Source organism: Pristis pectinata, chromosome 3 (assembly GCF_009764475.1).
Source record: "Pristis pectinata isolate sPriPec2 chromosome 3, sPriPec2.1.pri, whole genome shotgun sequence".
Lineage (NCBI taxonomy): Eukaryota > Metazoa > Chordata > Chondrichthyes > Rhinopristiformes > Pristidae > Pristis > Pristis pectinata.
In genome coordinates, this window is record NC_067407.1 from 140,631,932 (window position 1) to 140,704,020 (window position 72,089).

Sequence of the window (72,089 nt, forward strand, 5' to 3'; positions counted from 1 at the left end):
TGGCTCAAAGGAGATCTAGTTACCTTTGTACATATCACTGAAGGCCAATGATCAGTATATCACTGACAAGGGGATTTGGGTACAGGAGTAGAGATGTCTTTACTGTAATTATATAGGGCCTTGGTGAGACCAGTCTTGGAGTTTTATGTATAGTTTTGGTCTACTTACCCAAAAAAGAATATAGAGCAGAAAACCAAATGTCTGGAGGAACTCAGTGGGTCTATGGAGCATCTGTGGAGGCAAAAGGATAGTCAACGTTTTGGGTCGAGACCCTTCATTAACTCCTGATGCAGGGTGTCAACCTGAAGCCTGACCCGAAACATTGCCTAACCTTTTGCGTCCACAGATGCTGCCTGACCCGCTGAGTTCCTCCAGCAGTTTGTTTTTTTTGGTTCCAGATTACAGCATCTGCAGTCTCTTGTGTGTCCATAGAAGTATATACCTACCATATAGGGAATGCTGCCAAGATTCACTCAAGTGGTGCCAAGGATGGTGGTTTTGCCATATTGAGAGAGAACTAGGCTTATATCCAGTAGAGCTTTGAAGAATGAGAAGAGATCTCATTATAGATTCTTGCAGGACTCAATGGACTGAATGCTGGGGGGGTGTTTTCCCTGGCTGAGGAGTTACAGACACCAAGCCCACAGACGAAGGATCTTAGACCTGAAACGTTAACTCTGTTTCTCTTTCCACAGATGCTGCCTGACCTACTGAGTGTTTCTAGCGTTTTCTGTTCTTGTTTCAGATCAAGTATCTGAAGGTCTTTTTGACGTCCTTCTATGGTTATGTTCCCTTGAAGTCAATTACTCTTGCCTGTTTATCACACTTCTAAAGCTTGAGTCATCGGCAAGTGTTGAAATTGTATCTTATATGCACCTGAGAGCTTAGACAGTTTGGGTCTGTTTTCTTGGGGTTTAGAAGGATGAGGTGTGACCTCATTCAAGGATATAAGATCCTAACATTGCTTGGCCAGGAAGCTGTTGGCAGAGCTACAAACAAAGGAACATAGGTACAAAATAAGGGGCTAGTGATTTAAAATTGAGGAGCATTGAAATTTCTTCTCTTAGAGGATAGTGAATCTCTGGAAATGTCTGACCTGGAGGATTGTGGATTTCAGATCATTAGATGTATTTAAACTGGAGATAAATATTTGAAAGTTTGAGCAGTTGAAGGTAAATTGGTAAATTGGTTTATTACTGTAACATGTACCGAGGTACAGTGAAAAACTTTGTTTTGCATGCCATCCATACAGATCATTTCATTACAACAGTGCATTGAGGTAGTACAAGGTGAAAACAGTAACAGAATGCAGAATGAAGTGTTACAGTCATAGAGAAAGTGCAGTGCAGGCAGACAGTAAGGTGAAAGATCATAACAAGGAAGTTTGTGAGGTCAACTTATTGTGTGCTGTTCTGGTCACCCCAGTTCAGGAAGGATGTGGAGACTTTGGAGAGGGTGCAGAAGAGGTTCACCAGGATGCTGCCTGGATTAGAGTATTGGCTATAGGGAGAGAACATAAAAAATAGGAGTAGGAGGAGGCCATCTGGCCCGTCGAGCCTGCTCTGCCATTCAACAAGATCATGGCTGATCTGTCCGTGGACTCAGATCCACCTACCTGCCTTTTCCCCATAACCCTTAATTCCCCTACTATGCAAAAATCTATCTGTGTTTTAAATATATTTAATGAGGTCGCCTCCACTGCCTCCCTGGGCAGAGAATTCCACAGATTCACTACTCTCTGGCAAAAGCAGTTTCTCCTCATCTCCATCCTAAATCGACTCCCACGAATCTTGAGGCCATCTCCCCTAGTTCTAGTCTCACCTACCAGTGGAAACAACCTTCTTGCCCCTTTCATAATTTTATATGGCTCCATAAGATCCCATCTCATTCTGCTGAATTCCAGCGAGTATAGTCCCAGGCGACTCAATGTCTCCTCATAGGCTAAAACCCTCATCTCCGGAATCAACCTGGTGAACCTCCTCTGCACCGCCTCCAAAGCCAGTATATCTTTCCTCAAGTAAGGAGACCAGAACCACACGTAATACTCCAGGTGAGGCCTCACCAGTTGCAGCATAACCTCCCTGCTCTTAAATTCAATCCCTCTAGCAATGTAGGCCAACATTCCATTTACCTTCTTGATAACCTGTTTCACCTGTAAACCAACATTCATGCACAAGCACTCCCAAGTCCCTCTGCACAATAGCATGCTGCAATCTTTCACCATTTAAATAATAATCCGATCTTCTATTTTTCCTTCCAAAGTGGATGACCTCACATTTACCAACATTCTACTCCATCTGCCAAGACGCTTGCCCACTCACTTAACCCATCTATATCTCTCTGCAGACTCTCCGCATCCTCCGCACAATTTGCTTTTCCACTCAATTTAGTGTCTTCAGCAAACTTAGATATGTTACACTCGGTCCCCTCTTCCAAATCGTTAACGTATAACATGAACAGTTGCGGGCTCAGCAACAATCCTGTGGCACCCCACTGGTGGCCAACCAGAGAAATAGCCATTTATCCCAACTCTCTGCCTCCTATTGGTTAACCAATCCTCTATCTATGTTAATACCTTACCCCAAACTCCATGCATCCTTATCCTATGGATGCCTTTTATGCGGCACCTTATCAAACACTTTCTGTTTCCCTCTGTCCACTGTGTTCATGATATCCTCAAAGAACTCCAGTAAGTTTGTCAAACAGGACCTGCCCTTCCTGAATCCATGCTGTGTCTGCCTGATGGAACCATTTCTATCCAGATGTCTCGCTATTTCTTCCATAATGATAGCTTCAAGCATTTTCCCAACTACAGATGTTAAGCCAACTGGCCTGTAGTTACCTTCCTTTTGCCTACATCCTTTTTGAAACAGTGGCCTGACATTCGCTGTCTTCCAATCCATCGGGACCTGCCCAGAGTCCAGAGAATTTTGGTAAATTATCAGAATCACCTCTACTGTAACTTCCGCCACTTCTTTGAGTACCCTGGGATGCATCCCATCAGGACCAGGGGACTTGTCTACCTTTAGGCCCACTAGTTTGCTCATCACTACCTCTTTACTGACAGCGATTGTATCGAGGTCCTCACCTCCCATCGCATCCATAACATCTCTCTTTGGCATGTTAGACGTGTCCTCCACTGTGAAGACCGACACTAAATAGTCGTTCAGAGCCTCAGCCATTTCCACATTACCTAATATTAATTCCCCCTTCTCGTCTTCCAAGAGACCCATGTTTACTTTAGCTACCCTTTTCCACTTTATATGATTATGAAATCTTTTACCACCTGCTTTTATATTTTGTACTAGTTTACATTCATAATCAATCTTCCCTTTCCTTATCGCTTGCTTAGTGGTTCTTTGTTGCTTTTTAACGTTTTCCCAATCTTCCAGTTTCCCACCCTTTTGGTGATTTTGTATTCATAAGAGGTTGGACAGATTTGTGTTGTTTTCTCTTGAGCATTGGAGGCTGAGGGGAGACCTGATAGAGGTTTATAAAATGATGAGAGGCATAGATAGGGTACAGTCAGAATCCTAACCTCAGGGTAGAAATACCCAATAATAGAAGGCGTAGCTTTAAGGTGTGGGGAGGGGTGATGTTTACAGGAGGTGTGCGGGGCAAGTTTTTTATACAGAGTGTGGTGGGTGCCTGGGATGTGCTGCTGGGCACTGTAGTGGAAGCAGATATGATAGCAGTATTTAAGAGGCATTTAGACAGGCACATGAACAGGCAGGGAAAGGAGGGATTCAGATCATGTGCAGGCAGAAGGGATTAGTTTAATTTGGCATTGTGGTCGGCACGGATATCGTGGGCCGAAGGGCCTGTTCCTGTGCTGTACTGTTGTGTGTTCTATGTTCGATGTTCTTTTCTCTCTTCCCCAGTTCTGAAGAAGGGTGAGGACCTGAAACTTTACCTCGGTTTCTCTCTCTGCAGATGCTGCCTGACCTGCTGAGTGTTTCCAGCATTTCCTGTTCGGATGTGATATATGTTCATTGACTCCACTGATTTCAAAGCAAAGCAGCAGCTTTTCGAGAGAGAGGTGAGCTTTGGGTAATCGGTTTGAGTCAATGTTAATGTCTGTAGTTGCTTTCAAATGTTTCCTATTTTTAATTTCTTTTACTTTATTAGAGCATCAGATTTATTTTACATTTGCTATGAATAGTCAGCAAGAGATTTCAAATCTGAATATCAGAGAAATACAACACGGAACAAGGCCCTTCGGCCCAACTCGCCCATGCTGACCAAGGTGACCTTCTAAGACAGTCCCATTTGATGTGCTTGTCCATATCCCTCTAAACCTTTCCAGTCCATGTTCCTGTCCAACTGTCTTATTTGCAAGCACTCAAACTCCTTGAGAGTTTTGACTGCTGGCTCAGTCTGAGGGCCGGGCTGAGGCAAAGTGTTCATGTAGGCAGGGCTTGCTATTTACAACTACAAAGCCTTGTTAATCAGGTTGAAGCCTTGTGGAGCAAGATGCCTTCAGAAGATCATCTCGAGGCAAGTGTGGAATTCGCAGTGGATTGAGGGGGAGTGGTGAGTGCGGTGGGCCCACTGATCCCAGGAGATTCCGAGCCTTAACGAGGCACTTCATCCACTGTGCTTTGAAAGTCCAGGTACACGACCAACTACACTTCCCTCAGTTAAATAATCAAAATACTCAGTCAAGATAGGGGTGTACAATTGCCATTTGACAAATCTCGGGCTTTATTACTCATCACTGAGGTTAAACCAACTATCTAAAGTCTTTGAATTTATCTTAAAATCCTTTTGTTTCCAATCCTCCTGTCCTCTGGCAGGACCCTAAGCATTGGAAGACCACGGCCAATACGGCTGCACTTTTCACCATACTACCTGAGCAACCCAAGACTCATCCCATCAAGAGCTGGTGATTTATCTGCTTTAAGTACAGCAAACCAACCAGTATCTCAACTCCTCCAGAAGTTATAGGGAGAGGTTGGGCAGGCTAGGACTTTATTCTTTGGAGTGTAGGAGACTGAGGAGTGATCTTATAGAGGTGTATAAAATCACGAGCAGTACAGATAAGGTAAACGCACTCAGTCTTTGTCCCAGGGAAAGGGTATCAAAAACTGTAGGCTTAAGGCGAGAGGGGAAAGATTTAAAGGGGACCTGAGGGGCAAGTTTTTCTCGCAGATGTTGATGGGTAGAGGGAGCGAGCTGCCAGAGGAAGTGGTTGAGGCAGGTACAATAACAACATTTAAAAGACACTTGGACAGATCCATGGAGAGGAAAGGTTCAGAGGGACATGGGCCAAATGTGGGCAAATGGGACTGGCTTAGATGGGTATCTTGGTCGGCATGGACCAGTTGGGCTGAAGGGCCTGTTCCCATGCTGTATGACTATGACTCCTATTTAACCAGGTCTTTTGTAGACCCTGGTCCTTGGTAAAAACTAATGCAAAGCACTCATTTAGTATCTCTGCCTCCATGTACGGATCTCTGATTTGGCTGCTGTACCCGGTACTTGTTTGTGTTATGTGCATTGAAAGACTTGTTTCCCTTTGATGTCATCTAATAATCTACTCTCATTCTCCCTTTGTAGTTTTTATTTCTGGTCCCCTTTGACCTTTCTGTACCCGTTGAGTTATAGAGTTACACAGCACAGAAACAGGTCCTTTACCACTTACATTGATCCTGCACCAATCCCATTTTACTCTCCCTGCATTCCCATCAACTACCCCGCCCCCGCGCCCCCGACTCTACCTTTTGTAGTGAGTGGGAGGAGATGGGAGTAGTCAAATGAGAAAGTAAACACCACTCCACATCAGTTTGTTGAGGGCAGTGTTTTAAGAGGTGATAATTCAAATACCATCAACTGGAGAGAAAGATAATGCAATGGAAGCGAGGATTTCCTGGATGCAGTAAGAAAGCAGAGGGGTGTACGGCCGGAGGGAGCTGATAACATGTACAAAAATCAGACTGAACGGTGACGTAGCTGGTAGAACAGACCTCCAGTGACCGGTACAGTCCTGACCCTAGGTGCTGTCTGTGTGGAGTTTGCACATTCTCCCTCTGACCGCGTGGGTTGCCTCCCCTCCTCTCAGAGATGTGCGAGTTGGTACATTAATTGGCTGCTTAGTGTAGGTTAATGGGAAACGGCGTCAGAGGCAAGTGGACAGGCACGGTAGCATAGCAGTTAGCATAAAGCTATTACAGCGCCAGTGACCCAGGTTCAATTCTGGCCACTGTCTGTAAGGAGTTTGTACATTTTTCCCATGTCTATGTGGGTTTCCTCCGGGTGCTCCGGTTTCCTCCTACATTCCAAAGACGTACGGGTTAGGAAGTTGTGGGCATGCTATGTTGGTGCCGGAAGCGTAGCGACACTTGCAGGCTGCCCCCAGAACACTCTGCGCAAAAGATGCATTTCACTGTGTGTTTCGATGTACGTGTGACTAATAAAGATCTCTGATCTGATCTTATCTCTGGATGAGCACGCGTGAGAAAGGGAGAAAGTTTCAGGGGTTGGGACTGAAGGAGAGGGGAATGGAACTGATGGGATTGCCAGTAGACACCTGACTGACCTCCTCTTTGTTGTTGAGATGAACATATGCCTCCTTCATCCACCCGGTAACCACCTGACAGAGTGCCACTGGACTCAAAGCTATGTTTGCATGAACTCCATTTGCTCACTTTGAACAGCCTCGCCAAACAAATATTCAGTGATTATTAATTGTGAAATTTTGAATTGGCCCCAAACTCAACAATAGCTTGGGAGAGAGAGTTCATATCTCTATTTCTGGTTGTAGTTCCCAACACCAATGGCTGTTTCACGCTCCAGCAGACAGAATTCTTTATTTCACAGTGCTCTGTCGAATGTTTTAATCAATTAGATTATTCCCCCTTTGACAGATTGTAAACCTCACTGAAATTTCGCCACTTTAATCCCCGTCTGATGTGTTGCTCCTCCTCCAAGTGAAAGTATAAACTTCCAGAGATGAAGAGTTTTGAACTGAGCACCAGGTCCAAATGGGGTGCAGGCAGTGTGATATAGGCAAGGATTTGAAATACAGATCTATACTGATAGGCAGCGGTTAGGGATGAGGTGTGGAGGGGTAGAATAGATACTTCCTTCCGCACCGTATAAAATTCAACAAATTTTATAGTCTAAAGAAAAGTAGATATTTCATTAAGACTGTTGAACACAATGAGAAGTTTTACAGTTGGTATAGTGTGGTCTTCATGTGCTACTTCCAATGCATTTATTAGTTATAAGGATGTAACATTATAATGATGTCTAACATTACAGAGGGTACCTTGGTCCAAGGCTGATAGACATAACTACAAACTATAGGCAGAAGTTGAGAAAAAACAGAAATTTACAGTGTGTGTAAACATTGACTCTCATTTATGAAGAACTAAATGGGTCACCAAAGCAATCACTGCACAACACGTTGGTTTGGAACTTGACAATGATAAGCTTACACTCCAGGTTAGTAGTCGAGAAAGGCTGCGTGTAGTTTTCAGTTCAGTAGGTGATAGGATGTTCTTTAGGAGTTCTGCTTAAAACAAGAATATCAGCAGTTAGCCCATACAGTCCTTTTACCAACTGATGCCAAGCACCGACAGAGGAGCTCCAGCCTCTTTTGACAGACAATTTGCAAATAGAAAATCCTTCTATTCAAATCTACATCACAAATGCGCACTTTTTAGTTTGCAGCTGTTTGAATCCAGGTCAACATAAATATATATCATAGAATAGAATAGATTTTCTTCGGCTCTATAAATCTCTGGTCAGACCACACTTGGAGTATTGTGTTCAGTTCTGGTCATTTCATTATAGGAAGGATATGGAATCTTTGGAGAGGATGCAGAAGAGATTTACCAGGATGCTGCCTGGATCGGAGAGCATAGATTGGAGGATAGGTTGAGTGAGCTCGGGCTTTTCTCTTTGGAGAGAAGGAGGATGAGAGGGGACTTGATAGAGGTGTACAAGATGATAAGACGCATAGATCAGGTGGACAGTCAGAGACATTTTCCCGGGTGGAATTGGCTAACACGATGGGGCATAATTTTGAGGTGATTGGAGGAAGGTATAAGGGGATGCCAGGGTTAAGTTTTTTATCCAGAGAGTGGTGGGTGTGTGGAACACACTGCCGGCTGAGATGGTGAAGGCAGATACATTGGGGACATTTAAGACACTCTTAGATAGACACATGAATGATAGAGAAATGGAGGGCTATGTGGGAGGGAAGGGTTAGATAGATCTTATAGCAGGATAAAATGTCAGCACAACATTGTGGGCTGAAGAGCCTGTACTGCATTGTAATGTTCTATGTTCTATAAAACAATTGTACCTCCAGGACACTGAGATCTCCTCACCACTTCTTTTTGGGGCCTATTTCAGGGTGGCCAGCTGTAAATATTGGGATACTGCAGGGATAAATTGCTTGGGTCCCAGCTACTCACAACATATCTCAATAATTTGGATAAGAGATTAGGAGGTGACATTTCAAAGTCTGCCGATGACAAGGAATTGGGTGTGATTGTGAGTTGTGAGGAGGATGCAGAGAGGCTTCAAGGTAGTGAAGGCAGATTGTGCACGTGGGCAGACACGTGGCAAATGCAGTTCAATGTGGATAAATGTGAAGTTATCTGCAGGTAGAAGAAACAGAGAGGCCGTGTATTACTTCAATGGTGTTAGATTGAGAAGTGTCGATGTAAAAAGAGATATGGGTGTCCTTGTATGTCAGTCACTGAAAGCAATTCTGTAGGTGCAGCAAGTAGTTAAGAAGGCAAGTGGTATGTTGGCCTTCAGAACAAGAGGTTTTGAGCAAAGGGACATGTATTACTACAGTTAGGGCTGTGGTAAGAACACGCTTGCAGTATTGTGCGTAATTCTGGCCTTAAGAAAGGACATGCTTGCCACAGACGGAATGCAATGAAGACTCACCAGACAGATTCCTGGGAAAGTGGGGCTGCTGGAAGAGGAGAGATTAAGTTGAATGGTTTGTATTCACTGGAGTTTAGAGGAATGAGAGGGGATCTCATTGAAGTTCAGGAAGTTCTGGCAGGGATTAGACAGACGGGATGGGGGAAGGATATTTCCCCAGGATGGAGAATCACAAATGTCACAGTCTCTGGTTGCAGGACATGCCCTCTTCTCGTTACTACCATTGGGGAGGAGGTACAGGAGCCTGAAGACCCACACTCAGCGATTCTAGAACAGCTTCTTCCCCTCCACCATCAGATTTCTAAACGGTCCATGAACCCATAAAACACGACCTTGTTATTCTTTTTTTTGCACTGGTTATATTTTAAATTATAGTAATTTTATGTCTTTGTGCTGTACTGCTGCCCTGCAAAACAACAAATTTCATGTCATGACAATAAGTCTAAATCTCTAGAATCAGAATCAGAACAAGGACTGAGATGAGGAGAAATTTCTTCAGCCAACGGGTGGTGAACTTATGGAACTCTCTGCCACAGAGGGCTGTGGTGGACAAGTCATCAAAGGAGATAGGCCAAGCCATGCCTGCTGGGAGCTGGCATCAAATCTGGGAAGTGGGACTTGAACCTGTGACATTTGCTTCAAACGCTGCTTTTTTAGATGACTGGGTTTCTCTCGCTCTACCCCACCCCAACAGTTAATTTGTTCATCATTGGGTGGGGCAGGGACTACTTCATATTGATAAAATCCAACTGGATACACCTCAAATGTTAATATAAAGTAAATTCAACAATATGTAAAACGGACAAGCCATCGGATCTGACAGTCTTGGCTGAAGTAGATTCAAGTGATCTCCTATAAACTAGAATTACATTACAATGAGGCTGATGTCTGATTAACTCATGGGCAGATATAAGCAGATCTTGATTCTCTGCTGCAAATTTCCCCAATGCAAGTTCACTCAATGTAAATGGCTTCCACTAAATAAATAAATAGGAAAGAAACTCCTTAGCTGCAATGACTAAGGCAAACTGCTGGGTGAATATATTGTCACAACTATATTTCAATGAAATTCCAATGAGATCATCCAAAGGTGAAGCCTGAGTAATTTTCAAATGTTACAACCTCAACTAATTTACTGTATAGCAGTTCATCTGCTTTAATCACCAGGATGTGTTATCTTCCATTCTAAAGGGACTGAATGTTTCTTCATTCATAGCAAAGAGCTGTAGTCGGAGGGATCACAGGTCATCCAGCAGACATTCCACCCCTAAGTGAGACTCACAGTGCTTTTGAAAGCAGCTCACAGCTCAGTGAATGAGTTTGTTGGCTTGTCCTTATAGCTGTGACCTATCTGTCTAAAGTGGCTGCATTACAATATTGTTACTGCTAGAGAGGTGAGCTTTATTTTCCAAGTACATTCTTCTACAGATTATAAACACATTTAACAAATAAAAGCCAATTTCTTCTTTTAAAATCCATTCTAGTGTGAAGGTGTTACAGGCAAGGCCAGCATTTAGTTCCTGTTCCCTGTTGTCCTTCAGTGCTTTCTTCTGGAACCGATAGTTTGATATAACTGATAGGTTTCAGTTAAGGTTCAGCCTCAGTCCTGTATCTACAAGTAAGGTGGATGGTTTATTGATGACATAACTCCTTCCCCAAACGACATGAATAGCTGGGTTATTAAAACAATTTGACTGTGGTTCAAACATAATGCAAATGCAATGAGCTTATTCTGACCCAAGAATCATGCCCAGTTTTGTGACAATGATAGGTGTAGCGGTTCAGGTAACAATATTACAGCGCCAGCGACCTGGGTTCAATTCCGGCCACTGTCTGTAAGGAGTTTGTACGTTCTCCCCGTGTCTGCATGGGTTTCCTTTGGGTGCTCCGGTTTCGTCCCACATTCCAAAGACGTATGGGTTAGGAAGTTGTGGGCATGCTATGTTGGTGCCGAAGGTGTAGCAACACTTGTGGGCTGCCTCCAGAACACTCTACACATTTCACTGTGTGCTTCGATGTACATGTGACTAATAAAGATATCTTATCCTTATCTTATTCTGTCCAAAAATCCATAGATGTAACAAATCAACCATCTGTATTGGCCTACTTTCCAAAATAAATCTGCAACCAACATTTTCTCTATAAAGCACAGTCCATATCTACATGGAATTACCAATATAGAGGCTGATATGCAAACGTTAAGGCTAATTTTAAGCCGGTACACTCAACAGTTGTGAAGTATCTCAGGCACACTGCCTGGTAGAGGTTGTACTCACAAAAGTTGGAAGGTGATTCAAAAGGCCATCGACCACAACACTGTCGTAGTTCTCACCAAGTGGAGCAGTGTCTGAGAGGTTGTCTGGGTTCAACTCTTCATGGCTGTTGAAAGATTAGAATCAGTGGTTAGCAGGGTCAATGCTGATGCAATTACCTCACCTACCTTGATTCATTGTTTATTCCAAACTCTTCTTAGTACATTCACAAGATGTGGCTGATGTTGGCTTGACCAGTAACTTCTGTCCAACTCCAGTTGTCCTTGAATGGAGGGAATGCTCGGATACTTCAGACTCACACATAACCAGATGCGACAGAAAAGCAAACTCCCTGCTCTGGAGGACATCAGTGAACCAAATGAGCTTCCCCAACAATCCAGTCATTTCATTATCGCCATTACTGATGTTAATAATTTAATTCCAGATCCATTTAGTTGACTAAATTTAAAATTCACAGCTGCCGTAGCAGGACTAGATTGTTGGTGCAAATCTCTGGTTTCCTCCTCCAGCAACATGAAATCCATGCCGCACAATCACAAAAGGCATGAACCCTGTCCACAGGAATACACAGGAATTTAAGATAGATGGAGAATATATCACGAGTTATCTGAAATGGAAAACTAGATGATGAACATTTGACTAGAACAATTGGTTTGATCAACCATGTTGTTGCATTAATGGAAGTACAGTCCCTGAGTTAGCCACTTATGAAAGGTGTAATGTCAGGCAGGGCTCTTACCAGATCAAACACACTCTAGTGTCATTTATTCTGCATATAGTTTTCAAATTTATTTTGGGGGTGTGGGTTTTGCTGGCAAGGTTAGCATTTATTAACTGTCCCAAATTGAGGTGGTGTGGAGCTGCCTTCATAAACCACTGCAGTTGTTCTGGTGAAGATGCTCCCACAGTGTTATTGAAGGGAAAAGACCCAGTGACAATGAGGAAAGAGTGACGTACTCCAAAGTCATGTTACATAGTTTGGAAGGGGACCTGCAAGAGGTGATGCCCCTGTACAGCTGCCCTTGGTGATATAGGTCAGGGGTTCGGAAGGTACTCTTGGAAAGGCTTAGGTGAATACCATTTTGCAGATGGTACACACTGCAGTATCATGTGCCGGTGGTGGAGAGAGCGAATGTTTAGAGGTTTGGATGGGGAGCCAGTCAAGTGACCTGCTTCGCCCTGGATGGTGTCGAGCTTCTTGAAACCTGTTGGAGCTGGACTCATGGAGGCAAGTGGAGAGTGTTCCCTCTCACTCTCCATCTGTGGCTTGCCAATGGCAGGGAGGCTTTGAGGAGGCAGGAGCCAAGAAACCTGCTACAAAATGCCCAGTGGCCATTGTGTGGCCACTCCAAGGATATCCTTCCTTGATAGTGGGGGTCTCAGTGAGGCATTGAATTGAATGTCGAGTAGTTAGTGGCACTCCCTTGCTGCCTTGGTGAAGCAGCCAATATAATCAAAGACCCCACCCACCCTGGACATTCTCTCTTCTCTCCCCTCCCAACAGTCCCCTCGTACGATAAGGTGGATTCCTGATCTCATTATCTACCTCGTTATGACCTTGCACCTTATTGTCTGCCTGCACTGCACTTTCTCTGTAACTGTGACACTTTATTCTGCATTCTGTTATTGTTTTACCTTGTACTACCTCAATGCATAGATGTGATGAATTGATCTGTATGAACGGTTTGCAAGACAGGTTTTTCACTGTACATCGGTACAAATGACAATAATAAACAAATTTACCAAATTATCAGTGAACATTTTCACTTCTGACCTCATAAGAGAAGGAAGGTCATTGATGAAGCAGCTGAAGATGGCTGGGCCCAGGACACTGCCCTGATAATCTCCTGCACCTGGAATTATTGATTTCAAACAACCACAACCATTTCTTTGAAGTTGTTTTTCAGCTATATTTTCATTGAAGTACAGAAAGAACCAAACAGAATACACCTCAAGTCACCACAGTCAATAATTGTTTTCAAATTATTGCAATAAAGCAGGAAAATTGCAGTCAGTTTCCAACATCAATGTCACATAAACAGCCGTGCCATAAATAATCATGTTATAGAGTCATAAAAACAGGCCCATCAGCCCATCTAGTCCATGCCGACCTGATCTTCTACTAGTCCCATCTTTGATAGCCTTCCTCGCTGTCCACTACGTCCCCAATCTTGGGGTCATCCACAAATTTGCTGATCCAGTTTACCACATTATCATCTGAATCATTAATATAGATGATAAACAACAACGGACCCAACACTGATCCCTGCGGCACACCACTAGTCACAGGCCTCCAGTCAGAGAGACAACCATCTACTACCACTCTCTGGCTTTTCCCGCATAGCCAACTTTGAATCCAATTTACTTCTTTGAATACTAAGTGATTTAACCTTCTGGACCAGCCTCCCATGTGGGACTTTGTCAAAGGCCTTGCTAAAGTCCATGTAGACAACATCCACCGCCTTTCCCTCATCAACCTTCTTGGTAACCTCCTCGAAAAACTCAATAAGATTGGTTAGACATGATCTACCATGCACAAAGCCATGTTGACTATCCCTAATCAGGCCCTGTCTATCCAAATACTTATATATCTTGTCCCTCAGAATACCTTCCAATAATTTACCCGTAACTAATGTCAGTCTCACCGGCGTATAATTTCCCGGCTTATTCTTAGAGCTTTTCTTGAACAACAGAACACCATTAGCTATCCTCCAGTCTTCTGGCACCTCACCCGTGGCTAAGGACATTTTAAATATCTCTGCTAGGGCATTCCTGCACTGGCCTCCCATAAGGTCCGAGGGGACACCTCGTCAGGCCCTGGGGATTTATCCACCTTCATTCACTTCAAGACAGCCAGCTCTTCTTCTTCTGTAATCCAGATACAGTCCATGACCTCACTACTCTTTTGCCTCAGTTCTATAGTCTCTGTGTTTGTCTCCAGTGTAGATACGGATGCAAAAAACTCGTTTAAGATCTCCCCCATCTCTTTCGGCTCCATGCATAGATGACCATGCTTCAAGAGGACCAATTTTGTCCCTTGCTATCCTTTTGGTCTTAAGATATCTATACAAACCCTTTGGATTCTCTTTCACCTTGTCTGCCAGAGTAACCTCATGTCCTCTTTTTGACGTCCTGATTTCTCCCTTAAGTGTTCTCTTGCATTTCTTATACTCATCAAGCACCTCATTTGATCCTGACTGCCTGTACCTGATAGGCACCTCCCTTAAATATCCTATTTAAGTAATATTGATTGGTTGGTATTCAGGAAGAACCCTGTCGTTCTCCAAGGAATATCACGGAATCTTGTACCATCGGTGCAAGTAGGCAAGGCACAACATTGTGGTCCAAGTAGCCTGTCCCGTGCTGTTCTGTTCTGTGTATATATAGATGTGGGAGTTAATAACAAGGGCAACATGTAATGCCCTTGAACTGAATAGCTTGCTAGGCTGTCTTAGCAAGTAGTTACATGCCAACCACATTTCTGGGATCTGAAGTCATGTCTCGGCCCTACCAGATAAACACTGGTTATAATGTTGGGCTTTACATTTTATCCAATTGTTTCATGCTCACCCTTACCGTTAGTAACTTTGAATTCCTTCATTTAATGAGCTGAATTTAACTTCTGTGTGTCGTGGATTGGAAGTTCAATGTCTCTAGATCATCCCCCATCACTGATTACTCATCCGGTAACCTAACTGGTATATTACTGTATATTTTATCATTCAAAGTAGATCCCCTCTGATCATGTAACACCATGTCAGAACTACAGTGAATGAACGGTGCTTTATAAATGTACCCTATAATTGCACTGTAATGTTAAATCATGAGCTTTGGTCACAACCCTCACTCAGTGGGAGCAGCATTACCCAGAGTGGGTGTAAGTGGTTTGGAATAGTGGGCAGGAGGAACAGTGCAGAGGATTGCAAGGCTGTGGATTGCAGGATCGGAGTTAGTGATGGAAGCAGAGATGCTGGTGACACATTCAGAAATAGGACTGATAAGTAAAGATGAGTGGTGCAGGCACAAGGTATTAGGAAATGTTCTGTGTGGATGTTAAGCACAAACAAAGACTGATTGGGCCAATTAATCTGAAGCCACGAGGTAATTTCCAAGCAGCTTAAACCAATGCACATTCAAAAGCAGTTTGCATTGACGCAAATGATATAACAAACCTTAACACATCAACGTATACAACACGTCTAAACTACCAAATTACTTCAAAAGGAAAATTAAAGATTTGGACAGAAGATGGGAAATCAGGGCAAAGGATCACAGAATGCTACAGACAGAACCAGCCTGGCAGAGAGCTAGAGAGACAAATAGTCACAGATAGATTTATAGAGTCATACAACACAGAACAGGCTCTTCAGCCCATTATATCCAGACCAACCATCTACACTAACTCCATTTACCAGCACTTGCTCCAGAGCCTTCTATGTCTAGGTGGTTCAAGTGCTCGTCCAGGTACTTTTTAAGTATGGAATTGAGTCTGATGCCAGGTCTCAAGGGACTGGGTTAGAGGGAGAAGGTAAGCAGGCTAGGACTTCATTCTTTGGAGTGGAGAGGTGATCTTATACACCTCTATATAAAATCATGAGGGGCAGAGATAGGGTGAATGCACTCAGTCTTCTCCCCAGGGTTGGGGAATCAGGAACTAGGGAGCATAGGTTTAAGGTGAGAAGGGAGAGATTTAATAGGGACCTGAGGGGCAACTTCTTCACACAGAGGGTGGTCTATATATGGAACAAGCTGTGGTTGAGGCAGGTACAATAACAACATGTAAAAGACACTTAGACAGGTACACGGATAGGAAAGGTTTAGAGGGATATGGGCCAAATTCTGGCAAATGGGACTAGCTTGGATGGGCATCTTGGTCGGCATGGACCAGTAGGGCCAAAGGGCCTGTTTCTGTGCTGTATGACTCTACGATTGTGAAAAGAAAAAGATCCTCAGCTCTCCTCTGACTGCCTTACTCTTCACCTTGAGCCCATGTCTTCTGGTTCTGACATATTTAGAGATTTTGTATGGGGGTGGGGGGGGAGGAGGGAATTCCAGAACTTGGGACCCAGGCAGCTGAAGACATGCTGGTGTGATTAAAACTGAGAGGTCACTTTGGGTGGAGCATAAAGATCAGGAACGTCTGTCAGCCTGAAAGAGGCTGCAGACGTAGTGGGGTGCTGGGATGGTGCAAGGTCACGGAGAGACTTAAAAACAAGGGTGGGGGGATTTGAATGTCCCCTTGGACTCTTGTCATTGGTCCAGATTTACTTCCAGTACCTTCTCTTGTTGGTCAGTAAGTTGTCGATGTAGTTCTTCAGCGCCATCTGTTTCTGCATACGGCTGTAATCGTCAGTGAAGACAGCATCGGCGTAGCGTTTGGCTGGAACCTGTCCAGCTTGGGCACTGTTTAACCCAACAACATTTCTGTTAGTCTTGGGTATGGGAGTTAAGTACATGGCCAGTTACAGAATAAGAGCCTGCCCTTTGAACTTCCTCGCCCCTTGTAACAGATTACACATAGAAAGAAAGCAGGAAAAAAAGTCAGAGGATTTTATTTGAATATGTGTTAGATATCTGTTAGATATTATGGTGAAATCAAATATGTTCCTTTCAGAATATATTTATTGTACCATAACATCTAACACCCCATCTCTTGAATCATCCATATTTTGGTGAAACATTGAACAGATTCCAAAAGAACACCCTTTAAACCTGCTACTGAGGAAGAAAACCTTCAGTAAGATACACTTTCCATGACATTAACTAGTTACAGACTGCGTGCAAGAGGATATTTCCTAATCAAACCTCAGCTGGGTCTTAGATAGATCCCTCTGACAAGTCCCAGCCTTCTCCCACTGCTCCATAAGCTTCACTGTTTGAATTCTCCGTTGAAAATGTAATCTATTTTATTCATTCAAGACCGTGACATTCTGCCTCACGAACACAAGAAAGTGCAGAGAGTAGTGGACTCAGCCCAATACACCACAGGCACATCCCTCCCCACCATCGGTAGAGTCTGCAGGAGGCGATGCCTCAAGAAAGCAACATTCATCATCAGCTCACCATCGGGGAGGAGGTACAGGAGCCTGAAGACCCACACTCAACGATTCAGGAACAGCTTCTTCCCCTCCGCCATCAGATTTCTGAACGGTCCATGAACCCATGAACACTACCTCGTTATTCCTTTTGTTTTGCACTATTTATTTATTTTTGTAATTTATAGATTTTATGTCTTGCACTGTACTGCTGCCACAAAACAACACATTTCATATCATATGTCAGTGATAATAAATCTGACTCTGATTCTGATTCTGAAGATCCCCACCATCCAGGCCGTGCCCTCTTCTCGCAGCTACCATTGGGCAGGAGGTACAGAAGCCTGAAGTCCCACAACACCAGGTTCAGGAACAGTTACTTCCCTTCAACCATTTGGTTCTTGAACCAACCAGCACAACCCTAATCACTACAGTCTAGCAACACTATGACCACTTTGATCACTTCGCACTTAAATGGACTTTGAATTTCTTTGATCTAATTGTGTTTTTTCTTGTAAAAAATTGTATAATTTACATAACATTTATGTCATGATTGTTGTGTCTCTAATGCTCTGTGCCTGTGATGCTGCTGTAAGTAAGTTTTTCATTGCACCTGTGCACACATGGACTTGTGCATATGACAATAAACTCGACTTTGACAAAAAGACACACAAATTTGTGTCACCAGCATACACTACCACGTGTCAATGCAAAGAGTTTATCTTCATTTAGACAACCCATGAAATTATCCCTTCACCTAAAATATCCAAATACTTAGAGACACAAGAGACTACAGATGCTGGAACATGGAGCAAAAATTAAACTGCTCGAGCAGCATCTGTCAGTAACCCAATAAGTTATACATTACCTCATGAAATGGTAAGTCTGTTATAAAACGCATTGGGCCATTTCATTCGAAAATCTTCAACCACACACCTCCTGTGTTAACATATTGTGATGTCACCCACTTCTGACTCAGTCTGTTCGTGGAAAACATGCGGAATTCACCCGACACAACTGAACTTTGTTTAGGATTTTTCCCAAGTCTGGACTGCGTTTCCCAGACAAAATATGCAGTCAAAAATAAGGCAGTTCAGAACCTGCCAGCAAAGGGATATTTCTCACATAGAAATCTTCACACGGTTTTTCCAGACGTGGAGATTCCCATCCAACATCTACCACAGCGAAAAAAAACAAACTGCTGGAGGAACTCGGTGGGTTTCGAAACGTCGACAAATCATTTCCCTCCGCAGGCGCTGCCTGACCCGCTGAATTCCTCCAGGAGTTTGTTGCTTGCTCCAGATTGCAGCATCTGCAGTCTCTTGTGTCTCCAACAACTACCAAATCTGGAGATCTGGGAGGCCAAGATATAACTGTGGAAGAGTCTGCTCCATTGTGAGTTAGACTCTGCTTCTTACACCACCGGTGCTTTCTGATCTACTGAGACCACAGGACCCCTTCTCCCTCATTATTACACACCACACCATATCCCTTTGGTAACCATCTTCATGACTCTCTTTAAAACATTTTAACTGAACTGAATATGCCTGTGTTTACCCTGAACACTCTCAGAGAAAAGGGTCTCGACCCAAAACGCCGACTGTCCACCTCCCTCCACAGATGCTGTCTGACCCGCTGAGTTCCTCCAGCAGATTTTTGTTTTTGCTCAAATGTTGCTTAATCTGTTTAAAATTGGACGGTCTACCCACTGATACTTTTAAACCTTGCAATGCCCACCGGGTTTGATGCTCTGGCTTCTAACTCCCCAATTCTCGTCCATCCATATCTTTCAGATAGATTCCATCCCACCATGAAAGCAGAACATCCCACCATGGAAGCAGGACATCCCACCATGGAAGCAGGACATCCTCGTCCCTCCCCAACCCTGCACCCTCTTACCCGACTCTTTTCCCCATCAGTGATTCCAGGTACTTTCTGGCGGCCATCTGGCCCAGCACTTTGCTGTATTCGCTGGTGAAAAGACCATCAGAGTGTCGCGTTACTCTAGTGCAAGGAACAAACAAAGGGGGAGAGTGAATAGACCTTGGAAATTCATAGAAAGATCGGGGAATCGGGAGACTGGGAGCACACAGCCCCACCATAGTCACCGTCCCCTTTTCAGCGATGTAATACACACACTGCCTGTGTTTCCAATATTAACTCTGTCTCTCTCTCTCTCTCACACAGACACACACACACACTCTCTCTCTCTCATACACACACACATCTCTCACACAGAGACACACACTCTCTCTCACACACACTCCCTTCCACAGACACCGACACACATGCCCTCACACACACTCACACTCTCTCTCTCTCACATGGACATAGACACACACACATAAATGCTCTCTCTCACACACATTCTTACACGCTTTTTCTCACACACACTCAGATACAGACGTGCACACACATTTTCACACATACTCATGCATACACTCACATACACGCACACTCACACTTACACTCACGCACTCAGACATGCACTCTCACACACATGCTCTCGCACACACACACATTCACACACACGCACGCTCACACACATAATAAACTGTATCTCCCACACACATAGAACACACTTATATACAGACACACTCACACATACACTCACATAAATGCTCTCTCTCTCTCACACACACACACACACACACACACAGATCCATAAACTCATACACGTAGGTTAATTGGTAGGTTAATTGCCCACTGTACCTTGTCCCTAGTGTGTAGGCGAGGGGTAGAATGGGGGGGGGGGGTTGAAGGGGATGTGGGGAGAATAAAATGGGATCAGTGGAGGTTTAGTGTAGATGGTCGGCATGGATTCGGTGGGAGAATGGGCCATGTCCCCCTATGACATGCACAGGTACACACCCACGCATACACAGATATTCCTACACGCATTACATCGGCACACACACACATTCTCTCTCACATACACGTACCACTAAACTCATCAGTGCTACTTGGCTCTCGGCAGGTTCCCAGTGATGGGAGAGATTTGTATTGACCAATGGAATTGGCAGCTCCAAGCGCCCAATATTCAGACGCTCCTGCAGCAGTGGCGAAGCGAATTACTCACCTCGGGAAGGTTTCGGACCTGCGGTAGAGCTTTTCACTGTCGAACAAGGGGCTTTGGTAAATGTCGTCGTCGGTTTTCAACGGTAAATGTGAGCGGTCCGCTTTGCTCTGCTCATCAAACCCAACGGCATCTCCCAGTCTACGAATGAGAAGGAAACAGCCAGCCGGAGTCAGTCTAGTCGCCGAATTAAAGCAGCGAAGTTTAAGCCACAGACAACAGAAAATAAATTCGCAGACAGCATCCCATCACTATCAATGGTACCGCTATGAATGCAGGGCTGGCCGCTCACAGTACAACACAGGAACAGGCCCTTCAGCCCACAATATCTGTGCCGATCATGACGCCAATTTAAACTAATCCCACCTGCCTGCACAAGGTCTATATCCCTCTATTCGCTGCCTAGAACCGACATAACCTTACGTAGCACAACCCAGATATAGCAGGGAGCCGTGGACGGCAACAAACAGCCAAATCAAGAAAGAACAAAAGTCAAATCAACTGGTGTTAGGTGCAATGTGGACACAATCTGAGGAGGAACCGTTGGCCCTTGCAGTTCAGGATGTTTTCAGGCGTTTGCTGGTGCCCGGGTCAGGTGGAAACCTTGAACCGTTCCACATTCTGGCCCACGGACAGAAGTCCGTCAGATCCAAAGAGTTCCTCCTCCGCTCGCAACACTGCGGAATTGCCCAGATTGCAAACTTTACTCCCCAACATGCTTCGTCGCAGTGGGGGTAAAATGTGGCTGCGATGATCCTGCTCCCCAACACCTCCGCCCACCCACCCACCATAATCTCACTCTGCCACCGTCTCCATCAGTCACTTCTCCCGCTACCACCTCAAATGGCTCCATCACCATTGACTTCAACCATTGTTTCCAGTAGTTCAACCTACAGGCGTTCATTCACAGGCGATGAAATAACACATTGCATTCAGTGATCAGAAGCTATAAGTAGTGTTCAGGTTACCGGCGGAATAACCGTCTGATACCGGCAGTAATGGAAGATAATCCACGGACCCTGTTACACATTCTACACTGATCCACGCCCGGCAACCCTTGTCTCCTATACTGCTCTCACCATCTTCTTCCTTGGTGTCCAAACCAACTGGAACTCCAGAAGGCCTTGGATGCCTTGCATTGGACCCGGCCGTTGTGAAATACCCTCAAGATAAAGTTACCATGGACTGTCCCAACGGGAGGATCGCCTACCTTAGATTGGAGTAAGTGCCCAGCGCCGGGAAGGCCGATCCCCGGGAGCAGAGGACGCTGAGGAGCGCGAAAAGCGTCACCGACTGGGAATCGAATCTGATCACCATTTCGAAGGGTCCTGCCATCCAAACAAGACGTTACTCAACAAACCCCATTCGCACCAGCCTCCTCCTCCCCTCCCTCACTGGATCCCACCAGGGAATGTTTCCCTTCTGGACGTTTTATTGAAATCAATCCAATTATTCCTAGATAGAGACCAGGGGAGAAACTAGTCCAAATTTATGAATTCAAATAGAAAGAATCTGTCGAGTCAACAGGAATTGGGGAGTGTGGGGGAGATATTCTGATAAACATTTGCCGTTTTACCTTCTGGTGCCACGAATAATGGGAACGAGTTCATTCGCACGACTTACCAAAAGGAACGCGCTCTGTGCTGGCGTCGATCGCTGTCCTTGGTGCTGAAGGAGTCGCCTGTGTGACTGAGGAAGACCTGTCGATATATCTTCGCCTCTCTTCTAGCTGGACTCTTTTGCGGGGTCTTTTGAGTTCTGCCCTCTGTCCGATGCAGGGCGAGCTGAGTTACTCCTACCCAAACCTCTCTGGGTACAAGTCTGACTGTCAACAGCCTGAAAGTTTCTGGTTATATACCGTCGGCTCGTCTCAGTCCTCAAAGGGCGGTCACGTTTCCGTTCCAAAGAGAGGCAATAGATGCAGAGCCAAAGACGTCACCGGCATTCCCTGTGGAACCAGAGCGTGTTGGCAGAGCGGACTGAGGAGTTTATTGAGGAAAGTGCTTGCAAAGGGAGATTAACATCAGAACCAGACGCGCTTGCCGCTTCGGCGTCTAACTGTTGCTTATCGGCGAATTACAACCAATAACTGCTCGACTTTCCCTGCATCTATGTTCTATATCCCTGTGATCGTTCCAGAGTCTTACAGGTCTGAAAGAGACCGTATGACCCATCAGGCACTGGTTAATTCTGTTAACCTGCTGCCGAATGCGCCCCCCCCCCCTCCTATTTTATCCCACTCTCTTTTGTAAATTGTAATCTACCTCCCTCCGCGCTTTCAGAATGAGTAATCTCACTCCAAGGCCGCGTGGAGATTCGTGCCCGTCATATTGTCAGTGGAAATAGCTTTTCCAGGTGTGCTCTGGATTCTACTGTTGAATGCCACAATTAGTACCCTAACGTCTCCGATTCCGAGGAGATCAGTCCCAATTTCATTACTCTCTCCAAATAATCAGTCGTTCATTTCAAGCAAGGCTTTAGTGACCGAGGATATGAGTAGTTAATGCCATAAGAGAACTGTGACAAAAGTAAGTTAAATCAACGTGGCCCAGTCTGTGGGGTTTGGGAAAACTCATTATTGATTCCAAATGTTTCCTCTCTCGCCACCGCCAGCGTCACCAATAAACATAATCCCGAGAAGAGAAAGAGAGAATAAATTATGGCTATCTCCAATTAGGCAAAACTTTAGATTTGATTCATATTAAATTATTCGACCTGCTACCTGTAACTGAATTATATTTGTCATGTTAATTCGGGTCCTAACAAAAGGCAAATTTCACAGGAGAAAATTTGATCTTTCATTAAACGTTTTCCTTGTGCTGTGTGTGTTGGTACCGTTGCATGTTCAGTTAATGGTCTAATAGTATTGTGTTGCCGTGATAAGTAAGCACTGGTCGATACTATGTGTCGGTTACGAAATGTAATCTAATGGGGAGGTTTACGCAGTTTATGAGCGGAATAATGGACATAGAGACTGGAATCTAATCAAAGTGTTTTGGGGCCTGTATATCAAACAATTAACGCTAAAAGTGAATTAGATGCGAGAGGTTCCGGCCGAGTGGATGCATAGGACTGTGGATGTACTGCACGTAGAAATTAGTAAATATAGGTCTAGAACATAACACATAGAACAGTACAGCACAGGAACAGGCCCTTCGGCCCACCTTAAGAACCTCCATTGTATCTGCCTCCACCAGCACCCCTGGCAGCGCGTTCCAGGCGCCCACCGCTCTCTATGTAAAAAAAATCTGTGTAAATATAGATGTAACAAAGTCATATCTGACACCAGTAGAAGTTATTTTCTTAAAAAGTAGGTGGTGAGTCTCATATTATTTCAGACAGTGCATGTGGAGAGGTCACGGAGGTTGGAGGTCGCAAAGGAACCAAAGGATCTGGCCGTAGGCTGATAGATAATCCGGGAAGGAGTTATTTCATGGAAGAGTTTGGATCGTTTTCCAGGCAGTAATGAATACCTGGCAATGCGTTACAGGTTGGAATCTAATCAAGACGGTTTATGTGGAGAATAATAGATACCTGGGATTGAGTTACAGACTGGAATGTAATCCAAGAGTTAGCTGGCCTGTGTTTGGAATACAGAATATATCAAAAACTAGGAATTAGTGGAAGAGATGGAGGACAATAGATACTCCGAATATTTAATTGGTGCACGTCTGTAGGTAGCCGTGAGCGAGTGACAGTTAGCAAATACTATCGGAATTCTTCTATTTTTACCATCTGCTTGGTTTATTCTTTGAAGCAAAGAACAAGCCACTGGATCTCTCAGGCCAGATCGCTGGATCACACACTCCATCCACCTTCTCTGGAACTGGGAGTTCAGCCGATCCGACAGATATTCAAGAAGAAGGCACGCCGATTTATCAATGACTGCGGAAAACATAATCTCTGTATTCATGTATCATTCATTCGTCAGATAGTTTTGTTTTGCAAACTATTTTGGACTTAAAGTTGACGGGCAGATACGAGCGACACTTTCCTCGATTTTAACATCACTTGGGAAGAAACTTCAAGTTTACAATCTGATTTCACCCAGCGTGAAATCTGTACCATAGATTTAAATTCATAGTTAGAATTTCAGCCATAAATAGGAAGTCAAAAATACTCTAGTGGCCTGGATTAAAAGATACATTTGGGCGGATATTTGCATTTAATCTTCCATTTCCACGTCCTCGAAGAGCCCCACTGACATATTTGGAATTGGAAGTAATTTGAAATATGTTTTTAAAATCCTTGATGTTCGGGTATCTGGTGACGATGAAATTGAAAACAACGTTTCCTGGGCGTGTACCTGGAAAAGTCTGGTGAAAAAAATTATGTCAGAATCAAAACTTGCAATTCTGAAATCCAGTTTAAATTTTAGAAAAATATCTGTTTATGTTTATCAGATCTCGAAAGTACGATACTGGATGTAGTTATTGATTTGGAGAAATTATTGCACTCTCTTGTACAATAGTTCTCTTCACAAGAGAGTTTAAAATCCCTGTTTCAGACCCGATTAAATATTGAAAATGAGTGGAAGGAAGTGTGTTGAGTACCTGAGAGCAAGGCGGAGAGATGTTAATGGAAACTGTACAGTTCCTATAGAGAATATTGCATAATATTGGACGCGAGAGTTGTTGGTAAAGCCAGTGTGTGTAGCCCTTGGGGAAAGTGGAGGTGGCTGCCTCCTTGAACCGGTCATGATCACAGATTGAAAGTTCTCCTCCAGTGTTGTTCAGTTGGACCCACCAGTAATAGTTAATTAGATTTCTCAACTCACTGGAGTTACTCCTGGGAAAAATTGCCATCTATGTCTGGATTTATTTGTTTGGCAGTTCTTCAAAGTCAAAGTCGAGTTTATAGCCATACAGTATGCACAGGTACATGTGTGCACAGGTGCAATGAAAAGCTTACTTGCAGCAGCAACGTAGGCACATTGGTATTGGTATTAGTATTGGTTTATTATTGTCACTTGTACCGAGGTACAGTGAAAAACTTGTCTTGCATACCGATCGTACAGGTCAATTCATTACACAGTGCAGTTACATTGAGTTAGTACAGAGTGCATTGAGGTAGTACAGGGTAAAACAAAAACAGTACAGAGTAAAGTGTCACAACTACAGAGAAAGTGCAGTGCAGGTAAACAATAAGGTGCAAGGTCACAACAAGGTAGATTGCGAGGTCATAGTTCATCTCATTGTATAAGGGAACCATTCAATAGTCTTATCACAGTGGGGTAGAAGCTGTCCTTAAGTCTGGTGGTACGTGCCCTCAGGCTCTTGTATCTTCTACCTGATGGAAGAGGAGAGAAGAGAGAATGTCCCGGGTGGGTGGGGTCTTTGATTATGCTGGCTGCTACACCAAGGCAGCGAGAGGTAAAGACAGAGTCCAAGGAGGGGAGGCTGGTGTCTGTGATGTGCTGAGCTGTGTCCACAACTCTCTGCAGTTTCTTGTGGTCCTGGGCAGAGCAGTTGCCGTACCAAGCCGTGATACATCCAGATAGGATGTTTTCTGTGCTGCGTCGATAAAAGTTGGTGAGTGTCAAAGGGGACATGCCAAATTTCTTTAGCCTCCTGAGGAAGTAGAGGCACTGGTGAGCTTTCTTGGCTGTGGCATCTATGTGGTTTGACCAGGACAGGCTGTTAGTGATGTTCACTCCCAGGAACTTGAAGCTCTCAACACTCTTGACCTCAGCATCGTTGATGTAGACAGGTGCATGTTCACAGCCCCCTTTCCTGAAGTCAATGACCAGCTCTTTTGTTTTGTTGACATTGAGGGAAAGGTTATTGTCATGACACCATTCCACTAAGCTCTCTATCTCTTTCCTGTACTCCAACTCATCGCAGTTTGAGATACGGCCTACAACGGTGGTATCATCTGCAAACTTGTAGATGGAGTTAGAGCAGAATCTGGCCACACAGTCATGAGTGTATAGGGAGTAGAGTAGAGGGTTGAGGATGCAGCCTTGGGGGGGGGGGGGCACCAGTGTTGAGAATAATTGTGCCGGAGATATGGCTGCCTATCCTCACTGATTGCAGATTGTTGGTTAGAAAGTCAAGGATCCAGTTACAGAGGAGGGTGTTGAGTCCTAGGTCTCAGAATTTGGTGACAAGTTTGCTTGGGATTATTGTATTGAAGGCAGAGCTGTAGTCAATAAACAATAGTCTAATGTAAGTGTCTTTACTGCCCAGATGCTCCAGAGCTGAGTGTAGGGCCAGGGAGATGGCGTTCGCTGTAGACCTGTTTCAGCGATAGGCGAATTGCAATGGGTCCAGGTTGTCTGGGAGGCTAGAGTTGATGCGTGCCATGACCAACCTCTCAAAGCACTTCATGATGGTGGATGTTAGAGCCACTGGTCAGTAGTCATTGAGGCAGGCTACCTTGCTTTTCTTCAGTACCGAGATGATAGTGGTCTTCTTAAAGCAAGTGGGAACCTGAGATTGAAGCAGGGAGAGGTTAAGTATGTCTGCAAATACTTCTGCCAGCTGATCAGCACAACAGTTGATCAGCACAAGGGGAAAGCCATGGAAAGCTGTGAATAGATGGATGATTAATTTGTAAATTAGTTAATTATTGTCACAAGTACTGAGGTACAGTGAAAAGCTTTGTTCTGCATGCCATCCATACAGATCATTTCATCACATCAGTGCATTGAGGTAGTACAAGGGAAAACAATAACAGAATGCAGAATAAAGTGTTACAGTTACAGAGAAAGTGCAGCACAGGCAGGCAATAAGGTGCAAGGCCATAACAAGGTAGATTGTGAAGTCAGGAGTCCATCTTATCGTGCTAGGGGACCATTCAATAGTCATAACAGTGGGATATAAGCTTCCCTTGAGCCTGGTAGTACCTGCTTCAGGCTTTTGTATTTTCTGCCCAACAGGAGCGGGGAGAAAAGAGAATGTCTGGGGTGGGTGGGGTCTTTGATTATGTTGGCTGCTTTACTGAGGCAGTGAGAAGTGTAGACAGAGTCCATGGAGGGGAAGCTCGTTTCCACGGTGTGCTGGGCTGTGTCCACAACTCTCTGCAGTTGCCTGTGGTCTCGGGCAGAGCAGTTGCCATTAAAATCGAAACAATGTCAGCTGGGGTGAAGGCAGTGAAGCAGGTGTGTAATAACATGGGTGGCATGAGCTTCAGTTTGTGGAGATCGGGCGGTGTTGCATTGGCATAATCCCATACACAGCCAACACGGCCATGGATAAGACTGGACCAAACTCAGAAGGTAGTTTGCCTCCCAGGTGCCAGGGTCTGGGATGTTTCAGATCGCATCCAAGATATCCTGAAGGGGGAGGGAGAACAGCCAGAGGTTGTGGTACATATTGGTACCAACGACATAGGTAGGGAAAGGAATGAGGTCCTGAAAAAAGACTAAAGAGAATTAGGAAGGAAGTTGAAAAGCAGGACCTCAAAGGTAGTAATTTCCAGATTACTGCCTGTGCTAAGTGACAGTGGGTATAGGAACAGAATGAAGGGGAGGTTAAATGCGTGGTTGAGGGATTGGAGTAAGGAGCAGGGATTCAGTTTTCTGGATCATTGGGGCCGCTTTTGGGGCAGGTATGACCTGTTCAAAGAGGACGGATTGCACTTGAATCCCGGGGAGACCAACTTACTGGAGGGGAGGTTTGCTAAGGCTACTGGGGAGTGTTTAAAATAGAATTGTTGGGGGGTGGGATCCGTACTAGAGAGACTGGGGAAGAGGTGTTTGGCTCTCAAATAGAGGAGGCTAGGAGTAAGTACCATAGGCAGGTGCTAGAGAAGGGACGTGTTCAGACAGGCTTGAGATGTGTCGATTTTAATGCAAGGAGTATTGTGAACAAGGCAGATGAGCTTAGAGCTTGGATTGATACTTGGAGCTATGATGTGGTGGCCATTATGGAGACTTGGATGGCTCCAGGGCTGGAATGGTTGATTCAAGTGCCGGGTTTTAGATGTTTCAGGAGGGACAGGAGGGAGGCAAGTGAGGTGGGGGAGTGGCACTGTTGATCAGAGATAGTGTCATGGCTGCGGAAAAGGTGGACATTGTGGAGGGATTGTCTACGGAGTCTCTGTGGGTGGAGGTTAGGAACAGAGGTCGATAACAGTGCTAGGTGTTTTTTTATAGGCCACCCAATAGTGACAGGGTTATTGAGGAGCATATAGGAAAGCAGATCCTAGAAAGGTGTGAGAATAACAGAATTGTTGTGATGGGGGATTTTAATTTCCCAAACATCGACTGGCATCTCCAGACAGTGAGGGGTTTAGATGGGGTGGAGTTTGTTAGGTGTGTTCAGGAAGGGTTTGTGACACAGTATGTAGATAGACTTACAAGAGGAGAAGCTGTGCTTGATTTGATATTGGGAAATGAACCTGGTCAGGTGTCAGATCTCTCAGTGGGTGAACATTTTGGTGATAGTGATCATAATTCCATCTTCTTTACGTTAGCACTGGAGAGGGATAGGAATAGACAGGCTAGAAAGGTGATTACTTGGAGTAAAGGGAATTATGAGGTTGTCAGGCAGGAAATTGGAAGATTAAATTGGGAACAGATGTTCTCTGGGAAAAGTACGGAAGATATGTGGCAAATATTCAGGGCATATTTGTGTGGAGCTCTGCATAGACATGGTCCGATGAGACAGGGGAGTCACGAGAGGATACAGGAACCGTGGTGTACAAAGGCTATAATAAATCTAGTCAAAAGGAAAAGAAAAGCATACAAAAGGTACAGAGAGCTCGGTAATGTTAGAGATCTGGAGGAGTACAAGGCTAAAAGGAAGGAACTTAAGAAAGAGATTAGGGGAGCCAGAAGGGGACATGAGAAGGCCTTGGCGGGCAGGATTAAGGAAAACCCCAAGGCGTTCTACAAGTATGTGAAGAGTAAGAGGATGAGATGCGAAAGGATAGGGCCTATCAAGTGCAGCAGTGGGAAAGTTTGTATGGATTCAGAAGAAATAGCGGAGGTACTTAATGAATACTTTACATCAGTATTCACCACGGAAAAAGATCTGGGGGATTGTAGTGGGGACTTGCAGTGGCCTGAAAATCTTGAGCATGTAGATATTAGAAAAGAGGTGGTGCTGAAACTTTTGGAAAGCATCAAGTTAGATAAGTCACCAGGACCGGATGAGATGTACCCAGGTTGCTGTAGGAGGTGAGGGAGGAGATTGCAGAGCCTCTGACGATGATCTTTGTGTCATCAATGGAGACAGAAGAGGTTCCAGAAGATTGTAGGGTTGCGGATGTTGTTCCCTTATTCAAGAAGGGGAGTAGGGATAGCCCAGGAAATTATAGACCGGTGAGTCTTACCTCAGTGGTTGGTAAGCTGATGGAGAAGATCTTGAGAGGCAGGATTTATGAACATTTGGAGAGGTATAATATGATTAGGAATAGTCAGCATGGCTTTGTCAAGGGCAGGTCCTGTCTTACCAGCCGGATTGAATTTTTTGAGGATGTGACTAAGTACATCGATGAAGGGAGAGCAGTAGACGTAGTGTATATGGATTTCAGCAAGGTGTTTGATAAGGTACCCCATGCGAGGCTTATAGAGAAGGTGAGGAGACATGGGATCCAAGGGGACATTGCAGTGTGGATCCAGAACTGGCTGGCCCACAGAAGGCAAAAAGTGGTTGTTGAAAGGTCGTATTCTGAGTGGAGGTTGGTGACCAGTGGTGTACCTCAGGGATCTGTACTGGGACCCTTACTCTTTGTGATTTTTATAAATGACCTGAATGAGGAAGTGGAGGGGTGGGTTAGTAAGTTTGCAGATGACACGAAGGTCGGGGGTGTTGTGGATAGTTTGGAGGGCTGTCAGAGGTTACAGAGGGATATAGATAGGATGCAGAGTTGGACTGAGAAGTGGCAGATGCAGTTCAACCCAGATAAGTGTGAAGTGGTTCATTTTGGTAGGTCAAATATGTTGGCGGAATATGGTATTAATGGTAGGACTCTTGGCAGTGTGGAGGATCAGAGGGATCTTGGGGTCAGAGTCCATAGGACGCTCAAGGCGGCTGCACAGGTTGACTCTGTGGTAAAGAAGGCATGGGGAATTGAATTTAGGAGCCAAGAGGTATTGTTGCAGCTATATAGGTCCCTGGTCAGACCCCACTTGGAGTATTTGCTCAGTTCTGGTCACCTCACTACAGGAAACATGTGGAAGCCATAGAGAGGGTGCAGAGGAGATTTACAAGGATGCTGCCTGGAATGGGGAGCATGCCTTATGAAAGCAGGTTGAGGGAACTCGGCCTTTTCTCCTTGGAGAGACGGAGGATGAGGGGGGACCTGATAGAGGTGTATAAGATGATGAGAGGTATTGATAGGGTAGATAGTCAGAGGCTTTTCCCCAGGGCTGAATTGGTGGCCACAAGAGGACATAAGTTTAAGGTGCTGGGGAGTAGATATAGAGGAGATGTCAGGGGTAAGTTTTTTACCCAGAGAGTGGTGAGTGTGTGGAATGGGCTGCCGGAAACGGTGGTGGAGGCGGATACACTAGGGTCTTTCAAGAGACTGTTAGATAGGTACATGGAGCTGAGTAAAATAGAGGGCTGTGGGTAAGCCTAGTAATTTCTAGGATAGGGACATGTTCGGCACAGCTTTGTGGGCCGAAAGGGCTGAATTGTGCTGTAGTTTTTCTATGTTCTATGTTCTATTTTCCCAGGGCAACCCTGAACAGGCAATTAATGTCACGCTTGGAGATGACAGGTTAGAAAAAATAACTCTGGATATTTTGTTTAGTTTTATTTCTTTGCTGGTATCCTGGCAAATTTGTTATAGAATCTGTACTATTCATAACATCGGTGTGTTGTTTAATGGGAACTTTCCTTAATAGATGAGGAACTGCTTTAATAGACTATCACCAGGCAGTGACTGTCATAATTATCCCTTACATCTCTTACACCTTGAACCTCAAACTTCAACTCAATCTTGACTTGACTGTCTGCCAAGCAATGGAACTGTACGGCAAAATTAAACTTCAAAGAAATAATGGCTTTATCCTGTACAAGTGAAAAAAGACAATTAGGATTTGTCACCCAATATAATTGGAGTGATCATTTACTCTACTTTTTTCTCCCCAGGTACAACCCATCTCCAATTATCCAACTTCCAAACCTTGAAGGAATGGTTGAACGTATATGATGGAATTTAAATGGTCATTATCTTGACACCTGTAGTTGGAAAATTATTGTAGCTGACTGTGAAAGAAAATGAGTCAAGTGTTTCTGACATCGGTAGAGCTAATGAGACTGAACTAATGAAGCTTTGATTATGTTAATAAAAATATATATTTGTAAGAAACCTTCTTTATGAAAGGATTTGATGATGTGTCTGGCAATAATAGAAGATAGAAGTTAGCAAGACCGGTCTTGGAAATTGGAAATTAGCTAATCCCTGGTGACATCACAGGAAGCAAGAGTTCAATTTACCAGGGGTGATCTTTCTCATCTGACAGTTTACTCTCATGAGCTTCTAGTCCTGAAATAGCCACCGCACAGATTACTTAGAATGAACCCAACTATAAATCGAGGTTTTCACTGAGTATAAGAGTGAAATGTTTCAAATTATGGAGAATTTTCAACATTATCACTGAATCACTAAAAAAATACAGAGAGAATGCCATTTCATTTCTGAAGCTCGAGACTTCCTATGGTATTAAGATCTAGCAGTTTCACCTCTGGGTCAGCAGGTTATGAGTTCAATGCATCTATAGAGATTAGAGTACAAAATCTGGAATGACTGTCTTTCTTCAGACTGGACATTGCACAGGCAGAGATGCTGTCACTTAGATGAAATGTTAGGACTTTAGGTCGGATTTGCCTGACTTTGAGGATTGGATGAGTAAAAGTTTCCTCTATTTAAATATTGAGAAGATTGAAGTCTTAGTTCCTGCTATAAAATTGGTTGCTATTCAGGGTAGGTTTGAGAACCACGAGTCCGTGCATTGGGAGCACAGAGAGGCTCTGCTGATGTGTCAGAAGGAGCTCACCACCTCACAAACTACGCACCCACCTGTTCCATCAGTTACCTCCTGCCCCATCTGTGGAAGGGTGGACAGTTCCTACACTGGCCTCATCAATCACCTCAGAACACCCTAAACCAAGAATGATCCCTGGAATGAAAGGCTTAACGTATAAGGACATTTGATGTCTCTGGACCTGTACTTGATGGAGTTCAGAAGGATGGGGGGGGACCTCATTGAAACCTACCGGATACTGAAAGGCCTGGAGAGAGTGGACATGGAGAGGATGCTAGTAGGAGAGCCTAAGATCCAAGGGCACAGCCTCAGAATTAAGGGACATCCCTTTAGAAATGAGATGAGGAAGAATTTCTTCAGTCAGAGGGTGGTGGATCTGCGGAATTCATTGCCACTGACAGCTATGGAGACCAAACCATTGGGTGTATCTAACGCAGAGATTGATAGGTTCTTGATTGGTAAGGGGGTTAAGGGTTACAGGGAGAAGGCAGGAGAATGAGGTTGAGAAAGAAATCAGCTATTATTGAATGGCAGAGCAGACTCAATGGGCTGAATGGCCTAATTCTGCTCCTATATCTTATGGTCTAAACCCGAGTAGAAGTAACTCATCTGAGATCCTGAGGGACTGCCCAGGAACAAGAAGATAGGCCAGACTGGGTGAGGACAGCAGATTCCCTTCCCCGGTGCTCTGTCTTTACCTCTCGCTGCCTCGGTAAAGCAGCCAGCATAATCAAAGACCCCACCCACCCGAGTCATTCTCTCTTCTCCCTTCTCCCATCAGGCAGAAGATACAGGAGCCTGAGGGCACGTACCACCAGGCTCAAGGACAGCTTCTATCCCACAGTGATAAGACTATTGAATGTTTCCCTTGTACAATGAGATAGACTCTTGACCTCACAATCTACCTTGTTATGACCTTGCACCTTATTGTCTGCCTGAAATACACTTCCCTGTAGCTGTGACACTTTACTCTGCATTCTGTTATTGTTTTACTCTGTACTACCTCAATGCACTGTACAATGAATCAGTCTGTATGATCGGTATGCAAGGCAAGTTTTTCACTGTACCTTGGTACAAGTGACAATAATAAACCAATACCAATACCAGTAGTGAAACAGGTGAATTTTTACAACTATCCAATAGCTTCACTATCAAGAAGACATAAACACAGGAAGCTGCAGATGTTGGAATCTGCACCAACAAACAATGTGCTGGAGGAATTCATCGGGTTAAGCAGCATCTGTGGCGGAAAATGAATTGTCGACGTTTCGGGTCGAGACCCTTCATCAGAACTCATTATCATTCTGTCTGAGTGCCAGTTTTTTATTCCAGATTGGTTCAGCTCCCTGACTGTAAATTCCCCAGTTATCCCAGTGGGATGGACATGTCTCCAGATCGTTTTCCAGGCCCTCAGATGCTAATCCACTGATTTAAACACTTGGCCCGATTAAACCTGGCAGCACAGTGGTGCAGCTTGTAGAGCCGCTGTCTCACAGCTCCAGAGATCCAGTTCAATCCTGACCTCTGGTACCATCTGTGTGGAGTTTGCACATTGTCCCTGTGACTCCTAGGGTTTCCCCTGCGTGCTCCGGTTTCCTCCCACGTCCTTAAATTGGCCATTGATTGACCATTGCAGATTGGTAATTGGTAATTGGTTTATTATTGTCACATGTACCAAGATGCAGTGAAAAGCTTTACTTGCCTGCCATCCAGACAGACAAATTCCATACATAAGTACATCGAGGTAGTACAAATGGAAAGGTAATAACGGAATGCAGAATATGCATTACAGTTACAGAGAAAGTGCAGTGCAGGTGGACAAATAAGGTGCAAGATTGGTAGGCTAAATGACCACTGAATTTCCCCTGGTGTGTAGGTCAGTGTAAAATCTGGGAGGAGTTAGAACATAGAACATAGAACATAGAACATAGAACATAGAACAGTACAGCACAGAACAGGCCCTTTGGCCCACAATGTTGTGCCGACATAGCTATTCCCTCCTACCTACAGAATGCCCACATCCCTCCATTTTTCTCTATGCATGTAACCAACCAAGCCCCTCTTAAAAACCCCCAACGAATTTGCCCCCACCACCCTGTCAAGCAACGCATTCCAGGCATCCGCCACTCTCTCAGTAAAAAACGTACCTCTGACGTCTGTTCTGAACCTACCCCTTCACGCCTTAAACGCATGCCCTCTGGTATTGGAGTTGCTGAGAATGTGGGAAGAATACAATGGGATTAGTGTAGGATGGGGGCTTGGCGCAGACTCAGTGGGTTGAAGGACACGTTTCTGTGGTATATGACTCAATGATTCCATATCTCAGATCCACCAGAAGCAATAGATCCGAAACATCCTTCCTGACCTTCACCTCGCCCCCTCCCGCTTCATCAACCCCCACGGACACTCTGCTGCACCACCCCACAAGTTTAATAGTGCTTTGGAGAGGGAGATTTGACTTTCACCTCCCTTTTGCGTGCAGACACCCTGGATCTAAATTTAAGGTATAACCTTGATTCTGGTCTTTCCCACTAGAGAAAGTGATTTCTTTCTCACCATCTGATCAAAGCCTTTTATCATCTGAAGCATCTCAGTAAGGTCACCCTTTGATATTCTACATTCAGTACAAACATAGTCTATGTCATGTCGTTCCATAACTTATTCCTTTAATTCCTGTAGGTACTGATCCCTCACAGTTCCTGAACCTGGTGTTTCATCCTGACCTTGGAGTTTGCACATTCTCCCCAAGACTGTGTGAGTTTCCTCTGGCGGTTCCGTAAGAACACAACAAAACAGGAGCAAGGGTAGGCCCCTCGGCCCCTCAAGTCTACCCACCATTCAATCAGATCATTGCTGATCTGCCCCAGGCCTCACTTCCCCTTCAGTGCCAGTTCCCCACAGCCCTCAATTCCCTGATCTTTCAAAATTATATCTATCTCCCCTTGAAATGCCCACAATGATCCAGGCTCCACAACACTCCAGTGTTTACATATCGGATGACCCGCTCTGGGCCCAGCACGTAGATGCAATCACAAGGAAGGCACGCCAGCATCTTCACTTTTTTAGCAGGATTAGGAGGTTCAGCATGTCACTGAACACCCTAACAAACTTCTACAGTTGTACTGTTGACAGTGTCCTGACTGGTAGCATCATGGTCTGGTATGGAAAGTCGAATGCACAGGAATGTAAGAAGCTGCAGGGAGTTGTGGACTCAGCCCAATACATCACAGGCACATTCCTCCCCACCATCGGGAGTATCTACAGGAGGCGCTGCCTCAAGAAGGCAACATCCATCATCAAAGATCCCCCACCATCCGCGCCGTGCCATCTTCTCACAGCTCCCATCGGGCAGGAGGTACAGAAGCCTGAAGTCCCACACCACCAGGTTCAGGAACAGTTACTTCCCTTCAACCAGTTGGTTCTTGAACCAACCTGCACAACCCTAATCACTACAGTTTAGCAACACTGTGACCACTTTGCACTAAAATAGACCTTTTTGTTTTAATTGTGTTCTTTCTTGTAAAAAATGTGTGCAATTTATGTTTCATTTATGTTTTTCTTGTGAATGCTGCTTATCTGATGCTCTGTGCCTGTGATGTTGCTGCAAGTAAGTCTTTCACTGCACCTGTGCACACATGTACTTGTGCATCTGACAAAGAAATTCCTTCACACCTTTATTTTAAACGACCGGCCACATGTCTTCTAACGATGTCCCCACTTCGAACACTCTCCCACATCCCAGAGGCATACTGGTAGGTTAACTGGCTCCTGTAAGTTACCCCCTGGAGTAGGAAGGCAGTAAAAGGATGTTGATGAGCCCATGAGAGAGAATATGGTGCAGAACTGGAGGGAAGTAAGGAGCAGGGAATGGGACTGGTGGGATTCCACCCCGGGAGCTGGCTTGCTCTTTATCCCTATAACTTATTCTCTCTCACATGCCCAGCAACTCCCTTTCATTCTTTTGCAATTTAACTGCACACCAGGGATAATTTACAACACACACGCAAATGGGAATAAATGTTTGAAGAGCACAAATCTCAGGAAATGGTATTTGAAAACAAAACGACGCTTAACTTGCCCTCATTGCCCAGCTGTCCAGTTATTTATGACCTGTTTCCTTAACAAGATCATTTGCCGTGACATTCTGCTCGGCTGCAAAATTGGAATGAACCCTGAATCATTCTGCTGCAAGCTCTGAAGGCCAATTGAGGCATCAAACTTGCATAAGGCCTGTTAGTGTTACACGGTTGCTGCTGTCATTTTGTTAATAGAAGCCACTGACTCTTGACTCTTCAAGGCGTGCTCCAAGGTTCAGTGTGAAAGGGATTGCAATCAGCTAAGCAAACACCTTACCCAAAGAGCAATAGGCAGAGCAGTCACTTCCTGTACATCACAAACAAACCTCACGCAGGCTTTAGGAAGAAATACTTGCATGTCCCAAGGTTCCGTTGCAGTGCTCGAAATGGGGCATCTAATTTGTGTACAGCAAGCTCCCATGAACACCAATGTGACAGTGATCAGAATCAGGTTCATTATCACTGACATATGTTGTAAACATTGTTGTTTTGCGGCAGCAGTACAGTGCAGGACATAAAAAAATTACTATAAGTTACAAAAATAAAAAAATAGAGCAAAAGAGGAATAACGAGGTACTGTTCATGGGTTCATGGACCGTTCAGAAATCTGATCGCAGAGGGGAAGAAGCTGTTCCGAAAACATTGAATGTGGGTCTTCAGGCTCCTGTACCTCCTCCCCTATGGTAGTAACGAGAAGAGGGCACGTCCCGGATGGTGAGGGTCCTTAGTGATGGGTGCTGCCTTCTTGAGGCACCGCCTCTTGAAGATGTCCTCGATGGCGGGGAGGGTTGTGCCCGTGATGGAGCTGGCTGAGTCTACAACCATCTGCAGCCTCTTGGATCCTGCGCATTGGAGCCTCCATACCAGGCGGTGATGCAACCAGTCAGAATGCTCTCCACCGTACATCTGTAGAAATTTGCAGGAGTCTTTGGTGACACACTGAATCTCCTCAAACTCCTAATGGAACTGCTGGTGTGCCTGCTTTGTGATTGCATCAATGTGTTGGGCCCAGGATAGATCGTCTGAGATGTTGACGCCCAGGAACTTGAAGCTGCTCACCCATGAATATGGGTTGCTTAGTCCTGTAGACTTCGTGTTTGCACCAGTGTTTGTGCTCCCCCCCAACTCCTCTCCTCTTCCCCCCTTCCCTAGCCTTCCATCAAATTGTCAGTGCTTTGGACAAGGGGAAGGAACGTCAGATTTCTAAACTTCCCAGCAGCCCAAAACCCATTGGATTGGGATTGGGATTGGGATTGGGATTGGGATTGGGATTTGTGAGGAGGGTGCAAAGAGACTGCAAAGCCATTTAAGACTTTAAGTGAGTGGGCAAACACACGGCGGATGTTGTGTAACATGGATACACGTGAAGTTATCCAGCTTGGCAGGAAAACAGACAGTCAAAACATGATTTAAATGCTGATGGATTGGGAAGTGTTGATGTACGACCCAAGTGTCCTTCCACACCACTCACTTAAATCAGACATGCAGTGACTACAAAGTCTACAAACAACTACAAAGTTTAGAGTACAGAAGCAAGGATGTCTCGCTACAAGGATGTCCTGCTACCAGTGCCTCTACATCCTCAGGAGGCTAAAGAAAATGTCCCCTTTGACTCTCACCGATTTTTATCGATGCACCATAGAAAGCATCCTATCTGGATGCACCGCAGCTTGGTACCGCAACTGCTCTGCCCAGGACCTCAAGAAACTGCAGAGGGTTGTGGACACAGCCCAGCACATCACAGACACCAGCCTCCCCTCCATGGCCTCTACACTCAGTAAAGCAGCCAACATAACTAAAGACCCCACCCACCCTGGACATTCTCTCTTCTCCCATCTCCCATCGGGCAGAAGACACAAAAGCCTAAAAGAACGTACCACCAGGCTCAAGGACAGCTTCTATCCCACTGTTATATCTATTGAATGGCCCCCTAGTAGAATAAGGTGGGCTCTGACCTCACAATCTACCTCGCTACCTCGCTATGACCTTGCACATTATTGTCTGCCTGCACTGCACTTTCTCTGTAACTGTGACATTTTAGTCTGCATTCTGTTACTGTTTTCCCTTGTACTACCTCAATGCACTGTGTAATGAAATTATCTGTATGGATGGCATGCAAAAAATGCTTTTCACTGTATGTCAGTACGTGTGACAATAACAAACCAACTTACTAATTTAATTTACCAATTTACAATGCTAGGGTGCCTTGGTGAAACCACAACTGAAGTACTGTGAGCTGTTCTGGTGTCCTGATATAACAAAGGATATACCTGCCATAGAGGAAGTGCACCAAAGTTTTATCCTCATAGGACAACACGCCCAATGGGCATTAAGTCTAACAAACCTCATCTGAGTTGCAGTCTCAACCCAAAACATTAACACTTCCTCTCCCCCACCTTACCCACTGTGTTAAAGAACCCACCTGCCTCTGTTTGTCAACTTCACCCCTCTCCCTCCCCTACCAGGCTCGTTCTGCTCATCATCCTGAACCTCTCCTTGGTCCACCGGTCACCGACGAGCCCCTGTCTCACCCATCCCCCTCTCCTCTTTATACCGGCCATCTCCCCTCTCCACTCTCAGTCCTGATGCAGGGCATCAACCCAAAATGTCGACAATTCCTCTCCTCCCACAGATACTGCTCGACCTCTGAGTTCCTCCAGCAGTTTGTTTTTTGCTCCAAAGTTTCATCGGACTGATTCCTGGGAGATTGGATTGACTAGATGAATATTCACTGGAGATTATATTCATGAGAGAAAATCTGATTAAAAGGTACACAATTCTGACAGAGCTGTACAGGTTGGATCCAGGGACGGTGTTTCTTCTTGTTTGCTGGTCATGAATCAGGGGAACAGTCTCAGGAGACACCAGAGACTACAGAAGCAGGAAACTGCAGCATCAAACTATCTGCTGGAGGAACTCAATGGGTCGAGCAGCATCTGTGGGGGGAAAGGAGATGTCAACATTTCGGGTCGAAACCCTGCATCAGGACTGAGAGTGGAGAGGGGGAGATGGCCGGTATAGAGGAGAGGGGGAGGGGTGAGACAGGAGTCTGAGCTAATTGGTGGGCTGACGAGGGGTGTAAGATAACAGGCAGGTAGTGTCAGGTAGGGGAGGGGAGTGGGGGTGGAGTTGGGAGACAATGGCAGGTGAATGAGAGATGGAGGAAGACAGAGAGAGACAGACAGACAGACAGACAGACAGACAGAGACAGACAGAGACAGAGACAGAGACAGAGACAGAGACAGAGAGAGGGAGGGAAAGGGGGAAAAAGGAACGAAACGATGGAACAAGGTGGTGGGAGGCGGGTGTGAAGGTTGGAGACAGCTGCCGGAGGGAGATCAGCAGAAATGCAAAGGGCTCCCAGTGCCGGACTCTGACAAGTAAAGGAGGTCACATTCTCAGGATATAAGGTTACAGCTCTCATCTGAGCTGAGGAGAAATTTCATCACCAGGAGGGTGGTGAATAAGTGGAATTCTCCACCGTAGAAGGTGATAGGTGAAAAGTTGCAGAATATATTGAATGACTATGTTTTTAGATACAAAATACATCAAAGCTATGGGGAGAGTGTGGGAACATGGCATTGAGACAAGAGGAACCGTGACTTCATTGAGTGTAGGCGCGGTAACGTAGCGGTTAGCATAACGCTATTACAGCGCCAGCGACCCAGGTTCAATTCCGGCCACCGTCTGTAAGGCGTTTGTACATTCTCCCCGTGTCTGCGTGGGTTTCCTCCGGGTGCTCCGGTTTCCTCCCACATTCCAAAGACGTACGGGTTAGGAAGTTGTGGGCATGCTATGTTGGCGCCAGAAGCGTGGCGACACTTGCGGGCTGCCCCCAGAACACTCTACGGAAAAGATGCATTTCACTGCGTGTTTGGATGTGCATGTGACTAATAAAGAAATCTTATCTTATCTTCTTCCTTCTGTGTTCATTCAGCTTCTCATGAAAGTCTTCAACACTTCTGGTTTTTGCAGGCTCCACATCCTAATGATACACTGCAGAAAGGTCTATTCTCTGGTGTGACTTGCATCCACAGTCTTCCGCTGCAAAGTGAGAGTGCTACTCAAGGGTGTACTGTCCTCAGGATGGTCTGTGGACGGAAATGATTGATCGCCCGTCTAATGGGTTTCCCTGATGTGCTGTGTCTGTCTGCCTTGGCAATATAACTGTAACATTACTCTGCACTTTAGGCCAGTACTTCTGATATGAAGTTTCAAAGCTGAGAATGCCTGATGCTGGCATTAAATGTTCCCATCACAGATTTTTATTATCAAACATCAAAGCCTTGGGAAAGACATTTAAAATACAAATATATGCACTCTGGAGGCTGTACCATTATTCAAGAAAATCATGACTGAGTTGATCTTAGTCTCAACTCTCCAATCCTGCTTATTCCCAGTAAACTTTTACCCTTTGCATTGTTAGAATCTATTTATCTCCTGTTACGAGCCAGGTTGCTACTTGGTGAGTGTCCCCTTAAGGCACCTGGACAGTAGTGTAGTAAGTGTGTGTGTGGCTTTATCTGACGACTGCATGTGGAAGAAAAAAAGACTGTAATTGGAGCGTACTGGCAGTTGCACAGACAACTGGAGAGAGAGAGAGAGAGAGAGAAAGAGAGAGAGAGAGAGAGAGACAGAGAGACAGAGAGACAGAGAGAGAGAGTTGGGAATACTGACTGCCAGTGTCTCTGTGTCTACGAGTGACGGACAATCGTTGTGACTGTCACTATACAATCCATGGATGGATTTTTGGCGCAATCTGTGGAGTCCACCTGTCGTTAACCTGTACTGGAAGGCAGGTATATCTGTGGGCGGCCACGTATCGAGTGCCCTCGGTGTGGCAGATACTTTGGAACAAAGCAATGGAGATCATCGGTGATTGAGGCGTCGTTTGGGTTCCATCGTGGAACTTGTGGATTTTATAAATTCCTCTCTCTACATTCTCTCTATATTCTCTCTGTATTCTACTGTGGTTTTCAGAAGCCTTTGCTCATCGTACTGCATCATGAATTGCTGAACTGAACTTTGAGAACTGTTCCTAGACTTGGGAACTTGCCACACGCACACTTCAAGTTTACTTTGGGGTCAATGTTTAATAGCTAACATTTTTATTTCTCTTAGTTATTAATAAATAGATTCTAATATTTAAACATGGCTCATTGTGTTTCTATTGTTGCTGGTATGTAACATTCCACCTTAAAAATATTCAAAGACTCTGCTTCCATTGCCCTTTGAGGATGAGAGTTTCATGATCCTCTGGAAGACAAAAGAAATCTGTTTTGAATGGACAGGCCCTGGTTCTTGATTCTGCCATGAGAGGAGACATCGCCACATCTGCCTTGCAAGATGCCCCAGGAACTTGCAGGTCATAGAGTCATACAGCTTGGAAACAGGCCCTTCAGCCCAACTCGTCCATGCCGACTGTGTTGCCCAGCGAGCTAGTCCCATCTGCCCGTGTTTGGCCCATGGCCCTCGAAACTTCTCCTATCCATGGACTTAGCTAGATGGCTTTTAAATGTTGCTAATGTGCCTGCCTCAACCACTATTTCTGCCAGCTCGTTCCAAATACACACCACCCTTTGTGTGAAGATGCTGCCCCGATGGTCCTTTTAAATCTCTCACCTCTGAATTAAACCAATGCCCTCTTGTTTTAGCACCCCCTCCCTGGGAAAAAGACAATGTGCTTTCACCCTGTCTATGCCCCTCATGATCTTATACACCCCTATCAGATCACCCCTCAATCTCCTACATTCCAGGGAATAATGTTCTAGTCAATACAACCTCTCCTTGTAACTCAGGTCCCCAAGTCCAGGCAACATCCTGGTAAATCTTTTCTGCACTCTTTCTAATTTAATAACATTTTTCCTATAACAGGGTGACCAAAACCGTACACAGTACTCCAAGTGCGGCCTCATCAACATCTAATATAACTACAACATAACTTCTTAACTCCTATACTCAGTGCCCTGACTGATGAAGGCCAGTGCACCAAATGCCTTCTTCAACACCCTGTCTACCTATGACACCACTTTCAGTGAACTATGCACTTGTAATCCTAGATCCCCCTGTTCCATAACACTCCCCACGGCCCTACCGTTCACTGTGCAAGTCCTATCCTGGTTTGATCTCCCAAATTGCAATACCTCACATTTATCTGGATTGAAAGCCATTTGCCAGTCCTCAGCTCACAGACCCAGCTGATCCAGATCCCCCTGTAATTTTTCATAACCTACACTATCTACAACGCCACCTATTTTAATATCATCCGCATGATAAAGTGCCTCACAGGAGATTGGTGGGTAAAATTAGGGCTCATGGAATTGGGGGGCGGGTATTAACATGGATAGAAAACTGGTTGGCAGATAGGAAACAAAGGGTAGGGGTGAATGGATGTTTCTCAGAATGGCAGGCCGTGACTAGTGGGGTGCCACAGGGCTCGGTGCTGGGATGGCAGCTGTTTACGATCTATGTTGATGATTTAGATGAAGGCATTGTGAATAACATTAGCAAGTTTGCTGATGATACAAAGTTGGGTGGCAGTGCGACATGTGAAGAGGAAGTTAGGATAATTCGAGGTGATTTGGATAGGTTGGGTAAGTGGGCAGATACTTGGCAGATGAAGTTTAATGTGGATAAGTGTGAGGTTATCCACTTTGGGAGCAGGAACGGGAAGGCGGATTATTATCTGAATGGTGTGGGGTTAGGTAAGGGGGAAATACAAAGGGATCTAGGAGCCCTTGTTCATCAGTCACTGAAAGTGAATGAGCAAGTGCAGCGGCAGTGATGAAGGCTAATGGAATGTTGGCCTGTATTACAAGAGGAATTGAGTACAAAAGCAAAGACATTCTTTTGCATTTGTACAGGGCCCTGGTGAGACCACTCCTGGAGTATTGTGTACAGTTTTGGTCTCCAGGGTTAAGGAAGGATATCCTGGCTATAGAGGGCGTGCAGCATAGGTTTACGAGGTTAATTCCGGGGATGTCGGGACTGTCTTATGCTGAGAGGTTGGAGAGACTGGGATTGTACACACTGGAATTGAGAAGATTGAGAGGGGATCTGATTGAAACATACAGGATTATTAAGGGATTGGACAGGATAGAGGCAGGAAATATGTTCCAGATGTTGGGGGAGTCCAGGACCAGGGGGCATGATTTAAGAATAAGGGCTAGGCCATTTAGGACAGAGGTGAGGAAAAACTTCTTCTCCCAGAGGGTTGTGAATTTGTGGAATGCACTGCCTCAGAGGGCAGCGGAGGCCAATTCTCTGGGCACTTTCAAGAAGGAGCTAGATAGGTTTCTTATAGATAGGGGAATCAAGGGATATGGGGACAAGGCAGGAACAGGATATTGATTGTTGAGGATCAGCCATGATCTCAAAATGGCGGTGCAGACTCGAAGGGCCGAATGGTCTACTTCTGCTCCTATTGTCTATTGTCTATTGACTTACCAACCGCACCTTGTACATTCACGTCCAAATTGTTTATATAAATTACAAACAACAAAGGTCACAGCTCCGAGCCCTGTGACACACCACTGGACACAGGGTTCAATAAAGTTTCAATCAAGCTTCGATTTAAGCTATCAATATGCTTCAATCAAGTTTCCTTTCACTGTTTTAAACTCAAATACAAGCCTGGCCTGTCCCACCTTACCTCAAAGGTTGACACACCCATTCCAGACACTGGTCTAACAAAGCTAATCTGAACTGCTTCCAATGGATTACAGTCAAAGCCGAGTTTATCGCCATCTGCACAAGTCCATGTGTGCACAGGTGCAATGAAAAACTTACTTGCAGCAGCATCACAGGCACAGAGCATCAGAGATACAACAGTCACAAGAAAAACATAAATTAACAACATAAATTATACAATTTAAGCCTTCTTAAATAGGGAGAGCAATACTGCATGCAGTCCTCCAGATGTAGTCACACCAGTGCCCTGTATAATTGAGACAGAACCTCCTTATTCCTTTTATTCAGTTCCCTCCGCAGCTAAGAAAGCATACTGTGAAAATTACAGTGTGGTCTCATCCAGTGGAGTGTCCCAGTCAAGAACCATCAACCAAAGCATGAACCAGTACTGACTGCATATTTGATTCATCTCTCTGTCACTGTGTGAACGAAAAGTTTAAGTGTTTGTTTTTGAACAATGACCATTCAAGGTTAAGGCTATTAATAGTCTAATCAGTAACTGGCTGGCCAGACATGAATGGCCCTGGGGTTAGTGTGTAGGAGTGCAGCAAGCAAACCAAAGATAGCAACGTCGCTGTGCTTCTTTCATTGAAGAGTCAGTGCGTGGCACTCGTGCTGGGAACGATGAACACACTGCTGACCCCAACACACAGCTGAATTCAACTAACTTCTAATGTTGCAAAGAAAACTAACTCAAAAACACATCCGTTCTTTATTCGGTCTTCTGCCCTGACAGCTGTAACTCAGCAGCAACAGCTCTGAAATATGTCACAAATTTACCTCATACAGTTAATGAGCCGTAGAAGTGCCGGGCAATGAGCCAGAGAAGTGCCAACAACGGAGTTTGGTCACCTACCCTTGACATTCCAACTTCTAACAAACAGTTGTACTGTTGAAAGTATCCTGACCGGTTGCATCACGGTCCGGGACGGCAATTCAAATGTGCAGGAACGTAAGAAGCTGCAGAGAGTAGTGGACTCTGCCCAATACACCACCGCACATCCCTCCCCACCATCGGTACTATCGACAGGAGACGCTGCCTCAAGAAGGCAACATCCATCATGAAAGATCCCCTACCATCTGAGTCATGCCATCTTCTCGCAGCTACCGTCGGGCAGGAGGTACAGAAGCCTGAAGTCCCACACCACCAGGTTCAGGAACAGCTACTTCCTTTCAACCATTCAGTTCTTGAACCAACCGGTACAACCCTAATCACTACAGTTTAGCAACACTGTGACCACTTCGATCACTTTGCACTAAAATGGACTTGGATTTGTTTTTGTTCTAATTGTGTTCTTTCTTGTAAAAATTGTGTATAATTTATGTTTTTCTTATGAATGCTGCTTATCCGATGCTCTGTGCCTGTGATGCTGCTGCAAGTAAGTTTTTCATTGCACCTGTGCACACATGGACTTGTGCTTCTGACAATAAACTCGACTTTGACTTTGACTTGAGGTCAGTATTGAACCCAGGTCTCTGGAGCTCGACTTTGACTTTGACAGTGGCATTATCATTGCTGAGTCCCCTACCATCAATGTCCTAGGGTCACCATTGACCTGAAACTCAACCAGTCCAGCTACAGCAGGCTACAATAGCAGGTCAGCAGGACCCACCTCGCGACATCCTAAATCCTTTCCACAAACTACAAGACACCAAGCAGTAACTGAGTGGTTTCTTATTGTCACGTGTACTGTGATACAATGGAAATCTTTGTTTTGCATGCTATCCAGATAGATTATTCAGTACATAATTACATTGAGGTAGTAAAAAGAAAACAGAATGCAGAATAAAGTGTTACAGTTACAGAGAAAGTGCAGTGCAGGCAGACAATAAGGTGCAAGGGCCACAACGAGGTAGATTGAGAGATCAAGAGTTCATCTTTATCGTGCAAGAGGTCTGTTCAAAAGATCAGGAGGCTGGTGGGGTAAGAATTAGAAGCAGGAGGAGATCATAGAGCTGCTGGAGCCTGCTCCACGTTCACTAAGGTAGGGCTGATCTCCTACCTCAGTCTCATTTTCCTGCACTATCCCCTTACCCGATGACTTTCCTCAGGACCAGAGATCGATTGGTCTGCATTTTGAATGTAAACAACAACTGAGCCCAACGATACTGTAGAGTAAAGAATCCCAAAGTATCATCACTCTTTGAGTGGACATTTTTCCCCTCAACTCAATCGTAGAGTCATAGAGTTGTACAGCACAGAAACAGGCCCTTCAGCCCAGCTCATCTACGCTGACCAAGTTGCCTATCCGAGCTAGTCCCATTTGCCTGTGTTTGGCCCACATCCCTTGAAACCCTTCCTCTCCATGTACCTGCCTGTTTCTTTTAAACATCATAATTGTTCTTATCTCTACCACTTCCTCTGGCAGTTCGTTTCACATACCCCCCCCCCCACTCTGTGTGAAAAAGTTGCCCCTCAGATCCCATTTAAATCCCCCACCCCCTCACCTTAAAGCTATGCCCTCTAATTTTACACTCCCCTACCTTAGGCAAGGCTGCGCCCTCAGCCCTCTACTCTACTCCCTATACACTCACGACTGCGTGGCCAGATTCTGCTCTAACGCCATCTACAAGTTTGCAGGTGACACCACTGTAGTGGGCCGTATCTCAAATAACAATGAATCTGAGTACATAAAGGAGATATAGAGCCTAGTGACATGGTGTCATGACAACAACCTTTCCCTCAAAGTCAGCAAAACAAAAGAGCTTCAAGTTCCTAGAAGTGAACATCACCAATAGCCTGTCCTGGTCCAACCACGTAGATGCCACAGCCAAGAAAGCTCACCAGCACCACCAAATCATCAGGAGGCTAAAGAAATTCACCATGTCCCCTTTGACACTCACCAATTTTTATCGATGCACCATAGAAAGCATCCCATCTGGATGCATCACGGCTTGGTACGGCAACTGCTCTGCCCGTGACTACAAGAAACTGCAAAGAGTTGTGGACACAGCCCAGCACATCACGGTAACCAGACTCCCCTCCATGGACTGTGTCTATACTTCTTGCTGCCTCAATAAAGCAGCCAACATAATCAAAGACCCCACCCAGCCCAGACATTCTCTCTCCTCCCTTCTCACATCAGGCAAAAGATACAAAAGCCTGAAAGCATGTACCACCAGGCTCAAGGACAACTTCTATCCCGTTGTTATAAAACTATTGAACAGTCCCCTCATATAAGATCGACTCTTGACCTCACAATCTACCTCGATATGACCTTGCACCTTATTGTCTGCCTGCACTGCACTTTCTCTGTAACTGTAACACTTTATTCTGCATTCTGTTATTGGTTTACCTTGCACTACCTCAATGTACTGATGTAATGAATTGATCTGTACGAACGGTATGCAAGACAAGTTTTTCACTGTACCTCGGTACATGTGACAATAATAATATTGTCTGGAGTTAAGTTAAGGTAAAACATAAGTTTATGCAGCACAGAATCTGGCCCTTTGGCCTACAAAGTACACATCGACCATCAAAATCTAATGAAAGTCAAAGTGGAGTTTTTTGTCATATGCACAAGTACATATGCACGGTTCAGCTGCATGGGGTCAGTGGAGAATTGGCTGTGTGGATCCAGAACTGGCTTGCCCACAGAAGACAGAGGGTGGTGGTTGAAGGGACTTATTCGGGCTGGAGGCCTGTGAGTATTGGTGTTCCGCAGGGATCTGTACTGAGACCTCTGCTGTTTGTGATGTACATAAATGGGCAGGCACAGTAGTGGAGTGGTTAGCATAAGGCTATTACAGCGCTGGCGACCTGAGTTCAAATCCGGCCGCTGTCTGTAAGGAGTTTGTACATTCTCCCTGTGTCTGCATGGGTTTCCTCCGGGTGCTCTGGTTTCCTCCCACACTCCAAAGACGTATGGGTTAGGAAGTTGTGGGCATGCTATGTTGGTGCCAGAAGCGTGGCGACACTTGTGGGCTGCCCCCAGAACACTCTACGCAAAAGATGCATTTTACTGTGTGTTTCGATGTACATGTGACTAATAAAGATATCTTATCTTAAATGACCTGGATGAGTATGTTGATGGGTGGGTCAGTAAGTTTGCAGACGATACCAAGATTGGTGGAGTTGTGAATAGTGTAGAAGACTGGCAACAGATACAGTGTGATATAGATCAGTTGCAGATGTGGGCAGAGAAATGGCAGATGGAGTTTAACCCGGATAAATGTGAGGTTTTGCACCTTAGTGGGACTAATGTCAAGAGGCAGTACAGTCTAAAGGCAAGACCCTTAACAGTATTGAATAACAGACAGGGGTCCAAGTCCATGGCTCGTTGAAAGTGGCTACACAGGTAGATAGGATGGTTAAGAAGGTTTATGGAATGCTTGCTTTCATTAATCGAGGTATTGAGTACAGGAGTCAAGAAGTTATGATGCATCTCTATAGAACTCTGGTTAGGCTGCATTTAGAGTATTGTGTGCAGTTCTGGTCACCTCACTATAGGGAGGATGTCGAGGCTTTAGAGAAGGTGCAGAGGAGGTTTACCAGGATGCTGCCTGGATTAGAGGGCATGTGCTATCAGGAGAGGCTGGACAAACTTGGGCTCTTTTCTCTGGAGCAACGGAGGCTGAGGGGTGATCTGTTGGAAGTGTATAAAATTACGAGGGGCATAGATCAGGTGGACAAGCAATATCTTTTCCCCATTATTGAGCGATCCAATACCAGAGGGCATGCATTTAAGGTGAGAGGGGGTGGGATCAGAACAGATATGAGGGATATGGTTTTTACTGAGAGAGTGGTGGATGCCTGGAATGTGTTGCCTGATAGGGTGGTGGAGGTAAAATCATTTGGAGCTTTTAAGAGGAGCTTGGATGGGCACATGAATGAGAATAAAATGGAGCGATACGGGATTTCTGCAGGTAGAAGGGATTAGCTATGTTGGCACAACCTTGTGGGCCGAAGGGCCTTTTCTGTGCTGTACTGTTCTATGTTCTATGTGTGCACAGGTGCAATGAAAAACTTACTTGCAGCAGCATCACAGGCACAGAGCATCAGATAAGCAGCATTCACAAGGAAAACATAAACTAAACATAAATTATACCCAATTTTTACAACAAAGGTCGCAATTAGAACAAAAAAAAAGTGATCAAAGTGGATACAGTGCAGCTAAACTGTAGTGATGGTGAGTACTGAATGGTGGGTATCATTGATGATGGATGTTGCCTTCTTGAGGCAGTCCCTCCTGTAGATACCACCGTTGGGGGAGACGGATGTGCCCGTGATGTATTGGGCAGAGTCCATTACTCTCTGCAGCTTCTTACGTTCCTGCACATTCGAATTGCCGTACCACACCAAATGGCGGAAGAGACTCAAATGATTGAATGGCCTGTTCCTACTATGTACCAGTAAGTATTCTCATTTAAAAATATACATGTCTGGCAATCTGTTACACCTGTGGCATTGTACAAGAGTTTTCCAAGTACAGATCTCAATCAACCCAGCAACTTGTCCTTACAAGAAGTCTGGAAATGGTTCTGACAATTAACATCCCAAAAAAGTCGCCCTGTGTGTCACAGTCTGACCGTCAGTGTACTCTTGTCTATTTGTATTAAATTAAAAAATCTTCTCCAAGCAACATTGTACTGGACTTTTTTTAACTGATTAAACAGAAAAAAGTAATCATCAGCAAGGAAGAGACCAAATGCGTGCATCACTCTGAATTTTGGTGTAGCTCATCAATTGAGGGAACTTCTGTTATAAATTGGTACAACCTTTGCACTATTAATTAGATTTTTATATAATTGAAGGAAGGAAGGGTTGATCTCACTCAATGTTAAATGAACTACTTTCAATTTTGATTTTTCAGACATATCTGTGCAAGTAAAAGGCTTTGCAATTTCACATTTGAAATTCAATTACTGTCTGATGTTCAATGCCAACAATTCTTTACACTTTACATAGCAACTAGTGTCCATGATGATTAAAGAGGTCTGTTGCCATTCGAAAGAGATTGAGAGCAGAAGTTAACAAGTGCGGAGGAATCTTGCATTGACGTACTGCCGTAAGATATGACAATGTCTCAAGTAACAATCCAGAAGCATAATCAGGCAAAATGTGACTCCAAACAAAAATGGGAGATACTCAGGGGTCTGATCAGAGGTTGGCCCAAGACTCACGGAGACGGTACCATGTCTGAGTACCGCACTGAACACTGCCTTCTGTTTGAGAGATTAATCTGAGGACCTCTCTAATCCATGCATCAACCAGAGCAAAAGAGTTCCCCCTCGCATCCTGGGCCAAGGTTTGTGCCTCACGCTGTATGACTAAAATAGACCAATGTGGGAGTTTGCTCTGTGCAAAGTGGCTGCAGTGATTTTCACAGATATCACCAAAGACTCGTGCAAATTTCTATAGATTTTTTTTTATCAAAATAAACTTTATTCATAATAAAAGAAACTATATACAATAATAAAACTGTTCAAACCTTTACATTCGTGTGCAGTTCTATTCTTAGTGTTACCTTTTTATATATAAAAAACACAGCACCGATGCCACACGTGTGGCTCCCTGGGGTGATACCCCAATCCCATATTTACAACATTTGAGGGGCTTCCTCGCCTGACCCCGCCCCTCCTTCTCCTGTGGCAGAAGAACCCTAAACTGTCGTCCTTCCCCACCGAGCCTTTGCGCTGGCTGCACCCAGCTTCAGTGCGTCCCTCAGCACGGACTCCTGCAACCTGGACTGTGCCAGCCGGCAGCATTCCCCTACAGACATCTCGCAGTGCTGGAAGACCAACAATTTTCAGGCAGACCAAAGGGCGTCTTTCACCGAGTTGATGACCTTCCAGCAGCGGTTGATGTCCGTCTCTGTGTGTGTCCCCGGGAACAGCCCGTAGAATCCTCTGTTACGCTGCTGCTGGGAATGAAACGTGACAAGGACCCCTGCATCTTTCGCCACACCCTCCTCGCAAACCCACAGCCCGCAAGAAGATGGGCGACCGTCTCGTCCCCAGCGCAGTCCTCCAGGGGGCAGCGCACACTGGGGGTGATGCCCCAACCATACAGGATGGATCTGACTGGGAGGGCCCCTCTCACCGCCAGCCAAGTGAGGTCTTGGTGCTTGTTGGTGAGTTCTGGAGATGAGACATTCTGCCAGATGGTCTGGACAGTCTGCTCAGGGAACCACCCCACGGTGTCCATCGAGTCCTTCTCCTGCAGTGTCTGCAGGATATTCCGTGCTGACCACTGCCTGATGGACTTATGGTCCAAGGGATTGGTCCAGAAGAACTTCTCCACGAAGGACAAGTAATGCGGCAACGTCCAGCTGACTGGGACACCATGTGGCCACGGGGCCAGGTCCATCCTTCGCAACAGCTGGGACAGGTAGATTCTCGGCACGTAGTGACACTTGGTGCCCATGTACTTGGGTTCCACACACAGCCTGATGCAGCCACAGACGAAGGTGGTCATCAGGATGAGGGCGACATTGGGGACACCTTTACCCCTATTGTCCAGGGACTCGTGCATGGTGATCCATCAGACCCGCTCCATCTTGGATCCCCAGACGAACCGGAAAACGGCACAGGTGATTTCCAAGTCGGAGGAGCGAGGAACAGGCCACACCTGTGCCAAGTACAGCAGCCCTGAGAGCGCCTCACACCTAATGACCAAGTTCTTCCCAGTTATCGATAGGGAGCGCCGTTCCCACAGTCCCAGTTTCTGCTTCAACTTCCCAATCCGCTCCCGCCAATTTTTGTTGCACGCCCCGGCCCGTCCAAACCAGATCCCCAGCAGCTTCAGATAGTCAGGCCTGACGATGAAGGGGACGTTGGATCGGTCGGGCCACTTGCCGAAGAGTATGGCCTCGCTCTTCACGCGGTTGACTCTGGCCCCTGATGCCGACTCAAACTGGTCGCAGATGCTGATCAATCTGCAAACTGACCTCGGGTCCGAGCAGAAGACGGCGACGTCATCCATGTACAGGGAGGTTTTCACCTGGGTGACCCCACTGCCTGGCAACGTCACCCCTCTGATGCTCTCACCCGTCCTGATGGATTCGGCAAAGGGTTCTATACAGCACACAAACAAGACAGGGGAGAGAGGGCAGCCCTGCCTGACTCCAGACTTGATGGAGAAGCTGTCTGTTTCCCACCCATTGATTTGGACTGCGCTATGGATATCTGTGTAGAGCAGTTGGATCCAATTCCTGATTCCCTCCCCAAAGCCCATTCTGGAGAGCACATCCAACATGTACGTGTGTGATATCCTGTCGAAGGCCTTCCCCTGGTTCAAGCTGACCACCCCTCTGTCCTGCACATAGGCAATCGTATCTCTGAGCAGCACAAGGCTGTCAAAGACCTTCCTGCCAGGTACAGCACAGGTTTGGTCTGGGTGGATCACCTGTTTCAGAGCAGACTTGACCCTGTTGGCGATGGCCTTGGACAGGATTTTATAATCCACATTCAACGGTGAGATGGGTCTCCAATTTGTGATGTCCTCCCTCTCCCCCTTCTGCTTGTAGATGAGGGTAATGGTGCCCTTCCTCATGGATTCTGACATGCTGCCAGCTCAAAGCATAGCTTTGTACACTTCCAGCAGGTCGGGGCCCATCCAGTCCCACAGAGCCGAGTACAACTCCGCCGGTAAGCCGTCACTTCTGGGAGTTTTACTCGGCTCAAAGGAACGGATGGAGCCAGTCAGCTCCTCCAGGGTCAGTGGTTGGTCCAGACTCTCCCGCTTGCTGTCCTCCAAGACCTTCGTGATAGAGGACAGGAAGTTCTGGTGTACAGTGGAGAGCATTCTGACTGGTTGCATCACCACCTGTTCTGGAGGCTCCAATGTGCAGGAATTGCACTCTAGGGTGGTACAGTAACGTAGCCGTTAGCACGACGCTATTACAGCGCCAGCGATCGGGGTTCAATTCCCACTGTTGTCTGTAAGGGGTTTGTACGTTCTCCCCATGTCTGCATGGGTTTCCTCTGAGTGCTCCGGTTTCCTCCCATATTCCAAAGACTTATGGGTGCATTGACATGGATTTAATGAGTGGCGCAGAGTCATTGGGCAGGAATGGCCTGTTACCATGCTATAAATAAAGTTTCAGAAGAATAGGCTGATTAGGGACAGTCAGCATGGTTTTATGAGGGGCTGGTCATGCCTCACGAGCCTGATTGAATTCTTTGAGGATGTGACACAGCACATTGATGAAGGTCGAGCAGTTGATGTGGTGTACATGGATTTTAGTAAGGCGTTTGATAAGGTTCCTCATGGAAGGCTTATTCAGAAAGTCAGGAGGCATGGGATCCAGGGCAACTTGGTTGTGTGGATTCAGAATTGGCTTGTTCATAGAAGACAGGGGGTGGTGGCAGATAGACCATATTCTGCCTGGAGGTCAGTGACCAGTGGTGTTCCACAGGGATCTGTTCTGGGACCCCTGCTCTTTGGAATTTTTATAAATGACTTGGATGAGGATGTGGAAGGATGGGTTAGTAAGTTTGCTGATGATACAAAGGTTGGTGGTGTTGTGGGTAGTGTAGAAGGTTAGAAGGTTGCTGTAGGTCACAACAGGACTTTGATAGGATGCAGACCCCTGCGCTGAGAAGTGGGAGATGGAGTCCAACCTGGAAATGTGTGAAGCGATACATTTTGGAAGATCGAATTTGAAGGCAGAATAAAAGGTTAATGGCACGATTCTTAGCAGTGTGGAGGAACAGAGGGATCTTGGGGTCCACATCCATAGATCCCTCAAGGTTGCCGTGCAGGTCAATAGGGTTGTTAAGAAGGCATATGGTGTGTTCATTAGTCAGGGGATTGAGTTCAAGACCCAATAGGTAATGTTGCAACTCTATAAAACTCTGGTTAGACCACACTTGGACTATTGTGTTCAGTTCTGGTCGCCTCATTATAGGAAGGATGTGGAAGCTTTAGAGAGGGTGCAGAGGAGATTTACCAGGATGCTTCCTGGATTGGAGAGCATGACTTATGAGGATAGGTTGAGCGAGCTAGGGCTTTTCTGTTTGGAGAGAAGGAGGATGAGAGGTGACTTGATAGAGGTGAACAAGATGATAAGAGGCATAGATCGAGTGGACAGTCAGAGACCTTTTCCAAGGGCGAAAATGGCTAACACGAGGGGACAAAATTTTAAGGTGATTGGAGGAAGGTATAAGGGGGATATCAGAGGTAAGTTTTTTACACAGGGAGTGGTGTGTGCGTGGAACGCACTGCCGGCAGAGGTTCTGGGGGCAGATACATTAGGGACATTTAAGTGACTCTTAGATAGCCACATGAATGATAGAGAAATGGAGGGCTATGTGGGAGGGAAGGGTTAGATAGATATTAGAGCAGGATAAAATGTCAGCACAACATTGTGGGCCGAAGGGCCTGTACTGTGCTGTGTGTTCTAAAGTGACATCCATCACTAAGGACCATCACCACCCGGGACATGCCCTCTTCACGTTACTCCCATCAGGGAGGAGGTACAGGAGCCTGAAGACCCAAAATGACCGATTCAGAAACTGCTTCTTCCCCTCCACCATCAGATCTCTGAAGGGTCTGTGAACCTACGAACACCACCTCATTATTCCTTTTATTGCACTATTGATTTATTTTTGTAATTTATAGTAATTTTCTGTCTTTACACTGTACTGCTGTCCACAAATTTCATGTCATTGAATCACTGACAATAAATCTGATTCTGATTCTTTCTTTGAGCATTACTGGATTGATGATCAACCTTTCCCAGAACAAAACCAAATCTTGAGTATTTCTGTGTCAGCAACCTGAGAATTCAACTGGACTTTACCGGACGTGAGGCATTCTTGTTGACATCATTCTCCACGTGATGCCGCTCATGGACCACTGTGCTGGGACACAGATAAAGCAACATTCCTCCTCCAATCAAAGCCACCAAAATAGAGTGAGTTGGTGAGATCTTGGCTGGTGAGCAGTTACTTTAAGAGTAATTCACTGAATCAAACATTGAAATGTTTTAATCTGTTTTAGTCCAATTTTCAAATGCAACATCGATCTTGGTTGAGTCATAGAGTTACACAGCACGGAAACAGGCCCTTTGGTCCAGCTGGTCCATGCCAACCAAGTTAGCAACTTGAGCTAGTCCTACTTCCCCACCTTTGGTCCATAGCCTTCCAAAACATTTGTATCTGTGTCCCTGTCTGAATGTTTTTTTGTAATTGCACGGTAGTGCAAGGCAGGCACGGTCGTGTAGGGGTTAACGTGACGCTATTACAGCGCCAGCAACCCGGGCTCAATTCCAGTCACTGTCTGTAAGGAGTTTGTACGTTCTCCCCGTGTCTGCGTGGGTTTCCTCCGGGTGCTCCGGTTTCCTCCCACGTTCCAAAGACGTATGGGTTAGGAAGTTCTGATCATGCTATGTTGGTGCCAGAATTGTGGCGACACTTGCGGGCTGCCCCCAGAACACTCTACGCAAAAGAGTATTTCACTGCGTGTTTCGATGTACACATGACTAATAAAGATATCTTATCTTACCATTGCCTCGAGTACCTTGCTCCATATATCCACCAGCCTCTGGGTGAAAATCTTGTCCCTCCGGTCCCTTTAAATCTTTTCCCACTCACCTTAAACCTGTGCCTCTAATCTTAGACTCCCCTACCCTGGGAAAAAGACTGGACCACCCCTCCCTCCCGGCCCTTGGCCCCTAACCTGGCCCAGGTCACAAGAAATACTGTTCTGAGTAAATGAGGGGTTAGGTCCCAGGGTGAAACAGCCATCAATGTCCCTCTGCAACAATGTTCTAACAGGTCCATGTGTCGGCTCTGAACTTGCTTGGTTTAACTTTTTATGGGCATTGCAGGCAAAACCAATTGCCCATCCCAGCTTGCCCTTGAAGGCACTCACAGTGGGAGGGCTTTGACCCAGTGACAACGAAGGACCAGTGATATAGTCACAGAGCTATACAGTACAGTGGCCCTTCAGCCCATCGAGGCAGTGCCGCTCAGCAAGCACCTATTCACACCACTCCCATACTAATCCCGTTTCATTCTCCCCCTATTCCCTCAACTGCCCAGATTCTACCACTCACCTACACACTAGGAGTAATTCGCAGTGGATAATTAACCTACCAACCTGTGCATCTTTGGGACGTGGGGGGAAAACGGAGCACCCGGGGGAAACCCACGAGGTCACAGGGAGAACGTGCAATAACTCCACAAGGACAGGACCCAAGGTCGAAATCGAACCTCGATCTCTGGAGCTGGACGGCAGCTGTGCCACTGTGCCAATCTGATTGCTCTGTATGAATCAGTCACCTGTCTTTCCCTAACCATCCACAAAGGTGTTAGCTCACAGGGAGAATGTACAAACTCCACACATCCCTCCCACCATCGGTAGTGTCTACAGGAGGCGCTGCCTCAAGAAGGCAACATCCATCATCAAAGATTCCCCACCATCGGGGCCGTGCCGTCTTCTCGCAGCTCCCATCGGGCAGGAGGTACAGAAGCCTGAAGTCCCACACCACCAGGTTCAGGAACAGCTACTTCCCTTCAACCATTCAGTTCTTGAACCAACCTGCACAACCCTAATCACTGCAGTTTAGCAACACTATGACCACTTTGATCACTTTGCACTAAAATGGTCTTTGTGCTTTTTTGTTCTAATTGTGTTCTTTCTTGTAAAGATTGTATATAATTTATGTTTAATTTATGTTTTTCTTGTGAATGCTGCTCATCTGATGCTATGTGCCTGTGATGCTGCTGCAGGTAAGTTTTTCATTGCACCTGTGCACACACATACTTGGGGATATGACAATAAACTCGACTTTGACTTTGACTTTGACCTGAGGTCAGAACTGAACCCAGATCTCTGGAGCTGTGAGGCAGCAGCCCTACTTGCGTCACCATTGTGCTGTCCAAGTCAGGGTGCTGCACATATCTGGTGGGGAACCTGCTGGTGGTGGTGTTCCCCTGCGCCTTCTGCCTTTGCCTTTCTTGGTGGTAGAGGTGGCAGGTTTGGGAGCTGCTCGGTAAGGGAATTACAGAGCATTTTTAGAGGTGCACACTGCAGCCCACTGTGTACCTGTGGATGAGATACCCAATGAGAAGGAGGCTTCAGCCTGAATGGAAACACACCCCTCGAATGCTGAACTTCCATCCTGGATAAGGGTCTTCTTCCTTCCTGTTGATTTTAACTTGGAGTTAGAGTCTTGGAAACAGACCCTTTGGCCCAACTTGTCCATGCCGACTGTGTTGCTCAGCAAGCTCATCCTATCTGCCAGCAATTGGCCCATACCCCTCTAAACCTCTCCTATCCTGTACTTATCTAGACGGCTTTTAAACATTGTTAATGTGCCTGCCTCAACCACTATTTATGGTAGCTCATTCCAAATATGCACCACCCTTTGCATGAAGAAGCTGCCCCTGATGTCCCTCTGAAACCCCTCGCCTCTGGTCTTAAACCTATGTGCTCTTGTCCCTGGGAAAAAGACTGTGTGCTTTCACCCTGTCTATGCCCTTCATGATCTTATATACCCCTATCAGGTCACCCCTCAATCTCCTACATTGCAGGGAATAAAGTCCTAGTCTGCACAACCTCTCCTCGTAACTCAGGCCCCCAAGTCCAGGCAACATCCTGGTGAATCTTATTTGAGGTCCCAATCTCCTCCAGAGTTCCTTGAGGTGACGTAAAATCACAATAGGAATTAAGTCCCTTTCAGTGAGACAACGTTAGCTTCTTGGAGCAGCTGTCAGGAGCGTTGCTCAGATGTTAATTATATATATGTTCCATAATGAGGGGTTGCGATGGCATCTGTTTCTTTGATTGGAGGATGAAGCATTGTTTAACCCATCTTTTGCTGTTAACATCCTTTACAAGTGAAAGAGCACAGTGTAATTACTGGAGAGCTCAATCCTGCACGATCCTGCAACACAATCCAGTGCACGTTCCCAAATCACCACTCCGGTTCAACAATTTCCCTATCTCCCTCTTGCCCTGGGGGCTGCTGCCTCACACTTGGTCATTGCTACCCAGTCACAATGGCGCAGTGACTCCAGCTGCAACGTGCAACTGGATGAAGCCTTTAACATGGTTCAACCCCGACCTCAGGTTAAAGTCAAAGTTGAGTTTATTGTCGTCTGCACAAGTCCATGTGTGCACAGGTGCAATGAAAAACTTACTTGCAGCAGCATCACAGGTACATAGAATCAGATAAGCAATATTCACAAGAAAACTATAAACTAAACATAAATGATACACAATTTTTATAAGGCCACCATTAGAATGAAGAAACACAAAGTCTAATTTAGTGCAAAGTGATGAAAGTGGTCATAATGTTGCTAAGCGGTAGAGATCAGGTTTGGTTCAAGAACTGAATGGTTGAAGGGAAGTAGCTGTTCCTGAACCTGGTGGTGTGGGACTTCAGGCTTCTGTACCTCCTGCCCGATGGTAGCTGCGAGAAGATGGCACGGCCCGGATGGTGGGGATCTTTGATGATGGGCGTTGCCTTCTTGAGGTAGCACCTCCTGTAGATACTCCCGATGGTGGGGAGGGAGGAGCCCATGATGTATTGGGCAGAGTCCACTACTCTCCGCAGCTTCCTGTGCATTCAAATTGCTATGCTGCCTATGTGGAGTTTGCATGTTCTCCCTGTGACTGTGTGGGTTTCCTCCCACACCCCAAAGGTGTGCAGATCAGAGGGTTAATTGGTCCTGGTGTGGAGATGAGTGGTACATTTTGGGAGAAGCTAAATATGAGAAGAATAAAATGAAATTAGTGTAGGTTTAGTGTAAATGTTGGTCAGCATGGACTCGATGGGATGAATGGCCTGTTTCCAAGCTATCTAGCCCTATGACATGAGAGATCAGGAAGGTAACAAGTCAGATGAATAAAATATTAATGACAGGATGACATCATGAAATGAAGAACTGTAATAACAAAATAGTTAAAAGTTAACTTTGGTCAAAGATGAGCAGAAAGTTTTTTTACACAGAGAGTAGTGGGTGCCTAGAATGTGCTGCCAGGTGTGGGGGTGGAGGCAGATACAATAGTGGTGTTTAAGAGACATCTAGACAGACACACGAACATTCAGGGAATGAAGGGATACAGACCATTTGCGGGCAGTTAGGTTTAGTTTAAGAGAAACAAAGGACTGCAGATGCTGCAGGGGAGAGCAGACCCACCAGGGGATGGGTCAAAGGTAAGGAGAGAATAAAAAGTAGTTAGAAAAAAGAGAGATAGGCTAGGAAAGGGAAGAAGAGGCATGGTTTGGGGGGGGAGTGGAGGGGGGAAGGCGTTTGGGGATTACTTAAAGTGGGAGAATTCAATGTTCATGCCGTTAGGCTGCAAGGTTCCAAGACGAAAAATGAGGTGGTGTTCCTCCAGTTTGCGCTTGGAATTCTCCTGGCAGTGGAGGAGGCCGAGGACCAACATATCAGTGATGGTGTGGGAGGGGGAGTTGAAGTGACCGGCAACGGGGAGATGCAGATCGCGGTTAGGGACAGAGCGCAGGTGTTCTGAGCTGCGCTCTGTATAAAGAGGTGGAGCAAGAGCTGGCAGGTGATAGGTGGATCCAGGTGAGGAGGGGTGACGGGCAGGTGGAGGAGGGGAGAGTGGGGGATAGTGACAGAGGCCGGGAGGTGGTAGGCGGAGGTGACAGAGGGCTGTGAATGGTGGAACCTGATAGGAGAGGAAGGTGGATCATGGAACCAAACAAGGGAGGTGGGGAGGGCAGGTGGGAACAGCGGGAGGGTATCCAGTGGGAAGGGTGTGTGGGTGATGGGCAGATTGAGGGGGTGGAGGAGGGGAAAGAGACAGGGTGATGGGGGCTGGCGTTGGTGTAGGAGGAACTGGGTGGATCAGGAGGAGACAGAAAAAGAACAGAAGGGGAACTGGTTGCCTGAAATCGGAGAACTCAACGTTCATGCCGTCGGGTTGTAGACGACGCAGACGGGAGACGAGGTGTTGTTCCAGTAGTTTGCAGTTAACCTCACCCGGACAGTGGACGAGGCTGAGGACAGGCAGGTCGGTGTGGGAATGGGGAGCGGAGTTGAAGTGGTTTGCAACTGAGGGCGCAAGGTTTGCAGACAGAATGCAGGTACTTGGCAGAAGGCACGTAACACCAGTGAACATTAGTCCCAGAGAGCAGAGGCCCAATGAGGGGAGGCTTGTCTAACTGGGGTCCTAGTGTATGTAATCTCAGTAAACGCAAGGCTCAGTAAACACAGGCCCCATTAAACACAGGCCCAATTAAATACAGGCCCTAGTTAACTCAGGCCCCAGTAAGCACAGGCCCCATTAAACGCAGGTCCCATTAAATGCAGGCCCCAGTAAACACAGGCACAAATAAACACAGGCCCCAGTAAACACAGGCCCCAGTAAGCACAGGCCCCAGTAAGCATAGGCCAGTGAATGCAAGCTTTGTGAACACAGCCTGCGGTGAACATAGATCCTGGTGAGCAAGGCCCCCAGTAGAAGCAGCCCTAGTTATACACATCACCACTCATAACCTGAATTTCTTGCCTGAGTGCATCAACAAACAGAAAGCAGCAGTAATTGTTGAGTCTTGATGCAATGGATAGGGCTGTGTATAATCAGCCCCAGGTGCAGCAACACTGCCTGAAATCTGGACACAATTTATCTCCAGTGACATCTGGAAACTACCTAATTACCCACTCACAGCTTCCCTGCTTCCATTGTTGATCCTGTTCAAGAGCTGAATTCTCCATCTGCCCTGTCGAAGCCCCACAAGTATTTTGTACATTTAAATGAGGCACCTATCGTTCTTCTAAACGAGAGTTGATGGCACAGATCCGCTGCCTCACAGCTCCAGAGACTCGGGTTCAATCCTGACCTCGGGCGCTGTCTGTATGGAGTTTGCACGTTCTCCCTGTAACCGCGTGGGGTTCCCCCGCGTGCTCCAGTTCCCTCCCACATCCCAAGGGCCTGCAGGTTGGTAGGTTAATTGGCCGCTGTAAAATTGCCCCTAGTGTGTGGGTGAGGGGTAGGATCTGGGGAGAGTTGATGGGAAGGGAGGGAGAATAAATGCAAGATTAGGGTAAATGGGTAGTTGATGGTCAGTACGGACTCAATGGGCCGAAGGGCCTATTTCCATGCTGTATCTCTCTATAAATTTACGACAGTACGGTCCCAGTTATTTAATTCCCCCTTTATCTGACAACCCATCATCCCAGGCATCAACCCGGTGAACCATCACAGCAATCTCTCTATCACAAGTATACCCTTCCTTAAGTAGGGAACCTACCTGCACACAATATTCCAGATCTGGTCGATATAATCAGAACCTGACATTTCTATTCTTGCACTTGAAACCTCCTGCAATAAAGGCCAACATAACCATTTGCCTTCCTAATTGCTTGCTGTGGCTACATATTATCTTGCAATGATTGGTGTACAAGGACACAGGTCCCTCTGAACACCAACACTTTTTGCAATTTACCCACTTAAAACATAACCCCCCCTTTCTACTTTTTTTCTATGAAGCGGACAACCATATTTTTCCACATTGCATACCATCCGGCATATCCTTGTCCATTTAGTTATTTCTCTGCACCCTCCTTGCACCTCACATTGACATCCTGTTTTATATCATCAGTAAATCTGGATGTAGCGCACTCAACTCCCACCTCTGAATCATTGACCTAGATTGTGATTGGCTAGAGCAGCAGCACAGATCCATGCAACAACCCACTGCTCCCAAATTCCCAAACCAAAGATGACCCATTTATTCCGACTCTGAAGAAATTGTCCCGAATGTCCCTTTTAAGTTTTTCCCTTCTCACCTTAAACCTATGCCCTCTAGATTTTAGTTCCCTTTCCCTGAGCATTCACCTTTCAGTCCTTATAAAAAATTCTGTCTCATTACGATAAATGTCCCATGAAGGTTTCCTAGTTACCTGATTATCAATGATCCCATTCTCATTACACAATACCAGATCTAAAATAACTCGTTTCTTCTTGGCTGCCTCCACACACTAATCTGGAAAACCAACCATTAATTCTCCCTCCACACCAACACTGCTAATTTGGTTTGACCAGTCCAACATGTGGATTAAAGACCCCCACGTTTGTTGAATGGTCCCTGACACGTGGTCCCCTAAATTCCTGTTGTGTGCTCTAGTCCAGATCACAAGAGGTGGCACAGTGGCGCAGCTAGTAGTGCTGATGCCCCGCAGCTTCGGAGACCTGGGTTCAATTCTACCCTCTGGTGTTGTCTGTGTGGAGTTTGCACGTTCTCCCTGTGATGGCATGGGTTTCCCTCGGGTGCTCCGGATTCCTCCCACATCCCAAAGACGAGCAGGTTGGTTGGTTAATTGGCTGCTTAAAATTGTCTCTACTATGTCGGTGAGTGGTAGGTTCTGAGGGGAATTGATGGGAATGTGGGGAAATTACTTCGGATTAGTGTAAGATCAGCGTCAATGAATGTTTGACCATTAGTGTCAACAGATGCCTATCATTCACCTGCCACTGTCTCCCAACTCCACACCCGCACTATCTGTCCGCCATCTTACACCCCTCCTCAGTCCACCGATCACCATGGGCTCCTGTCTCACCCCTCCCCTTCTCCTCTTTATACCCTCCATCTCCCCTCTCTACTCTCAGCCCTGATGTTGGGATTTGACCCGGAACATTGACAGATCCTCTCCCCCCGACAGATGCTGCCCGACCCGCTGAGTTCCTCCAGAGGATTGTTTGTTGTTAAAGTTCTCCAATGCAGGCAACCAGAGAGCCATAAGATATAGGAGCAGAATTAGGCCATTCGGACCATGGAGTCAGCTCCGCCATTCAATCATGGCTGATGTTTTTTTTCAACCTCCTTACCAATCTAGAACCTTAAATCTACCCAATGACTTGGCCTCCACAGGCCTTGTGGCAACGAATTCCACAGATTCACCACCCTCTGGCTGAAGAAATTCCTCCTCATCTCAATTTTAAAGGGACGTCCCATTATTCTGAGGCTGTGCCCTCTGGTCCTAGACTCTCCCACTACTGGAAACATCCTCTCCACGTCCACTCTATCCAGGCCTTTCAGTATCCAGTAGGTCTTATTGATCCCCCCTCATCCTTCTGAATTCCATCTGTACAGGCCCAAAGACATCAAACACTCCTTATGTTAACCCTTTCATTTCTGGGATCATTTTTGTGAACCTTCAATGGACCTTCTCCAAGGCCAGCACATCCTTCCTTAAATACTGGGGCCCAAAGTTGCTTAAAATATTCCAAATTGTCCTGGTGAACCTTATCTGCACTCTCTTCACCAAGTTGATAGGGTGGTTAAGAAGGCATATGGTGTGCTGGCCTTCATTAGTCAGGGTACTGAGTTCAAGAGCCACGAGGTAATGTTGCAGCTCTATAGAACTCTGGTTAGACCACACTTGGAGTATTGTGTTCAGTTCTGGTCACCTCATTATTGGAATTGTAAGCTTTAGAGAGGGTGCAGAGGAGATTTACCAGGACACTGCCTGGATTGGAGAACATGTCTTATGAGGAAAGGTTGAGTAAGGAAAATGGAGGGTTATGGGCTGTGTAGGAGGGAAGGGTTAGTTTGATTGTGGAGTAGGTTTATACAGGTCGGCACAACATTGTAGGCATGTTCCATGTTCGGCACAGCTTTGTGGGCCGAAGTGCCTGAATTGTGCGGTAGTTTTTCTATGTTCTATGTTTAATATTCTAAGGCAGCTAGTATTACACAAGAGGGAGAGGCATTCACAGGGACTTCTGATTCCCAGGCTGTGTGCCTGAGGTGTCCCAGAATGTCTGCGTTAGTGGTCATGTTGCTTGAAAGTTCACCGTGAGCTTTGTGCAAACCTTGCTGAGTACGTATCACTTCACTACAGGGTTCATCTTCCATTTATATTGACTGAGTTACACAGGGAGAAAACAGCATCTGACCTTGTTGCAGATTCACATTTGGTAAGTGCCATCATTTGGGGCACATCCTTCAGGCCAACAGAACCATTATTTTATTTGAATCCATACTCTGGGAACAGCATCGATTACCCATCCTGAATTACCCTTGAAGTGGGACCACTTCAGAGTAGATTGAAGAACCAACACTTTGGTATGCATGGAGTCACACTTAAACCAGACTAGATTCATAGATTAATACAACAAGGCCCTTCGGCCCAACCAGTTACGCCAACTAAGATGCCCCATTCAAGCTAGTCCCATTTGCCAGCATTTGGCCCTTATCCTTCTAAACCTTTCCTATCCATGTGCCTGTCCAAGTGTCTTTTACATGTTGTTATTGTACCTGCATCAACCACTTCCTCTGGCAGCTCGTTCCATGTACCTGTACTTGTGAGGCCACTTTCAGGGGACTTCTACCTCTTGATCCCTCTTTCTACAACGCTCACCTGGGCCCTGCCATTCACTGTACAACTCTGGTTTGGCTTCTCAAAATGCAATACCTCACACGTATCTGAATTAAACTCTGTTTGCCGTCCCTCAGCCCACTTACTCAGTGATCAAGATCCTTCTGTAATTTTTGGTATCCCTCTTCACCTATTTTCATGTCATCTACAAATTTACTAACTGTGCCTTGTACACTCTCATCCAAATTGTTGATATAAACGGGAAACAACAATGGGCCCAGCACCGACCCCAAGGCACACCACTCGTCATGGGCCTCCTGTCTGTGAAAGCATCATCACCCTCTGCTTCCTACTATCAAGCCAATTATGTACCCACTTAGCCAGCTCTCCCTGGATCCCATGGGATCTAGTTAAGAATGGCAGATTTCTTCTCCTGAAGTACATTAATGAATCAATCCAGTCGTTCTGCACTCATCACTTCCATTGGCAGCTTTACGTTTCTGTTTTATTCCGGATTATTGACGGAATTTTAACTCCTGTCTAAAATTTCCCTTTTTTTCCCTCTCTCTCCTTACCTTTGCCCCATCCCCCGGTGGATCAGCTCTCCCCCTCCTCCCCCCACACCTGTTTATCACTATCTCTTACTTTCATCTACCTAGCACCACCTTGGGCCCACCCCGCCTCCCCTCTTTTGTCCACCTATCACTGCCCTGCTTTTCCCTGCTATATATTGGGCTTCCCCTTTTCCTATCTTCAGTCCTGAAGAAGGGTCCTGACCCGAAACATTGACCGCCTGCTTTTCTCCACGGATGCTGCCTGGCCTGCTGAGTTCCTCCAGCATCATCGTGTTTTTCTTCTTTGGATTGTTGGTACAGACATCTGGGTTATTAATTAGGCATGCTGCTTTGCAGATTTTACTTCATGACCTAGTGAGGTCAGTTCTGGTCTCTACAATAGGGAGAGCTGGTGCTGTATGGAATCTCAGATGAGTATCGCTGTTACCTAAGGTTATCTTAAAGGTTTCTTGTATTTGTGATGGGATCTCAGTTGCAATGAAAATATTCCCAGAACTGAGAGATGTGTAGTCCATGACAATATCGTGTCATGACAACAACTTTCCCTCAATGTCAGCAAAACAAAAGAGCTGGTCATTGACTTCAGGAAAGGGGGCGGTGTACATGCACCTGTCTACATCAATGGTGCTGAGGTTGAGAGGGTTGAGAGCTTCAAGTTCCTAGGAGTGAACCTCACCAACAGCCTGTCCTGATCCAACTATGTAGATGCCACGGCCAAGAAAGCTCTCCAACACTACTTCCTCAGGAGGCTAAAGAAATTTGGCATGTACCCTTTGACACTCACCAACTTTTATCGATGCACCATAGAAAGCATCCTATCTGGATGCATCATGGCTTGGTATGGCAACTGCTCTGCCCAGGACCGCAAGAAACTGCAGCGAGTTGTGGACACAGCCCAGCGCATCACGGAAACCAGCCTCCCCTCCATGGACTCTGCCTATACCTCTCGCTATCTTGGTGAAACAGCCAGCATAATCAAAGACCCCACCCACCCGGGTCATTCTCTCTTCTCTCCTCTTCCATCAGGCAGAAGATACAGGAGCCTGAGGGCACGTACCACCAGGCTCAAGGACAGCTTCTACCCCACTGTGATAAGACTATTGAACAGTCCCCTTATAGGATGAGATGGACTCATGACCTCACAATCTACCTTGTTTGACCTTGCACCTTATTGTCTACCCGCAATGCACTTCCCTGCAACTGTGATACTTAACTCTGTATTCTGTTATTGTTTTTACCCTGTTCTACCTCAATGCACTCTGTACTACCTCAATGCATTGTGTAATGAATTGATCTGTATGAACGGTATGCAAGACATGTTTTTCACTGTACCTCAGTACAAGTGACAATAATAAACCAATACCAATACTAATTATAAGGAACATCCCTGGTGTTTCCTTGCTGTGTTAGAGTAGAACATCAATAGCAGTTGTTGACAGTTCCCTCATCACATTCACAGGTGCACCTGCCTCAACCAGTACATTGCTTTGTGAGCTTGCAAAATGTCCACTTCTATCCATAGCTGCTGTGACAATAATGTGGTGAATAATAAAAGCATGTATGCTTGGAGTCGTCAGAGCTGTTGATGACCGATGTTTTGGCTTCAACACTCGCTACACGGTCTGATGAGTTCTGACGCTCCGTGAAGTGCTTGTGTTTCCCACCTGACTTGCAGTGTTTCCCCTTGGCCGGGTGTTCTGCTCTGCGAGGGTGACTGTCTGCCGTTATTACTGTCTCTAATGCAGGTGATCACTCTGTGTTGAATTTCATGTGGAAAGTCGTGCCATGGTATTTACTTTCACTGCTGGTCCTATATCAAAGTCAAAAACATCAAAGTCGAGCTTATTGTCATCTGCACAAGTCCATGTGTGCACAGGTGCAATGAAAAACTTACTTGCAGCAGCATCACAGGCACAGAGCATCAGATGAGCAGCATTCACAAGGAAAACATAAATTAAACATAAATGATGCCTAATGCCAACAATTCTTTACACTTTACATAGCAACTAATGTTCATGATGATTAAAGAGGTCTGTTGCCACTTGAAAGAGATTGAGAGCAGAAGTTAACAAGTGCGGAGGAATCTTGCATTGACGTACTGCCGTAAGGTATGACAATGTCTCAAGTAACAATCCAGAAGCATAATCAGGCAAAATGTGACTTCAAACAAAAATGGGAGATACTCAGGGGTCTGATCAGAGGTTGGCCCAAGACTCACGGAGACGGTACCATGTCTGAGTGCTGCATTGAACACTGCCTTCTGTTTGAGACGTTAATCTGAGGACCTCTCTGATCCATGCTTCAACCAGAGCAAAAGAGTTCCCCCTCACATCCTGGGCCAAGGTTTGTGCCTCACACTGTATGACTAAAATAGACCAATATGGGAGCTTGCTCTGTGCAAAATGGCTGCGGTGTTTTTCACAATGTCACCAAGGACTTGTGCAAATTTCTATAGACGCATGCTGGAGAGTATTCTGACAGGTTGCATCACCGCCTGGTCTGGAGGCCAGATAAGCAGCATTCACAAGAAAAACATAAATTAAACATAAATTATACACAATCTTACAAGAAAACAAACACAAATAGAACAAAAAATCAGTCCATTTTAGTGCAAAGTGATCAGAGTGGTCACAATGTTGCTGAACTATAGTGATTAGGGTTGTGCTGGTTGGTTCAAGAACCGAATGGTTAGGTGTGGTAGAGAAGTATGCACAATGTTAACTTGTGACCTCTCTAGTTCAGCCACTTAATGGCACTGAAAGTAATCAGCAGCTTTGACAGTTCGCTGTCCTTTTCAAGGGCTTTCCAGCATGGTCACTTTGATGTACATCATTCAACGATCTGTATTTTTGACTCTTACTCACGATCAGAAGGAATTCATTTTTATTTCCTCGGTGTGTGCCACGTTGATCCATTGTTGACTTAACCTTGCCTTATGTTGTGCTCTGGAGTGCAAAATGCAATCTGTGCAGTTGTTGCTTCTGGTGTCATTGGCAGTGGGAATGTTTCATCAATACCCTGTGATCCTTTGCAGCAGTGTGTGACAGTGCTACTGTGTTGACTTCCATTATGAATTAGAATCAGAATCAGATTTATTATCACTGACTTGTATGACATGAAATTTGTTGTTTTGCATCTGCAGTGCAGTGCAAAGGTAAAATTATTATAAGTTACAAAAATAAATAAATAGTGCAAAACCAAAAGGAATAACGAGGTTGTGTTCACAGGTTCGTTGACCATTCAGAAATCTGATGGTGAAGGAGAAGAAGCTGTTCCTGAATCATTGAGTGTGGGTCCTCAGGCTCCTGTACCTCCTCCCTGATGGTAATAATGAGAAGAGGGCATGTCCCAGATGGTGAGGGTCCTTAGTGATGGATCCTGTCTTCTTGAGGCACCACCTGTTGATGGCGGGGAGGGTTGTACCCATGATGGAGCTGGCTGAGTCTACAACCATCTGCAGCCTCTTGCGATCCTGCACATTGGAGCCTCCATACCAGGCTGAGATGCACCCAGTCAGAATGCTCTCCACTGTACACCTGTAGAAATTTTCAAGAGTGTTTGGTAACATACCAAATCTCCTCAAACCTAATAAGGTAGAGCCGCTGGCGTGCCTTCTTCATGATTGCATCAATGTGTTGGGCCCAGGATAGATCCTCCAAGACCTTGATGCCCAGGAACTTGAAGCTGCTCACCCTTTCCACCGCTGACCCCTCAAATCCAAATTCTGACATTGCCATTTCAATGCATAGAGCCACCTTCCTCAGTGGAACAGGACTAAGGAAGACTTGGAACATAAACACAATGGGCAAGCACAGTAGCATAACACTACTACAGCACCAGCGACCCGGGTTCAATTCCCACCACTGCCTGGAAGGAGTTTGCATGTTCTCCCCGTGTCTGCGTGGGTTTCCTCCGGGTGCTCCGGTTCCCTCCCACATTCCAAAGACGTACGGGTTAGGAAGTTGTGGGCGTGCTATGTTGGCGCCAGAAGCGTGGCGACACTTGTGGGCTGCCCCCAGAACACTCTACGCAAAAAGATGCATTTCACTGTGTGTTTCAATGTACATGTGACTGATAAAGATATCTGATTTTATCTTATCTTTAGGCAGGTCCATCATCATCATCGTAGTCTGTGTTAGGTACAGAATGAGTGCCTCTGCCCATTCCAACAAGTACTGTCAATGCCAATGGCCTCAAGCATTAGAAAACAGCAACAGATAAGATATCCTTATTAGTCACATGTACATCAAAACACACAGTGAAATGCATCTTTTATGTAGAGTGTTCTGGGGGCAGCCCGCAAGTGTCGCCACACTTCTGACGCCAACATAGCATGTCCACAACTTCCTAACCCGTACGTCTTTGGAATGTGGGAGGAAACCGGAGCACCCGGAGGAAACCCACGCAGACACGGGGAGATCGTCCAAACTCCTTACAGACAGCGGCCGGAATTGAACCCGGGTCGCTAGCGCTGTAAAGCGTTACACTAACTGCTACACTACCGTGGGCTGGTAATCACACAAAAACTGTTCGAATGCCCCTCCAGTTTGTTCACTCTCATCCCCCGCGACCAACAAACCTTTGACATGTGGGAATAATGAGGCAAGCTCTCTGTTACACAAAACAGACACAAGGGTCTGCAGAGTCTGGAATCTGGAGCAACACACAAAAAGCTAGATGAAGGGTCTCGACCAGAAACGTCGACTGTCCATTTCTCTCCACAGATGCTGCCTGACCTGCTGAGTCCCTCCAGTGCTTTGTGTGCTGGTCTTCACTGCACAATGTGAGACATTGGCTGCTTTCTTTATTTGCCCCAGACAAGACCATGGGCTACAAACCAAGGGCATTTGCTATCCTTACCTGCTGTATGACTCCAGACCCTGACCATGTGGCTGACTGCCAGCTTGCGTGGTCCATCAGGGCATTACTGCTGCTGGTTTATGTGGGTGCACCTTCACCACAGAAACCACCGTGACTCAGGAAGACATCTCCACACCTCCTGCCCACGGCTTCAGTCGAGGAGGATAAATCCCAGCTCACCTCTCATGCAAGAATAGATCTCTCTCCCTGCTGGCAGACTTGCACACATAGAACTGTTACCTAGAACTGATAGAGGGAGCTCCATCCTTTCCATGTCCGGGGACTGGGATAGCGCAGAGGGAGAGACGCAGTCTGTATCTCATCCACATTGCCCCTGCCCTGGGAATGTGTGGCGGGACAGTGTAGAGGGATAGCCAGAGTCTCACTCTGTATCTAATCCACACTGTCTCTGCCCTGGGAGTGTGTGATGGGACAGTGTGGAGGGAGCTTTACTCTGTATCAGACCTGTGCTATCCCTGCCCTGGGTATGTGTGATGGGACAATGATAAATTGGGAAATTGGTTTTGTTGTTGTAACATGTACAGTGAAAAACTTTGTTTTACATGCCGTCCATACAGATCAGTTCATTACACAGTGCATTGAGGTAGTACAAGGGAAAACAGTACAGAATGCAGAATAAAGTGTCACAGCTACAGAAAAAGTGCAGTTCAGGCAGGCAGTAAGGTGGAAGGCCATAACAAGGAAGATAGTGAGGTCAAGTGTCCACCTTATCGTACTATGTTACCAAAGACTCCTGAAAATTTCTACAGATGTACGGTGGAGGGCATTCTGACTGGTTGCATCACTGCCTGGTATGGAAGCTCCAATGCGCAGGATCCAAAGAGGCTGCAGAGGGTTAATCCATCATTAAGGACTCTCACCACACAGGACATGCCCTCTTCACATTACTACCATCAGGGAGGAGCTACAGGAGTCTGAAGACCCACACTCAACATATCTGGAACAGCTTCTTCCCCTCCGCCATCAGTTTTCTGAACAGTCCACGAATCCATGAACACCACCTTCTTATGCCTCTTTTGCACTATTTACTTATTTTTGTAATTTATATTAATTTTTATGTCTTGCACTGAAATGCTGCCACAAAACAACAAATTTCATGACATATGTCAGTGAAAATAAACTTCATTCTGATTCTGAATCATTCAATAGTCTTATAACAGTGGGATAGAAGCTGTCCTTGAGCTTGGTGGTACATGCTTTCAGGATTTTGTATCTTCTGCTGATGGGAGAGGGGAGAAGAGAAAATGTCCGGGGTGGGTGGGGTCTTTGATTATGTTGGCTGCTTTACTGAGGCAGCAAGAAGCGTAGACAGGATCCATGGAGGGGAAGCTGGTTTCTGTGATATGCTGAGCTGGGTCCACAACTCTCTGCAGCTTCTTGCGGTTTCAGGCAGAGCAGTTGCTGTACCAAGCTGTGGTGCATCCAGATAGGATGCTTTCTATGGTGCATCGATAAAAGTTGGAAAAGGTCAAAGGGGACATACCAAATTTCTTTAGCCTCCTGAGGAAGTAGAGGCACTGGTGAGCTTTCTTGGCCATGGTGTCTTTATGATTGGACCAGGACAGGCTATTGGTGATGTTCACTCATAGGAACTTGAAGCTCTCTGCCCTCTTAACCTCAGTACTGGTACACAGAAGTGTGTGCACTACCCCCCTCTCTAAAATTGATTTATAGGGAGTACATTGTGCAGTCAGTTTTATTCCTTATCTGACACGTGTAGTCTCTGTCTGGAGGTGGTGATGGGACAGTGTAGAGGGAGCTTTACTCCTTATCTAACTATTGTTGCTTTTGGCCTGGGAGGGGTTGATGGACCTTGCATCCCAGGTTGCTAAGGGCAGCAAGGGTGGAAATAAGAGAAAGTCTTCCTATAATCTCGTACTTTTCCACGGGATAGAAGAATTCCCACAGGACTGGTAAGTGGCAGATGTGACGATCTTATATAAGAAAGGGTGTGAGTTTGGCTGGTCATAGGATAGTCAATTAGACATCAGTTGTAATAACAATTGGCTTATTATTGGAATATGTACTGGCATACAGTGAAAAGCCATCCATTCCTTACATAAGTACACTGAGGTACTACAAAAGAAAAATAAACAGAATGCAGTATATAGTGTTACATTTCAAAGTCAAGGTCGAGTTTATTGTCAGATGCACAAGTCCATGTGTGCACAGGTGCAATGAAAAACTTAGCAGCATCACAGGCTCATAGCATCAGAGACACAACATTCACAAGAAAAGCATAAAATTTTAAAGTCGTTTACAAACAGCATTGGTCCCCAGTTAACATTACAATCATATAATATTTTCTATAATATAAAACCAATCCACCACCAAATGAACAGACAAGAGGCAGATGGAGTTTAACAGGGAGAATTGTGAGGTGCTATTT

General features: G+C 45.7%; 1 protein-coding gene and 1 long non-coding RNA gene across 2 annotated transcripts; one reads left to right on the plus strand and one right to left on the minus strand.

Annotated features, from left to right (window-relative positions):
* The first annotated feature begins 3,980 nt into the window (after positions 1-3,980).
* Positions 3,981-20,349, plus strand: LOC127568812 (uncharacterized). Its single transcript, XR_007956072.1, has 3 exons — positions 3,981-4,039; positions 19,009-19,143; positions 20,193-20,349. It is a non-coding gene; the product is annotated as an uncharacterized LOC127568812 (long non-coding RNA).
* On the minus strand, positions 7,234-22,322 carry LOC127568810 (VIP peptides-like). Its single transcript, XM_052012996.1, has 7 exons — positions 21,915-22,322; positions 21,502-21,619; positions 20,295-20,432; positions 19,115-19,219; positions 16,458-16,583; positions 11,184-11,286; positions 7,234-7,513 (listed from the first exon to the last, which is right to left on the minus strand). Exons 2-7 carry the CDS (start codon positions 21,606-21,608, stop codon positions 7,505-7,507), a joined length of 588 nt encoding a protein of 195 aa, XP_051868956.1. The 5' UTR covers positions 21,609-21,619; positions 21,915-22,322; the 3' UTR covers positions 7,234-7,504.
* Between the last annotated feature and the right edge of the window lie 49,767 nt (positions 22,323-72,089).

Bases quoted from the DNA above. Each gene is read 5' to 3' on its own strand.
- LOC127568810 (XM_052012996.1), bottom strand. From the start codon at position 21,608: ATGGTGATCAGATTCGATTCCCAGTCGGTGACGCTTTTCGCGCTCCTC. The intron at 20,433-21,501 runs GTAGGCGATCCT...TCTCATTCGTAG, and splicing joins GGCACTTACTCCAATCTAAG to ACTGGGAGATGCCGTTGGGT. The intron at 11,287-16,457 runs GTACTGGAAGTA...ATCTTTCAACAG, and splicing joins TTACTGACCAACAAGAGAAG to CCATGAAGAGTTGAACCCAG.